This window comes from Pteronotus mesoamericanus, unplaced genomic scaffold, assembly GCF_021234165.1.
Source record: "Pteronotus mesoamericanus isolate MK-2021 breed Mesoamerican mustached bat unplaced genomic scaffold, CSHL_Meso_final contig_57, whole genome shotgun sequence".
Lineage (NCBI taxonomy): Eukaryota > Metazoa > Chordata > Mammalia > Chiroptera > Mormoopidae > Pteronotus > Pteronotus mesoamericanus.
The window spans coordinates 3,544,936-3,617,024 of NW_026555203.1; the positions used below are offsets into that span (position 1 = coordinate 3,544,936).

The following is a 72,089-nucleotide window of genomic DNA, read 5'->3' on the forward strand; positions in this document are numbered from 1 at the left end:
GAGTCTCAAGTACTGATCAATAAAGAAGATATTTCCAAAAGCAAAAAAAAAAACAGGAATTTTTTTTTAAAGAGTCAGGGATCCATGCTTTTCTGCAAAAAAAAAAAAAAAAGGTATAATATTCCCCAAAGCTTCTTCAGACCAACAGGAAACAGAAGTCACCATCCCTCAAAAGCCATTAGATGTGGACCTTTTGAGAGACAAAACCAAGAAGAAAAAGAGAAATTATTAACATTAAAGCTTTAGAAAGAGGTAGATAAAGAACAAATGAAGCCAACCCAGCAAAAATGATTCCCGGATGAATATCTGTCACCTGCTACATTCTCAGGACCAGGCAAATTTCTAAGTGGAAAAAGGAAGAATTCCAAAGACAGCAACTGCAAAAGACAAACTTATATAAAGCATTCAAAAACAAAAACTCAACAAATTAAAACTGGCAGCCTTCTTTTAAGATCCAGTTGTAATATTCACTTAACATTAATGGAAGAAAGGTGGCAAATTCTACCAGAGATTACAGCAACATGTTTAAAAGGGTTCATTTTTTACAGATGTTTCAGAGATAAAGTAGTGCATGGGTAAAGGGAGTGTTTTATAATCTAGGAAAGATGGATTGTGAAGCTCTCTCTATTTTCCCCAAAATATGCTATTTTATGGCTTTCTTTGCCTTTTTGTCCTGTAGTAATCAAAACAAGATTATACTATGCCAAGTAGTAAAGAAACCCATGTTTAAAATTTAAGTTTTCTTGTTACTTTCCCATGTATTTGTAGAGCACTTGAAATGCATCTTGCATAACACTAAAAGGATCTAGTCACCATCTTCTAATTATTTTAATCATTGTAGCATTTTCTTTAATTTAAAGTGGGTTAGGATCAACATGGAACCTGAAAACATCAGCTTTCTGGAAAATTAAGGTGAATCGACAAAAGGAAAACTAAACTCTTGAGGCAAAAAGAGTTAAGAGTAGGGGTGAGGCTGAATGGGGTGGATTGATCATTTGGAAGCATTGGAGCTGAGCTGGTGATCAGAAACTGGGTCCATGAGGGAGCAGCAGGTACAATTTGACAGACAGCCTCCCTCATTCTTTTTTTGCTAAATGACACAGAAAACATTTGAGTTTTACAACTTTTCATACCATAGTATCTGGTGTCAAAATCAAAATTAGTTACTAAAATATCTAAAATTTTGGAAATTCCCACTTCTATTAGTCTGCTATTCAAAGAAAAAATAGGAATTTACTGTAGGAAAATTATATAATAATATCCCATGTTGTGGAATCTGAGGTATAAATAACCATTTGTTTATTTTCTTATATTATCATTTGTGCCACCTGTAGGTTGCTGTTAATCCCTGGTCTGGGCAACAACTGCTGCAGGGAATGGAGCATGTCGCGGTTAGCGCCATGCTCTGGGATCTGATGGTTACCGTCTGGGGCCAGCTGAGATGGAAGCGCAGGCTCTGAATCCCGCAGAGCCCATCCTAGGGGTGTCACAGATGGGGGGAATAAACACAAGTCTCACACTTCTCTCTTTGCCAGGAGAGGGGACATGGCACATCCCTCTTCATGCGGAAGGCTCCGAGCCATTTTGTTCAAAGGCTTCTTTGAAAGGGTTATCAGTTGGGCTCAGAAATAGGAATGCACAGGTTATCTCATTACATCAGTATGTTAATGTTTACAGAGAATAGATGATGTTTTGAAGAAAACAAATGGAAGGAACACCCTGATTTACATGGGTCTGAGAGGAGACTAGTAAACAAGAGAGATGACTAAACAGGAGAGCGTAGTAAACATGAGTGCCAAAGGGTATAGGGTTAGGGTCTGTGAACAATGTAAATTTCATTCCCAGCTTGAACTGACTATCATACCTTTTGAGAGAAAAACAGAGCATATTTTAAAGAATTTACTTTTAGGCTTGATTTCCCCTGGGAACCCTCAGATCTAGTTTAGGGCTATCTCCAGTATTGTTTCCAGCCTGAGCCAGGTTGGTAGAGGGAGCGGCCAAGAGACTAGGAGACTTCTTTCAGACAGAATGAGGACCCTGGCCATATTCAAGCTGAACCGAGGGATGGGGGCCTTTTTTGCTCATTTCTCCGTGTCCTCCATTTCTTTGTCTGCTGCCCATACCGGCTGATGTCCATCTTAGGTCATTTCTCCTCAAGAAAAAGCTTACCCGTCATGGATCACCAACCATCACAGGACCAAGCAGGGTGATGTGAGGGAGGCAGGGGATGCGCCCCTACCAGGGGGAGAGGTTTCATCTCCTCAGTGGCCTGTTTTCCCAAGGCCTCCTTGATTATTTCCAGCCTTGGGGCCTTCTCAACTTTTGGTGGGGTTACAGTTCCTGCAACCAGATAGGGCATTTCCCAACACATTTGTATTAATATTGGCTTTTATTTCTGTTTATGGACAGAAATAGAAAATATGATACTTGGGTTTTGCCCTATATTATGCCTCAAAGTTAAATCAGGAGGCAGTGGTTTCACTTTGTAAAATTTAACTTAAAGACTATTAATCTTTGCCTCATTAATATGATCAACTTTGAGTAAACAACAGTTTTAATAGTATTTCTGCTGATATTTAGTTATCTATCCTTTTAAGGTAAAAAATGCAATAAAATGTCCTAGGGTTAATTGCAGCTTAAATTTGTCAATATTTTTATATATTATTGGGATATTTTCCCCTCCAAATTTTGTGACTGAAATTCTGTTAATATTTGCATACTTGACGGCATACATTTCAATATTGATTAGGCAATTATGGGTAGACTTTTGATGCTAATTGAAAATTTAGTTTCAAAAACCAGTGATTACTCCCTCAGTAATGATTGTGTTGAAATGAAGTATAGTCAGAAACTAACCAAATTTGTCTAAAATAGATTAAAATCCATCTTCTCATCAAAATGACATTTTTCAAAGAGCAATATCACTTTACATTTTAGGGTAGACATTTTCAGAATACCTCAAATTAAAAGTTATGTAATTAAATCTTCCTGGGATAGACCATAGCCAAAAGGGGAAAAAATAATCTTGATTAAAGTCAGTTTTAAAATACATTTTCTGTATTTATTGATTTATTTACTTATATAGCATTTTTAAAAATTCTTGTTGTGTATGGTGATTTTTATTTTTTATAAAATTTTATTTATTTTTAGGGAGAGAAGGGAAGGGAAAGAGAAAGAGGAGAGAGAGAAACATCAATGTGTGGCTGCCTCTCACATGCCCCCTGCTGGGGATTTGGCATGCAACACAGTCTTTTGCTGTGACTGGGAATTGAACCCGAAACCCTTTGGATTGCAGACTCACGCTCAATCCACTGAGGGCAACAGCAAGGGTGTGATTTTTATCTATAGGCACAAATATTATATATAAGACTGTCTTGGTTTATGTTTTACATTTTAAAACAATTCCTGATCTAATTTTAGTGTCATTAAATGTATTATAAAACGTGGAATAACTACCTGATCACTTGTATGGCATTTCATGTGGCTCACTGTTTGGTAATGAGCATTGGGAATAATAAATAAAAGTACAAATTTAATTGTTTAAGACTAATATCTAAAATAATAATGCCTGTATCTTTTTAAAAGTTCTCTTACTTAGAAGAATTTATCTAAAGTTTATGTTCAATTTTGAAATGTTTTTCTTAGGTTGTTTTATTTAAACTGGTTGGTTTTTTTGAAGTTAAAATGTAAGAAACTAGACTATTATGCATTTTTTTTAATTTATAAATCATGTTTATTCTATTACAGTTGTCTCAATTTTTACCCCTTTACCATCCTCCACCCATCCCACCCCCACACCCCCCTCCCACAATCAATTTCCACTCTGTTGTCTATGTCCATGGATTATTCATACATGTTCTTTGTCTAGTCCCTTCCCATTCCACCATTGTACTCTTTCCCCCTCCTTCTGGTCACTTTCAGTCTGCTCCATGTTTCCATGCCTGTGGTTTCTTTTGTTCATTAGTTTATTTTGTTGAATAGGGTCCACTTATATGTGAAACCATATGGTAATTGTCTTTCATCAACTTGCTTACTTCACTTAGCTCAAAATTCTCCATTCCCATCCATGTTATTGCAAAAAGTAGGAGTTCCATCTCTCTCTCTTTCTTTTTTTCTTAAATACAGATTGATTTTATTTATTTCTTTAAATGTCAGTTAATTATGAAATATTTAAAAAATTAAAACCATTATAAAATCTCAGCAATTAAACCAACATGACACCAGCACAGAAATAATCAAGTACATCAATGAAATATAATGAACATTCAAGAGAAAAACATATATATCTGATTAATATATGTATGAATAAGTTGAGATTTCAAATCACTGGGGAAAATAAGGCTTATTCAATACATAAGCTGCATGGACCACTATGACTTGAAATTAAACAAATAGAGAGCCCTATTTCACACATTACACAAGAACTATTCCGGTGAGTTAAAAATCAATATGAAGAATCTAAGGAGTTTTAGCAATAAATACAAACTAATATTTTTCTTACTCTGAAGTAAAATATTCAAACCCAGAAGCTATAAAGTAAAATATTGACAATATGACTATATTAAACATTTAAGACTGTACAGTAATATATATATAGAAACAGTTAAAAGACAAGGAATAGAATAGGAAAGTATTGGTCTCACATCTAAAAAAGGGTTAATAGTTGCTTTTACTTTTTAAAGAAAAAAATTCTACAAACGATTAATCGATAAGTGAAAAAAGAATATCAAAATGTTATGAGAAGCTTTTTAAAAATAATAGAAATGGGCAAGAATATAGAAAAACAGGTTTACTTTCAACAAATAATAAAGGAACAATTAAAATCACACATCATTGTCACAATCAGATTAATGAGTATTAAAAATATTGGTAGTATCAAGTATTGGCAGCTCTGAAAGGAACTGGGTATTCATATAAACATTTTCTTCATCTTAAAGCAGTCCCTTTAGCATATTTTGCAGTGCTGGTTTGGTGGAGGTGTATTCTTCCAGCCTTCTTTTGTCTGGGAAACTCTTTATTTTGCCTTCCATTTTAATTGACAGCCTTGCTGGGTAGAGCAGTCATGGTGCAAGCCTTTGCTTTTCATGACTTGGAATATTTCTTCCCATTCCCTTCTGGCTTGCAGTGTTTCTGTTGAGAAATCAGCTGCTAGCCATATCGAGGCTCCTTTATATGTTACTACCCGTTTCTCCCTTGCTGACTTTAGAATTCTCTGTCTTTGATATTTGCCATTTTAATGATGATGTGTCTTGTAGTGGGCCTCATTGGGTTCCTCTTGAATGGGACCCTCTGTACTTGCTGGATTTGTGTGCCTTTTTCTCTCCTCCAATTAGGGAAGTTTTCCATCATGACTTTTTAAAACAGGTTCTCTATCCCTTCCTCATCCTCTTCTCCTTCTGCTATCCCTAGCATATGGATATTACTACATTTCAGGTTGCCCTGCATTTCTCTAAATATCTCTTCATTCTTTTTGAGTCATTTTTCATTTTCTTGCTCTTTCTGGGTGCTCTTTGCTACCTTGTCCCCCACCTTGCTGATTCGGTCCTCTGCTTCATCTAGCCTGTTTTTCATTCCTCTTACTGTGTTCTTCAATTCAGAAACTGTATTCTTCATGTCCTCTTGCCTCTTCTTGATAGTTTCCACGTCCTTTTTCGTGCGATATATATTGCAGTATGTTCCTCATAGTTTCCCTGTAGATTTTTGTCATTCTCTCTGAGCTCACTGAGCTCATTGAGCTTCCTTAGAACCGTTGTTTGGAACTCAATATCTGATAGTTTACTTGCCTCTATTTTATTTAGTTTTCTCCCTGGGGATTCCTCCTTTCCCTTCAAGTGGGGGGTATTTCTTTGTCTTCCCATTATTTGTGAGACTCTTCTCTTTTGCTTCTGCTTCTTAAATTGATCCATATTGATTTATTGACTTTGTGGTGTGAACTTCTATGGAAGGAGATCGCTGTTTTTACTTTCTGGATCTGTCTCTGATGATGTCAGATGTTGACCCTGTCTGACCTTAGGCAGTCTATTTGAGACTTCCAGGAATCTACTGTCTGTGGCTGTCTCCTTCAGCTGTTAATCTAGTCACTCTGCACTCAGCAGGCCAGTTTAGACACCAAATGGTGGGGCAGAGTCACTCCTAGGGGTGAAGTTATCAGATCCTCTCACACTGCTGCCATTCCGGGGAGTGGTCTGTGCAAGAGCAAGATGGCTACTGTCGAATGGGGGAGGAGTCAGCCCTGGGATCCCTCCAGCTACTATCTCCTTTCTCACCCCAAGGACTCCCTCCCCATTCTCTCAAGTGTCTCCAGACCACTCTGTGTTCCCTTTAGCCAAGGATCTACCATCTCTGGCTGCCACTCTGCACTCAGCAGGCAGCTTAGACAGCACAGGGCGGGGTGGAGTCACACCTCACAGTGGGGCTATTGGGTCCTCCACCACTGCTGCCACTCAGGGGGAGTGGTCTCTGCCTGACCAAGATGGCTGCTGCCACATGGGGGATGGGTCAGCACCGAGATCCCGCCTACTCTCAGTTCTCTCCCCAAAGCCTCCTTCCTCAGTCTCTCCGCAGGCGTTTCTAGCCCATTCTGTCCCCGCCTTTGTCAGAGACCAGGGGAAGTGGGGGAAAATAAAAACTTATGTGTTGGCCCTTCAAATGGCTCTTTGCGTCTCCAGCTGCCTGTCTCAGGCAGAGAGCTACCCTGCTGCTCTACACAGCTGGCTATCTGCGTACTTTTTGGACTCTGCTGCTATAGGCTGGAGATCCCTACTTTTGGTTTAGACCCCGCTCTTCTCAGGGGGATCCAAGTGGCTGTTTCAATATCCTTCCAAAATCTGTGTCGTACTCGAGTTTGATTCCGATACTTTCTTTGTCTCACCAGACTGTTTTTCCTTCTTTTTTTTCTACTATGCCTTATATTATTTTGTTTAAAAAAGATGCATAAGATAATAAGAAGTGAGATAAATGGGCCTTTGGTGTGAGTATTTATATTAATTTTTCTTGAACTTGAGCTCTATTTAATATTTTTTGTAGCCATATACAAGGTCTGTCCAGAAGGTATCCAGCCATATAATATGAAAAGTAGAGACATTTATTGAAGAAGATACAAGATACAAGAAATGTACATAGGACAATGACACCTCAGTCTCTTTCAAGGTAGGCACCTTAGGGTCTCACACAGTTCTCTCAATCATCATCAGCTTTTCCATCGCATTTCCCTGAATCTCATTAACAGTCTGAAATTTCTTCCTTTTCAAAGGTGATTTTAGTTTTTGGAAAAGCCAGAAGTCACAGGGCACCAAATCTGGGCTGTAAGGGAACTAAGTCACCAGGGTGATTAGATGTTTCACCAAAAAGTTCTGCATGAGATGTGATGCATGAGCAGGCACGTTGCCATGATGAAGTTGTCAATCACCAGTGAATTTTTGTGTAGCTATTTTGATATTGAAGATGGAAGAAAATAAGCAACATTTTTGACATATTATGTTTTATTATTTCAAGAAAGGTAAAAACACAACTGAAATGCAAAATAAGATTTGTGCAGTGTACAGAGAAGGTGCTGTGACTGATCAAATGTTTTAAAAGTGATTTGTGAAGTTTTGTGTTGGACATTTCTGGCTGAATGATGCTCCACAGTCGGGTAGACCAGTTGAAATTGATAGCAATCAAATTGACACATTAATTGAGAACAATCAATGTCATACCACTTGGGAGATAGCCGACATACTCAAAATATCCAGATCAATAAAGTTATTGGTGAAAATGAAAAATGTGTCTTTTATTTTATGGAAGAAACCATATGGACTTTTTGGCCAACCCAATAAAATGGCAGGGACCAGATTTACCTATCATCCTGAAACAAAAACAAACAAGCAAACAAAAAAAAATGAAACAGATGAAATATATGAAACAGACTGCATGGATGGAACTGGAGAGCATTATGCTAAGTGAAATAAGCCAGGTGGTGAAAGACAAATACCATATGGTGTCACCTATAAGTAGAACTTAATCAGCAAAGCAAGCAGGCAAGGAAAATACGACCAGCAACATTGAAAGAAAGAAGAAATGGATGGGAACCAGAGGAAGAGAGGGAGATGGGGAGTGGGGAGGGGAAAGGAAAAGGGAAGGGGAAGATCAAAGAACAGGTGTGAAGGACACATGGATGAAGCCAAGGTGCAGAAAGATTGAGGGGGAGAGGCAAGGGTGGGTGGGGCAGGGGAAAGTGGTGGCGGGTAAATGGAGACAAGTGTATCTGAAAATAAAATAAAGAAAGAAATTTTTTAAAATGCAAAAATATTTTTAAATTAAAACAAATATTAATTTACACTCAACTGCAGACAGCTAATCTGAAGGTGTTCCTTGCACTGTGCCTACATGTCTTTCTATAATTCTTCCCAGTGTTCCTGCTCCAACACTCACAGTCAACTGGAAAACCTCACAACTCATCAGTCTGACAGGCTGTGACTACTGAAAGACAGCTAACATATCTCCCCAAAGTTTTAGCTTTTTATCCTAAATATTTCACATCCTTTAAACATTCCTCATGTGAAATGGTCCCTAATCAAGTTTGTTCATGCTCCCATTAAAGTAGTACCCAAATTCAAATAACAAAATATAAATAAGGATAAATTAGCATTTAATGAAAAAAAAGTATATGAAACAATAGTTTTCAAATACTAGCTGTCAAACAATGAAGGAAAGTGACTCTAGAGAGAAGGAAAAACAAGTAAGTTAATAAAGTTATTGGTGAAAATGAAAAATGTGTCTTTTATTTTATGGGGAAAAAAACCATATGGACTTTTTGGCCAATCCAATAAAATCTTGTACACCTGAGAACCTTAGTACACTGTTGGTTAGAATGCAGACTGGTATAGTCACTGTGGAAAATAGTGTGAAGTTTCCTCAAAACACTAAAGATGGAACTGCCTTTTGACCTGGCAGTTCCACTGCTGGGATTATACCCTAAGAATCCTGAAACCCCAATTCAAAAGGACCTGTGCACCCCAATGTTCATAGCAGCATTATTTACAATAGCCAATCAGTAAATGAGGGGATCAAAAAACTGTGCTACATTTGCACAATGGAATATTACACAGCAGAAAGAAGGAACTCCTATCCTTCACAATAGCATGGATGGAACTGGAGAGCATTACGCTAAGTGAAATAAGCCAGGGGGTGAAAGACAAATACCATATGATCTTGCCTATAAGAAGAACCTAATGAACAAATGAAAGTGAACAAAATAGAACCAGAGGCATAGAAATAAAGAACAAACTGACAGTAACAAGAGGGGAGGAGGGTGGTGTATTAGGGGGGAAAGAAGGGAAAAGGTCAAGTCAAGGAACATATATAAAGGACCTATGGACAAAGATAATGGGGGTTGGGGAGGAATACTGAAGGTGGGTGGTGGGGGTGGGTATGGCAGGGGAGAGTAATGGGGGGAAAATGGGGATAACTGCAATTGAACAATTTAAAAAATGTTATATACTTGAAAATTATATAATGTTAGACAATAAAATTAAGATAGCAATAAAAAAGAAAGAAAATGTAATTAAACCATATTCACACCAAGTAGAATCTTTTAAAAAAGTTAAAGTAAGATTTCTGTGGAAGATCTCTCAAATAATGGGACATTGACTATAATGTTGTGGCCCTCATTGCGGTCGTTTTTTCTGGATGAAATTCTGTATTATATAATTCAGTTACCCCAAATCAAACTATGGGAAAAGAAATTAGTGTATTGAGACAGATGCTCTTTCTGTGATTTACAGGAAATACCATTTCTTAATAAGACATTGATTAGTGATTGCTCTACAGAAAACATCATGTTACTGAAGCATGTAATAAACTGTCAGGAAACAAACTGAACCAACAACTAACCTTTTGAAAATTCATTCTAAATTCATTTGATCTTTTCCATAAAGAAATGGAGGTGAAGACTTATTTCTTAGCATTTTATTATTTGTATGGATGTAGGTCAAATGTAAGTAGGAATTGCAAATAAGGATGTAATATCTAGCATAGATGTGTTTCTCACCTATGGTTTAGTCACTAGAATTGCTTTGCTATTCTCTTTTCAATTTCTTTTATTAGAAGTATTAAACCTTTCATTTTATTGCTCTTAAAAATAGGAAATAATACACCAATAAGAACAATTATTATACCCCACAAATAAAATCAATAGGGTATTCATAGTTAGATCAAACTAAGCTACTGTGCCAAGGATTTCAATATATTCTGTCTTCAGTCTTGGTTTCCATTTAACTCAACAAATCAACATCAACTTCTCCATTTAGAGTCCGTGCCAATAAAAGCCTTAAGCAGCACAAATGGATTAAATTCCTACACTATGCTGTATCTCATAATATATAAGATACAGCTTCTCCCCCAAAGATTTTCCAGTGTAGTTAAAAAACACAAAACTATCAAACACCCTTTAGACCATAGTTTTTATAATTATGAGAAAGGAGTGGTAACTACAGGTTTGGGTGAATTAAAAGGCTTTGTGCTAAGTGAAATAAGCCAGGTGGTGGAAGACAAATACCGTATGATCTCACCTATAAGTGGAACCTAATAAACAAAACAAACAAGTGAGCAAAATAGACCCAGGGACATGGAAATAAAGAACAAGTGGACAGTGACCAGAGGGGAAGAAGGAGGGGAATACCAGGGAAAATAAGGGGAGAGGTGACGTCAAGGAACATGTATAAAGAACCCATGGACAAAGACAACAGGGATTGGGGGAAGATGGGGGTGGGTAGGGCAGGGGAGAGCAATGGGGGGAAAATGGGGATAACTGTAATTGAACAACAATAAAAAAATTTTAAAAAGGCTTTGTGGAGGAAATGCCATTAAGGAATAAGTAGGAATTAGACTTTAAAAAGATAGAAGGAAGATTCCTAGATGCGAGAGCAACATGGAGGTAAAAATGAGATTGGCATGAAAGAAGAACAATTCATGCAGAAATTTTTTGATGAGGGAATTTTATGATGAGGAAATAGAAGTGGAGAAATGGAGCAGATTCTAAACATGGAAATCATGCAGAAGTATTCAAGGTGGATGCATTGACAAATGCATCATTAATGAGTTTTGTGCAGAAGAACAATGTGCTCAAATTTGTATTTTAGGAAATTAGTGGTTATATAAGGAAAGGCAAATACAAGAAAATATAAAAGCCTGTTGGAGTCACTTAGGCTTAAAATATAGAGAAAAATGGAGAGAATTAGAAAGGAAAATAAACAAATCCATAATTATACCAGGATATTTTAGCAAGATTTTTCCCCAAAAATGGATAGATTACATAGACAAAACACAAACAAGAATATGAAAGATATGAAAAATAATTAACAAGCTTTATCTGGAGAAGATATATCTGCACCCATCATTTAGATACTACATATTCATGTACCACAGATATTGACCATGTGTAGATCACAAAGCAGGTCTAAAAATAAGAAATAGACCACTTTTGCTGATGGCTATGTAATGAGATTAGAAATCAGTAAAGAGAGAATAGCCGTCATTCATTTAGAAAATGAGAAAAAATTACATAATTTATGATTCAAAGAAGAAACTGTAATAAAAATAAGGAAACATTTGTAACTGAACAATGCTGTATTTTGGTTTGGGGATTAAGCTAAAATGGCACATGGAAGAAAGTGTATATTCTTATAATCTGCTCTTCCAATTTATGATGTTAAGGATAAAAAATGTATTAGTAGCCAAAATAAGAAGGTAGAAAATGTATAACAGAGTCAACTCAAAGAACTAGAAAAAGAAAATAAATACATAATGGACTTAAGAAAATAATTTAATCCAAAAATGGTAACAAAAAGATAGTTTTTAAAACGCTGGTTCTCAGAAAAATCTAACAGAACAGGCAAAACTCTGTCAAGATTCAAACTCTCTAGGTTAAGTTTCATAATGTCAGAGATTTGCATTTGTTGATTGATATTCTTGCTTATGTTTTTACCACTTTATCCCTAGAACGTAGTTCAGATCACGGAACATCTTGTTTCTCAATTAATACTTCCTATGAGAAGTTATGTTTGAGATGATACGTTGCCATATAAATGGATGGGTGATAGCACAGATGTACCCTATAAGCAAAATAACACTAGTGTAAAAAATAGGAATAAAAATAAAAGAAAGGTTTGAAATTCATTCATATCCATTCTAGCTATCAGAGTCTAAAAATATCTGAATCCGTAATTTACTTTTCTCAATTAGAAATTATAGGTGCATCAATATGTTTATCTCCTTGTCATGCATCTTTCCCCACTAAGCTTCATTAAGTAACCTTATGTTTCACTTCTGATGTATACCCAACACCTAAAGCTGTTCCTGGGACTTATTAGTGCTTGATATATGTTTCTTGGCTAATTGAATAAGCACTACAATAAAATAGATTTAAGAAACCAAGTTTAAAGAGAGACCTGTAGGTCATGGGTAGTGAGATATACATATATAGGGTTTTAATAAAGGTAGATTTATATTTTTAGGAGATATTAAAATAGAGGTGCTAGCTGAACTTGTGAGGAAAAGGAATCATTAAAGAAAAGAAAATGTGGGCTCTTTGATTTTTTAAATGGTATACAAATTTCTACTTAAAAAGTAATGCACAGTCATTGTATAGAATTTGAAAATAAAGAAATGTACAAAGAGGAAAAGAACACATTTTAAAAACATATGTGAAAATGCCTGTGATTCACTTAAAACTCTAATTATAACAACAAGATATATCAATTGTCTGTTCTATGCAAGATTGTGTGTGGGCAGTTGGCAAAGAACTGGGAGTTTTTATTAAGCAAGCAGTAAACATGGGCCCTGTCCTTAAGGAGCTCGCACTTAAATTGAAGGGACAAAACAAGCCCCAAGAAATAATTAAGAATAATCTCAATGTACCACATAATTAAGGGCATAAATACACATAAAAATTAAAACTTGAATGTTGTTCTGAGATCAAAACGGGTAAATCTGTGATCAGTGTGGGCTGAAGAAAGGAGTTAGTCACGTTTCACAAAAGAGGTAAATTTTAGCTTAGGACATGACTAGATCTAAGGAGGTGATGAGGGTGATATACTAGGATAGGAAAACAGTTAATAGAAAGGAAAGAATGGATGCTGTCTGAATGAGAGCAGTCGAAGAGCACCTTTCCTTTGCAGTTTTACAGAGACAACTCTTGTATAATGCAATGGCCTGGGAGCCATAGGACCTGAAATCTAGTCTTATGTCTATTACTAATTCAGTGTTGATTCTTAGAGAAGTTGCCTCAATTTCTGTACCTTAGTAGGATTAGGGTTTCTTCTAGCTCTGATATTAGAGGAGATATACAGGAACTCTGTCATTTAAATCACCACTCACCCATTATGCTTCCTTTGACTTTCACATAAATCATGTCATTAATGGAGAATGCAGGCTGATTTGAGAGGAAGAGCATTTATTTAGGCAAAACATTACTTCCCCAACTATGATGATTTTTACAGACTTGAAAATATTTTAAACCTGAGGCAAAGCCAAAGGCAGAGTTGCATACTGATTAATATAAAAGCCTGTCACTTCCTACTGGGATATTCAGCTTGCACCCAGAATTCAAGAAGGCTCTGAAACAAAAATTTATGTAATACAAAATTTTTCCTAAGAAGTACCAAATTGCATACTTAAGTACTTGTAACCAGGAATATATTCAATGTTTTATAAGTGCTGTGTAATTTCCAGAATCCACAAGCAATTTGCCTCCTGTAGAGAAATCTTCCTCATTGACTACTCCTTCCAAAGGCAGACAAAACCTTAGAATTTTATAGTCAGAGCCTTCTCTGTTTTTCCTCTGACAGTTCTCAGTTCTTTCTACCTTCTTCACCTCCTTTCTACCTCCCTCCCTCCTTTCTTTTTTCTCTTCATTTCTTCCTTTTCTTTCTTCTTTCTTTCTGTCTTTTCTTTCTTTTCTTTTCTTTCTTCTTTTCCTCTCTTTCCCTCTCTCTTTCTTCCTTTCTTTATTTTTCTTTTTTCTCTTCTTTCTTTCTATCCTTCCTTCTTTCTTTTTTACTTTCTTTGTCTTTCTCCCTTTCCCTCTCTCTTTTTTTACCTATCTTTTTATCTGAGTTCCTCTCATTTTTTTTATATATGACAGCCTCATTCTCTCACCCCTTCAATTGTACATTAAGGTTAAATTTACCCTCATAACTTCTATTAACAAAGGTTTTTCTAAGAATGCACATTCAGACAGCTGAAGTCTTTCTTGACAGCTTGAACTCAAGGAAAAGAACCACAGGTGTGTTGAGGTTAAATAATAAAAAGAATAATGAAAATTTATGTCAACATGTCAGTGAAAAGACCGTGCAAGTGAGACAACAAAGTACATTCTTTATTAGTAAAACAGTTGAGTAAAAATGTGAAATCTGTCTGTCAACTAGAGGAATGGAAAATGAGAAGTCTCAGTTAGTATTCAGAAGAGTGAACTATTAACTGAGTCAATTAATTCTTGCAATTCATTCTAGAAATTCAGGAGTTAGGCTTTACATGAGGCTTTTTATTCTATTTTGCAGACATGAAACACTTCACCCTTATCCTTTTGTTTCAGGAATAACTTTAGTATTACTTAAATGTCATTGAAGAACACCTCTTGAACTCTCATTATCCTCTTCTCTTCATATAACATTTTTTACCTTCCATATAGCCACAAACATGAACCTTCAGCATATATACCAATCAAAATGTGTTTTTCTTTTCTTAATTTAGAGCTGCCTACAGATGGTATTACAAATGACTATAATTTTTGTGCTTTCAAGAACAATAAGACTATTCAGGACCAAAGTAGAGGTATTCATTTTCTTATTTATCTTCAGTTGACTACAACCAAAAGAATTGTTGAATGTAAGCCTCAAGGAAAATGAAAATATAGTACTATTACTACAGTAAAATATCTAAAATATAGTAAAATATGATGTACTATTATTTTGTCCAGTATCAATCATTTGTAGGATTTTCAGGTCATAAAAAAGTAACTAAAACAACCAAAAAAACAAGAGTGAGTGCCCAACAAATCTCTAGGTAGTTGCAAGTTTTTCTTTGAGATTTATTGACTCTAAATTCAATTTATCATCATTGGCTTCTGTTGGGCTAAGTGGGTAGTTCTGGTGATTTAGAACACTTGTTTGTTCACTTAGTATAGAGAAAATGCTTGTAGCACATTAATTCATTTCTATATCTTGTTCATTTTCAGATGTACCTGTGGGTCCTCTATCCCCAATGGGGGAAGGAGAATTATTTTTGTTCTGATGGCTTTGAATTATGGGCTTTAGTTTAAAAGCAGAAAATGCCAAACACTTTTCTCTCCTTGCTGCCTCTTCTTTCTATACATGAAATCCTTAAATCAATCAATTTGTTGACTCATTAGGCTCTGTGCTCAGAAGGATAATTGAAAAAAATAAAAACCAGAGGAAACACCCAGATATGCAGGGGTCCTGAGCAAAATTACTAAGGTTGTTTTGACCATCAGCTGTCTCACTTGAAAGGCTCCAAAATGTCTGTAGCATATAGTTACTATAATTATAAACTTTATATATCCATTAGAGAAGTTTATGATATTTAATCATTTATTAAGAAAAATAATTAGTCTCATTTGTTTATTTTTTCCTTTATCTCCCTTGCCCTAGGAAATATGTTGGCAAAAACATTGCTGCATGGGATATGTGAAATTTTTCTGCCTATGTTTTCCTCTAGGACATTTAAATATTATGACTTATACTTAAGTCTTTTATCCATTTTGATTTTATTCTGATGTATGATGTAAGTTGGTGGTCTAGTTTTATTTTTTTGCATGCACCTGTCCAGATCTCCCAACACCACTTATTGAAGATGCTATTTTTAGTCCATTTTATGCTCCTGCCCCCTTTGTAAAATATTATTTGACCATAGAGACATGGGCTTATTTCTGAACTCTCTATTCTGCTCCATTGATCTATACAGAGGGCCCACAGATACATGAAAGGATGCTCAACATCACTAGCCATCAGAGAGATGCAAATTAAAACCACAATGAGATACCATCTCACACCAATCAGAATGGCCACCATTAATAAATCAACAAGGAACAACTGTTGGTGAGGATGCAGAGTGAATGGAGACAGGTGCAGTCACTATGGAAAACAGTGGAAATTCCAAAACAGTATGGCATTTCCTCAAAAAAATAAAAATGGAACTGTCTTTTGACCCAGTGATTCCACTGCTGAGATTATAAACTAAGAATCTCAAAACACCAATTCAAAAAAACCTATGCACCCCAATGTTAATAGCAGCACAATTTACACTAGCTAAGTGTTAGAAATAGCCTAAATGCCCATGGGTAAATGAGTGTTTCAAAAAACTGTAGTACATTTACAAAATGGAACAGTACACAGCAGAAAGAAAGAAGGTACTCCTACCCTTCATGACAGCATGGATAGAACTGGAGAGCATTAAGCTAAGTGAGATAAGCCAGGCAGTGAAAGACAAATACCATATGATCTCACTATAACAGGAACATAATGAATAAAACAAAAAAGTGAGCAAAATAGAACCAGAGGCATGGAAATAAAGAACAGATGGACAGTGACCAAAGGGAGGGGAAGAGGGGGAGAAGGATGGAAAGAAGGGGAAGGGACTAGTCAAGGAACATGTATGAATGATCCATGGACATGGACAACAGGGTGGGAATGGACCATGGGACTGGGGGGTGGGCTGAGCAGAGGAGGGCAAAGGGGGAAAATGGGGACAACTTTAATAGAACAACCATAAAATACTGTTAAAAAAAAGAAAAGAAAAATAATTGCTATACCCCCACTATTGGAGAGACTTTGTATTAAACTCTTGGTATAAAATGCAATTGGCTCTACCAGCAAGGTATTCATGGGGTATTTTCTTTCTATTTTTTATTATTTTTTATTTTAAATTAAGGTATTTTTAAATTAATTTCTTTTTTCAAATACATTTGTCTACCTTCCTCCCAACACTGCCCCTTGCGCCTCCCCCCTCAATTCTTCCCCTTTGTTTTTTTTCCATGAACCCTTGATATATGTTCCTTGACTTTCCACTTCCCTTCCTTTTCCTCCGCGCACCCCTCTCTCTTTCCCTCTTGTCTCTGTTGGATTCTTATCCTTTCAGTGTGGCTGGTCTTATTTTCCTTGCATCTTTGTATTGTTGATGAGATTCCCCTTATATGTGAGATCATATGGTATTTGTCTTTCGCCCCCTGGCTTATTTCACTGAGCATAATGCTCTCCAGTTCCATCCATGCTGTCGCGAAGTTTAGTAGTTCTTTTTTCCTTTTCAGCTGCGTAATATTCCATTGTGTAAATGTACCATAATTTTTTGATCCAATCATCTACTTATGGGCATTTAGGTTGCTTCCAGTACTTGGCTATTGTCAATTGTACTGCTATGAACACTGGGGTGCATAGGTTCTTTTGAATTGGAATTTTGGGATTCTTAGGGTGTAGTCCCAGCAGGGGAATCACTGGATCAAAAGGCAGTTCCAGTTTCAGCTTTTTCAGAAAATTCCACACTGCTTTCCACAATGGCTGAAACAGTCTGCATTCCCACCAACAGTGTACTAGTTTTTCCTTTTCTCCACACCCTCGCCAGGACCTGTTGGTTGTTGACCTGTTTACGATGGCCATTCTGACTGGTGTGAGGTGGTACCTCATTGTGGTTTTGATCTGTATTTCTCTGATGGCTACTGATGCTACGCATCCTTTCCAATGTCTCTGGGCCCTCTGTATCTCCTCCTTGGAAAAGCGTCTGCCCAGGTCCTTTGCCCATTTTGATTGGATCGTTTGCCTTCTTGGAGTGGAGTCGAGTAAGTTCTTTATATATCTTGGATATCAAACCTGTACCTGATGTACTATTACCAAATATATTTCCCCACACGATTGGCTCCCTTTTCATTTTGCTGATGTTTTCTTTAGCCGTGCAGAAGCTTCTTATTTTGATGAGGTCCCACTTGCTTATTCTTTCCTTTATGTCGCTTGCTTTAGGAGACATATCAGTGAAAAAATTGCTGCCTGGGATATGTGAGAGTTTCCCGCCAATGTTCTCCTCTAGGACTTTGATGGTGTTGCGACTTACACTTAAGTCTTTTATCCATCTTGAGTTTATTTTTGTGTATGGTGTCAGCTGATGATCCAATTTCAATTTTTTGCACGTAGCCATCCAGCTCTCCGAACAGCATTTGTTGAAGAGGCTATTATTGCTCCATTTTATGCTTCTGCCCCCTTTGTCAAATAGTAGATGCCCATAGAGACCTGGGCTTATTTCTGGGCTTTCTATTCTGCACCACTGGTCTATGGGTCTGTTCTTGTGCCAGTACCAGATTGTTTTGAGTATAGTGGCTTTGTAGTAGAGTTTGATGTCCGGTATTGTGATCCCTCCTACTTTGTGTTTCTTTCTCAAAATTGCTGAGGATATTTGGGGTCGTTTATGGTTTCATATAAATTTTTGAAATGTCTGTTCTATTTCTGTGAAATATGTCATTGGTATCTTAATAGGGATTGCGTTGAATCTATCAATTGCTTTGGGTAGTATGGACATTTTGAGGATATTAATTCCTCCAATCCATGAGCATGGTATATGCTTCCATTTACTTGTGTCTTCCTTAATTTCGTTCTTCAATGTTGTATAGTTTTCTGTGTACAGGTGTTTTACCTCTTTGGTTAAATTTTTTCCTTGGTACTTTATTTTACTTCTTGCTATATCGAATGGTATTTTATTTCTGATTTCTTCTTATTCTATTGCATTGCTGGTGTACAAAAATGCCTTTGATTTCTGAGTATTCACTTTGTATCCTGCTGTTTTGCCAAATTCGCTTATTAGGTTGAGGAGTTTTTTGGTAGAGTCTACAGGGTTCTCTATGTACACTATCTAGTCATCTGCAAACAATGATAGCTTTACTTCCTCCTTTCCTATTTGGATGCCTTTTATCTCGTTCTCTTGTCTGACCGTTGTGGCTAGGACCTCCAATACGATGTTGAAAAGAAGCAGTGAAAGCAGACATCCTTGTCGTGTCCCCTATCTTAGTGGGAAAGCATTTAGTTTTTGCACATTGAGGATGATGTTAGATTGTAGAGTTTTCATATATGGCCTTTATTATGTTGAGGAATGCCCCATTTATTCCCATTTTGCTGAGGGTTTTGATCATGAATGGGTGCTCTATCTTATCGAATGCTTTTTCTGCATCTATCGAGATGATCATATGGTTTATGTCTTTTCTTTTATTTATGTGATGTATTACATTTTTTGACTTGCGTATATTGAACCATCCCTGCATACTGGGATGAATCCCTCTTGATCATGGAGGATAATCTCTTTAATGTATTGCTGGATGAGGTTTGCCAATATTTTGTTGAGGATTTTAGCATCTATGTTCATCAGTGAAATTGGCCTGTAGTTTTCTTTCTTTGTAGGGTCTTTATCAGGTTTGGGGATTAGGGTGATGCTGGGCTCATTGAAAGAGTCTGGGAGTCTTCCCTCCTCTTGGATTTTTTGGAATAGTCTGAGTAGGACAGGGGTAGCTCTTCTTTAAATGTTTTGCAAAATTCTCCTTTGAAACCGTCTGCCCCTGGGCTTTCGTGTGCCGAGTTTCTTGATTACTGCTTCAGTTTCCCCAGCTGTTATCGGCCTGTTCAAGCTTTCTGTTTCTTCCTCCTTCAGTGTTGGAAGATTACACTTTTCTAAAAATTTGTCCATTTCATCAAGGTTTTCAAATTTCTTGGCATATAATTGCTCATAGTACTTTGTGACAATCCTTTGTATTTCTGTGGTATCAGTTGTTATTTCTCCAATTTCTGATATTATTTATTTGGGTTCTCTCCTTTTTTTTTCTTGATGAGTCTGCTTAAAGATTTGTCGAGTTTATTTATCTTTTCAAAGAACCACCTCCTGGATTGGTTGATCCTTTGAATTGTTGTTTTCATCTCTATGTCATTCAGTTCTGCTCTAATCTTAAGTATTTCTTCCTTCTATTGCTCTGGGATTTATTTGTTGTTGTTTCTCCAGTTCTTGAAGTTGTAGTGTTAGGTCTTTTATTTGAAATGTTTCTATCTTTTTTAGATAAGCCTGTATTGCTCTGAACTTCCCTCTCAGGACCGCCTTTGCTGTGTCCCATAGCTTTTGGACTGTTGTATGTTCATTTTCATTTGTTTCCCGAAATTTTTTGATTTCTTCTCTTATCTCATTATTGACCCATTCATTGTTTAGTAGTCTACTGTTCAATCTCCATGAGTTTGCCAGTTTTTGAAGTTTCTCTTTGAGGTTGATTTCCAGTTTCAAGCCCTTGTGGCGCGAGAAAAAGTTTGGTATTATTTCCATTTTCCTGAATTTGCTGAGGTTTGCTTTGTGTCCTATCATGTGGTCTATCTTTGAAAAACTGCCATGAGCATTTGAAAAGAATGTGTATTTTTCTTCTTTGGGATGTAAGGTTCTCTATATGTCAGTTAAGTCCATTTGATACAGTATATCATTCAACTCCACAATATCCTTGTTGATGGTTTGTTTGGAATATCTGTCCATTTTTGACAGTGGGGTGTAGAAATCCCCTACTATCAGTGTGTTGCTGTCTATATCTTCTTTGTAGTTGTCCAAGATTTTCCTTATATATTTGGGTGCTCCTATGTTGGGTGCATATAAGTTTACAATATTCATGTCGTCTTCATGGATTCTTCCTTTAAGTATTATAAAGTGTCCCTCTGGGTCTCTTTTTATTGCCTTTGTTTTGAAATCTATTTTGTCTGGTTCTAGTATTGATACCTCTGCTTTCTTCTCTTGCCCATTTGACTGGAATAGTTTTTTTCCATCCCTTTACTTTCAATCTGTGCACGTCTTTTGTTCTGCGGTGGATATCTTGTAGGCAGTATATGTGTTGGTCATGTTTTCTTATCCATTCGGCTATCCTGTGTCTTTTGATTGGGGCATTTAGTCCATTTCCATTTTGTTATTACTGATAGAAACCTACTCATTTTTTCTCTTTGTACCTGTGTTTTTCTCTTTCTCACTCTTTTCCTTCATCCTCTTAAACCAGTCCCTTTAGCATATCTTGTAGCACTGATTTGATAGAGATGTGTTTTTCTAGCCTACCTTTGTCTGGGAAAATTCTTATTTCCCCTTCTATTTTAATCGAGAGCCTTGCTGGGTAGAGCATCCTATGTTGTAGGTCCTTGCTTTTCATGACTTGGAATATTTGTTGCCATTCCCTTCTGGCTTTTAGTGTTTCTGTTGAGAAGTCATCTCCTAGCGGTATCAGGTCTCCCTTGTATGTTACTTTCTCCTTCTTCCTTGCAGCCTTTAGGATTCTCTCTTTGTCTTTGACATTTACCATTTTAATAATGATATGTCTTGGAGTGGGCCTCTTGGGTCCCTCTTGAATGGGGCCCTCTGTGCCTACTGGATCCATGAGACCCTTCCTCTCCTCAAACTGGGGAAATTTTCCATCATTACTTTTTCAAAGAGGTTCTCTATCCCTTGCTCCTCTTGTTCTCTTTCTGGTATCCCTATTATGTGGATATTATTGTGTTTCAGGTTGTCCTGCATTTCTCTCAATGCCTCTTCATTATTTTTGAGGGGTTTTTTTCCATTTCTTGTTCTTTCTGGGAGCTCTTTTCTACCTTATCCTCCATCCCTCTGATTTGATCCTCGGCTTCATCCAGCCTTCTTTGGATTCCTTCTGCTGTGTTCTTCAATTCAGAAATAGTATTCTTCATATCCTCTTGTGTCTTCTTGATAGCTTCTATGTCTTTTTCCAGGCTGATATAGTTTGCTGTAAGATCCTGATAGTTTCTCTGCAGTTTCTCATAGTTCTCTTTGAGCTGGCTGAGCTCATTGAGCTTCCTTAGAGCCATTGTTTTGAATTCAATATCTGATAGTTCCCTTGCCTCTATTTCATTTAGCTCTCTCTGTGTGGATTCCCCTTTTCCACTCATTTGGGGAAATTTCTTTTTCTTCCCATTTTTATGAGTCTATTATTTATTTATTTATTCATTCATTCATTTATTTATTTATTTTTGTTTCTGGTTCAATTAATCTGTGTAGATTTCCTGACTTTGTGGATTAAATTTCCATGGTTGTAGGCAGGTCTTTTATTTATTTATTTATTCTTTACTTTTCTTTCTGGGCCTGCTCTGATGATGTCAGTTGTTGACCCTATATGACCTTGGGTTATTTGTTTGAGCCTTTCAGGAATCTACTGTCTCTGTCTGACTCTTGTTTTGGGCTGCTCTCTGACACCTTTGGCCAGGGATCCACCAGTTCTATGGATTGCTCTGCACTCTCAAGCAGGCTCCTTGAGTGCTCCCTGATCCTGGCAGGATATCGCGCACCTGGGTGTGTGCGCTTGCTCCAGAATGGGGTTGGGGTGGTAGCTTATACCCCTGACCTCGCACCCTCGCCTGTCACCCGTGCCCAGGTGGTCCCCAGCACTCATCAGTTTAGGATCTTCTATTGTGTGCTTTCCCTGCTTTTGTCTCTTTCAGGATATGGCCTACCCGTACACAATGGAGACTAGGGAAATGGGGAGAAGTCAGCTCCCGGACTCTCCAGTTAATCCTGTCTCCAGTCTCTCCTCCAGGGTCTGTGGGCAGCTCTGTGACCCCTTCGGCTAGGAATCCCCTATTTCTCTAGACTGTATTTGTGAGCCTTCTGGCTCCCGCACCCACTTCGGCCTCTTCCAGGGCGCGGCCTGCCTCCATAAATGGGGACTACAGAATGCGGAGGTACTCTGCTCTGGGGATTGCAGATAATCCTCCAGTTCTTTCCCCAACCCCTCCATCTCCAGTCTCTCATCGAGGGTCTCTATGAAGCTGTGTGTCCCCTTTGGCCAGAGATCCTCTATTCCAGCCAGTCTGCACTCAGTCCCTAAGCCCGCATGCCCACAAGCTGTGTACAGAGCGCTCAAAAGGCAGGTTGATTGATTCTCTTATGCGTGGGTGAGGTGGTAGCTGCAGAGTGGGAGGTGCTATCACCAGGGATCCGCTAGCCACCGTCTCTGTTCTCTTCCCAAAGTTTTCCTCGCCAGTCTTTCCTCAGGCACCAGCCCACTCCCCTGGGGCCTCTACCCAGAGATCAAGGAAGGCGGCTGCCACTGCAAATTTTTGCGTTGGCCCTTTAAATGTCTCTTTGCATCTCCAGACACCTTTCTCTGGCAGAGACCTCCCCTAAGCTTTTCGGGGTTGCATTTTGTCTGTGCGTTTTCTTAATTTCAGCTGCTGTAGTCCAGGGGTCCCTGTTTATGGTACAGACCCTGTTCTTCTCAGGGGGATATAACTAGCTGTTTCAATGGCCCTCTATTGCTGGTGCCCGTGGGTGCCCAACTCACCCTCTGAAGCCTCCACCGCACTTCTCACCCGTTGGGATGTGTGAGAGTTGAGTCCACTGTCTGTCCGCAGCTCCTCCTAGGCTCCTCTCTCTGTATCATTCCATTGTTTTCCAGGTGATTTCTCCACTATTTAGTCGCAATTCCAGTTTGGTCTTGGGAGGAGATCATCGTGACTCCCATTCACTCCTCTGCCATCATAAAAAACTCTTGTTTTCAGTGTTTTTTTAAGATATCATTTTTTTCATATGCTTTTAGTTTGTCTGTTTGCTTCCTTTGCTGTAATTCTCAAATCCACCGGGTTATTTTAGGCAGTGACCGACTTTCTTTACATGAACTCTGATCAGAAAGCTGTCTTGTTCTTCCCCCGTTTTTTTTTTCTTTTTCTTTTAAGATTCTATTTATTTATTTTGAGATGGAGGGGAAGGGAGAGCGAAAGAGAGGGAGAAAAATATCAATGTATGGTTGCCGCTCATGCAGCCCCTACTGGGGACCTGGCTCGCAACCCAGGCATTTGCCCTGACTGGGGATTCGAAGTAGCAACCCTTTGGTTCTCAGGCCAGTGCTAAATCCATTGAGCCACACAAGCCAGGGCTTCAGATGGATTTTCTTACAAATGGAAACCATATTTTTTCATTCCCTTGACCAAAAGAAATGTGAACATTGCTCATATTATCATTCGGATTAGATTCTGAAGATAGCATATAAAATTCCTAAATCCACTGGTCCCAATCTACTTTAAAAAAAAATATTACTTTCAACTAGAATCCTCTATATACTGTACACTCTGCTGGTGCCTCCTATCGCTATAGCAAATCCTATTGAGATATGAATAAACACGGTCCATCTAGACTGATAGTAACAAATAGATAACAAGTGAATAAAATATATGGTGACCCCCAGTGTAACCACTGCACACTGGGGTTTGGTCTCATCAGGGAAAATATGTGGATGAGCCAGCAAGGAAAAATATGTAAGATACTGTGCCTGTGAGTTTGGGTCATGATAGCATCCAAAAGTGCCATTCTTGGTACATTAGAGTTTAATGTACCCATGAGAATGTGATGTGTTTAGCCAAGGAGAAAGAATGGTTGTGATGGTCATGATCAGAGGTGCAAAGTGAGGAACTGTGGCGGAAAGCTGGGGGAGTATAGGAAAAAAACATCTGGGAGTGTGTAGTCCTCTTCCCAGAGGGTCAAAGGGTTGATTGATATGAAGTAGGTGCCTTCTGGAGAAAAACAATAATATCCATTAATTTTAGTAATTTTTTCCAGGTTTCCCTGTATGCATGGAAATTCAGGAGTGTATGGCTTAGCAGAGAGAAAAGAGTATACCAGGATCATAGGCTAAACAGACAGTGAGTTAAGATAGAAAAGAAAAAAAAATGTGGTGTGTCTAATTTGTACCTTAAGAGGTGGTTACTTTGTGGGCATTGTTTGGGCAGAGATTTAATTATCCAGGGTGCTGTCTGTGGCCTAGAGAGCAAAATCATCCACAATGGCAATGTCTTGGCCTGAGGGCATGTCTTCTGAGGCAATGTCATCTCCAAAGGTGAACCTCTGGGTTAGAACAATGTCATACAGGATATGGGACTCAGTATACTTTTCAAGTGGAAATGCATTTGAGTTCATGTGGGCATCCATACTGTAAACCAATGAAAGCACACAAACAAGTAGTAATAAAACCTATAGTCAACAGAATGGTGTGCAGCTGCACTTGACAGCGTTTTTGTTTGTTTTTGGTAGAAATTTAGGTACAAATGTGTCCTGTATCAGATGAGCAATTTTGTGAACTGTAAGACAATCTGTGGTTAATGAGTCTCAGGAGAGTATGTGTCCTCCATCTGTCTTCTAGTCATTATGGGTTGGGGGTAAGATTGAAATTTTGTAATAGATTAAAGCCCAGGCCAAGACTGAGGACTTTAAAGGTTTATTTACTGGACTGGAATTGGAAAATTAGTTGTTTGAAGACACCATTACGTCTCTCAGTTAAACTGACTATTTGAGATGACTAGGGACATGAAAGTTCTGTTGAATGCCTTTTTCAAGAGCTCAGCATTGTGTATTTTAAGAAGTAAAATGTGCATCTAGGGTACCACCAGGAATGTCTGCTGCTCTGAAGAGGCTATGTAGTATCCTTGCAAGGCCTTGCATTGTGGCTTTAGTATATGCAAGAACAGGTATGATTTTGGTTTATATTGGGGGTATCCAAGAGGTAAGAGGCTCTCAGCACTTTTTACCTTAAAAGGGACATCTTTTAAATAATGGTCCAATACTTAATAATACATGTGAAGATGATATCATTTGTTGGCCAGGACATTCTGTTCAGAGATAACTTCTTGGAGTTTGGCCTTGTGTGTTATTTCTTGGGTTCTTCCCTGTATTAGGGCTTTCTGGCTAAGGGACAGAAAGCAGGAGCACTAAACTCCATCATGTATGATGGCTAGCAGTGCCATTTGCACAAACTATGAACACCTATTTCTGTTCACTCAGTTAATCCCAAGGAGCTGCAAGATAGCGAAAGGGTCATATGGAAGGGTGACCTCCTCTAGAATCTTGGCATTTGGCAAGGGACTGAAGGCAAGGGAAGCCAACCTTACCTGCAGGTGGAACAAACCAAAGAGCTCAGATTTGGTTCCAGCGTGTCTTGAGAAGGCCATGTTAGCTGTGCTGAGCTTGTAAGCTGCTGTTTTCATGACCCAAAGCATAATGGGTAGTTCAGTATGGGGGGTGGTCATGGATTCAGAGTCTATGAGGGCCTCTTTTTCCAGGATAGTCCAGTAGTTAGTCATTTATTTGTTGTTTTAATATTTTATAGTATGAAGCCAAAGAAAAGGGGGCAATTTTTTGCATCAGAAGCATTGGGGCAACTAGTGGCCATCATTGGTTGTCCAGAGACTCCAGAAGTCATAAGAGGCTGTTAGAGCTTCTTTAGTGAAGGAGTTTCTGATAGCACTAGCAAGAGTACTTCTTGATTTTAATTTGCAAGTAAATTTTTAAAACCAACTTTATGATTTTTATTTATGGGAGACAACTTTATGTCGCACTGCATGCCAGCTATAGGGGCGCATCGCAGCAGGGGAGCACCACGGAGAGCTCAGCACTCCCTGAAACCTTAGGGAAACTGGATGGAGCCACCTGAGGTGGGAGCAGGGCTCTGAAACCTGCAGAGCCCATCCTGGGATTGTCGCGGATGGGGGAAATAAACACAAAACGTCGCAAACACTTCTCTGTTTGCCGGGAGAGCAGACAGGGGCACTTCCCCCTTACTGGAGAAGGCTGTGGCACATCCCCTAGTGGGGAAGGCCATGGTGCCCTTTGTTCCAAGGCTTTTATTGAAAAACTTATCAGTGGGCTAGGTAATAGGAATACATATGTACACTCATTACATTAGCATGTTAAGTTGCACAGAGAATAGATACTTTTAAGAAAACAAGTGACAGGAATTCATTGATTTATATGGGTCTGGGAGGAGACCAGTATAAACAAAAGAGAATGAAGATAAGGGCAGGCACCTTATAAAGGGTAAGGGGTATAAATAATGTGAATGTCCTTCGTAGCATGAGCTGGCCAGAGGTCTGAAAAAAGAACAAAGCACATTTTAAAGAAATTACTTTTAGATTTGATTTCCCTGGTAACTGCCAGGCCTGATTTAAAGCTGACTCCTGCACTGCTTCAAGCCTGAGCCAGGTGTGGGGAGAGAACCACCAAGAGATAAGGAGACTGCTTCTCAGCTGCAATGAAGACTCTGGCCATGTCCAAGCCAAGCCGAGAGGTGAGGGGGCCTTTTTGCCCTTTCTCAGTGTCCCCCAATTTCTTATCTGCTGCCTATATTGGTTGATGCCTGTCTTAGGTTGCCCCTCCTCCGAGAGGTCATACTCATCCTTGGCAGGAACCATCACAAAGCAAAGCAGGGAAGCAGGGGTGGGAGAACAGGTCAAGTCGCCTCAGGAGCCTGTTTCTCCAAGGCTTCCTGATTATTTCCAGCCTTGGGGCCCTCCAGCCTGTTGACAGGGTTACAGCTCCTGAAACCAGGCCGGGCATTTCCCAACAACTTTATACTGCTCGTTAATACTAAACTATGTAGAAGAGCAAGTAGCTGAATTAAACAGGGCAGACTTAAGATCAATCTCTATTGTTTTGTCCATATTTCATTATGTGTGCACAGAAGCATGAATGCAATTTAAAATTTTTTAATGACAATAAAATTATAATTACCCATCTATGTGACTAACACCTAAAATCCAAATATTTAATATGTAATGTGTACATAAGAAGCTTCTCATCACACAATTATTAAAACATATTTTTCCTGTTAGGAATCAACTTACTTTTTGTTTATTTTTATTTTGAAGAACTACTTCTCTGATAACTGGCTCATTTTCCTCTTTTATTGAAAACTAAAGGGTGGAGGAGGAAACTGATGGATTAAAATTTTATTTTTTAAAAAATATAAAATTCATTTTTACAAATTTACAAGTATTATTCCTAGTTCAGAATTTATTCTACTAAGCAATTATATTGGGAATCAAATGCAAGTTCCCCCTTCTTACTTAGGAATCAGCATTATTTCAGAATTATGGATTTTTGTGTATTTTCTTAAATCAAGCAACAATCTGTTTCAATCAAGTGATTTTGATTTGGAAGTTAGAAGTCAACACAAACTATGTTGCAAGCAACCCCCAAGACATCTCATTTTTATTCTGGCCGATTTTTTCAAAAGGAAGAAAGAATTTCTGTCTAAAATGCCACTAAAGAGAGGAAGTCGGTGAGTTGGTGTTCTACAAGCGGGTGTAGGCATGCACAGCTCATAGGTGGTTACAGCAGGTACACTTAGTGGTAATGGATAAGGTAGGCTGTGCAGTCAATGGTGAGTTTCACCACCTGGTCATTGATGTGCAGCCAGGTGTTCAGACTAATCTGCAAGACATCTGTAGTGTAACAACCACTCGTCGTACTGCTGCTGTGATGGTAAACCACTGGAAATAGTCTATAGGTTGCATGGCATTTGAAATTCTTATTTCTAGGTGCGGAGGGGCTCCCGGTCCGGCCGCCACCGCTGCCCCGCTCCGGGCCCGTGGCTCACCCTAGCACCACTGAGGAGCCGCCGCCGCCACTCGAGGAGGGCGGAGGAGTGGGGCTGAGAGTCTGCAGGCTCGAGCGCAGGATAGAGGGACGAGAACAGAATCACCAGCACTGGCTGAAGGTACCTTAACATGGGGAATCTTCTTAAAGTTTTGACATGCACAGACCTTGAGCAGGGGCCAAATTTTTTCCTTGATTTTGAAAATGCCCAGCCTACAGAGTCTGAGAAGGAAATTTATAATCAGGTGAATGTAGTATTAAAAGATGCAGAAGGCATCATGGAGGACTTGCAATCATACAGAGGAGCCGGCCATGAAATACAAGAGGCCATCCAGCATCCAGCTGACACGAAGTTACCAAGAGAAGGCATGGGGTGCTGTTGTCCCACTAGTAGGCAAATTAAAGAAATTTTATAAATTTTATCAGAGGCTAGAAGCTGCATTACAAGGCCTTCTGGGAGCCCTGACAAGCACTCCATACTCTCCCACCCAGCACCTAGAGCGAGAGCAGGCTCTTGCTAAGCAGTTCGCAGAAATCCTTCATTTCACACTCCGGTTTGATGAACTCAAGATGACAAACCCTGCCATACAGAATGACTTCAGCTACTATAGGAGAACACTGAGTTGGATAAGGATTAATAATGTTCCAGCAGAAGGGGAAAATGAAGTAAATAATGAATTGGTAAATCGAATGTCTTTGTTTTATGCTGAGGCATCCCCAATGCTGAAAACCTTAAGTGATGCCACAACAAAGTTCGTATCAGAGAATAAAAATTTACCAATAGAAAACACCACCGATTGTCTAAGCACCATGGTGAGCATATGCAGAGTCATGCTGGAAACACCAGAATACAGAAGCAGATTTACAAGTGAAGACACAGTGTCATTCTGCTTGAGGGTAATGGTGGACGTCATAATACTCTACGACCATCTACATCCAGTGGGAGCATTTGCCAAAACTTCAAAGATTGATATGAAAGGTTGTATCAAAGTTCTAAAGGACCAGCCTCCTAATAGTGTAGAAGGTCTTCTCAATGCTCTCAGGTGCACAACAAAACATTTGAATGATGAGACTACCTCGAAGCAAATTAAATCCATGCTGCAATAACACTTCTGGAATGAGCACCTGCTGTAGATGGAAGACAGTATTCTGCAGTGGCCGAGAATGCATTTTTTAGTGATTGCAATTAATTTATCATTTACTCTTGCTTTTTATTCCTTTCCTCTCTTCCTCTTCCCTCTTTTTAAATCATGTTCTTGTTCTTAAGACTTCTTTTCTGTGCCAAAATCAGTGAAGTTATACTCTGAAGGGGCATTGTCCTTTCAAACTGGCCATCTAAGGCAGCTAATTATGCATTGCATTGGGGTCTCTACTGAGAAAAATTCTGTGACTTGAACTAAATATTTTTAAATGTGGATTTTATTTTGAAAACTAATATTTAATATTGCTTCTCCTGCATGGCAAAACTGCCTACTCTGCTATTTAAAAACCCTCAAAGACTTTATTTTCTACTGCTGCTTTTTTCATGTTCAGCCAAAATGAAAATGTTTAAATTAACTCTGTTGTACAAATGGTACCAAACACAATTTTTTTTAAATTAGTAAGACTTTTGTTTAAAGTTTTAAGTTTGCATTTTGACTTTTTTGTAAGGATGTATGTTGTATGTTTAACCTTTATTAACTAACATTAAAAACTGTGATATGTGCGTAGGGTATTACGTATGCATGTTCATGTTTAAAGAATGGCTGTTAATAAAATAAAAATCAGCTTTCATTTTTCAAAAAACAATAAAATAAAATTCTTATTTCTAAGTCTTGGAGAAAGCAGTTCTTTACTAATTTCAAAATTTACAGGATATTCAATATTTTTGATAAGCTTCTGACATCCACCAGTCGTCTCGTAAACAAATCAGTTCAGGTGCAGTAAGAGAGGAGGAAGTTTTTCCAGAGTTACTTTTCAACTGATATCAACCTCTTGTTTGGTTTCCGTGGTATAACCTTGGCATGATTCTCTTGCCACCAAGCTTTCCAATGCATCCTGGACAGTATGTATCTTTTCAGACTGGATATCAAACTGCAATGTGAAAAATGTCTGCAAAGTGGCAGATTCTTTTGAACTCTGCTGGTAAACCACAGACCTAATGTGTCCACCAAAAATGCTGGTGATTGGGACCTGAACAAAGTCTGCCTAGTGAATGACTGAAGTCTTATGTATGGGTTCCACTTGCTCCCATTTGTACTCACATCCTTCGTCTGGCTCTTCCTCTCTCCATTCACTGAATGGCTTTTGGGTCCATTGAAAATAGTAACTTGTTCATTATTTGGTGAGAGAAGTTTCTTTAGGTCAACAATTCTCCATAAAGTCCATTTAGAAAGAAGCCTATGTATTCCTCAGCATCCTCCTGTTGAACCTTTTCAGAGAGTATCTTCTTGATTATCAGAAGTCTATTAATATACATGGATTCAGCCCTGGCCAGGTGGCTCAGTTCATTGGAGAGCAGTCACACTCACCAAAAGATTGTGGGTTTGATTCCACATAAGGGCACATACTTAGGTTGTGGGTTTGATCCTCAGTTGGGGTGCGTACAGGAGGCAACCAATCAGTGTTTCTCTCTCACATCAATGTTTTTCTCTCTCTCTCCTCTGAAACATATATATATATTTCAAAATATATATTTCGAAGGTAACTCCAGGGCAGATATCCCTCATGATTTTATCCCCAAGAGCTTGTCTGGGTTTTGGAGGTACTGGTATATTAGTAAACTCATTCATTACCCTAACAAAGCTGTCTATCATGGGAGTTTACCTACAAGGTCTTTGCACTTTAGAATACAAAGGAATGAAATTCACCAGGTGATACATGGAAGTGCGGGCAACCAGTGCCTGCAGTGTAGCATAAAGTAGCACCAGTTTCCTTTATTGATCAGTCTATAAAGTTGCAATGATACTGGTTTATATACTAAGGTTATGTTCTCCAGTAACAGCGATCTTTGTGGCTACAGGATCCCCTGAAACTGGAAGAAGCCCTTCCTTGACTTCCTAGCTTGTTTTTCGGAGACCAGGGCAGATGTGGCAGGACAGAATACTTAGTTTTCACAGAAGCCGCAGGTGAAGAAGAAGAGAGCTTAGAATCATGGAAAAGATTGGCCTGTGACTTAGGTTGACTGACAGAAGTGGAGCCCACCACAGACACTAGGTTATGGGCAGAAGGGGAAGTGCTCTCAACTTTAGCTGGATCTGAGTCTTGCTTTCCAAAGTGTGCAACTCTACCCCTTTGGCAGCTGAGCCCTCATCCAAGGATTCAAGTATGTGTCTTTAACAACTCCAAGGTTTTCAGTAGTATCAGTCCCAACATAAGGGTGAGCCACAGCTGTCCTCAACAGGCTGCCCCTGCCAGCCTCTGCATGGAAGCACGAGTGTTCAAAGTAAGGCCCCTGGAAGCCCCTAGGCTGCACAGTAGTCCAGGACTCAGGAAACAGTCACAAGGCACAGCATCACTGATGAAGCCTGTGGAATCCTGAGGGTTGCTACAGTACTGGGTGGCCCCAACAAGGGCATATCGCCCATCATCTCTCCATCATCTGTGCCTACCCTGTTCAGGACTGCTGGACTGGCCTGGCCATTGACCATGGCTTCTGTGGAAATACTACCTTAACTGCCATCTTTCTAATAACTGTAATATCCAGATGGATGTGTTTCTTTTTCTTTTTATACTCTCTTTGTCTAAGACCACCCAAGATGCCATCATTTTCCAAAACTTCTGCTTCTGCATTGGAACTGCCATCCAGAACAAGGGCAGAACCTGGGTACTGGCAGTCAATGGAGCTGTAGTTCACTTCTTAATCTATGTCATCAGTGGTCTTTTTGGAAGATGTACAACTAAGAATAAATTTGGGGGTCTAAGGATTCAATGTGCTTGAAATACTATAGTTGGGAATTCTCTTCAAAGTGTCTTTGGTTTCAATTACTTCATTAACATCACACTCGATTATCTGATATTCTTGTCCATCAAGCTTGTGCACCACACAGAACTGTTTCATTGTCTGGAGGAAGTTCAACTGAAGAGTGAGGAGTTACAAAGAACTGACTGAATTAATCAGGGCTAAAATCTCCAAAAATGAACTGTGGGCTCTGGAGGGCCATGGAAGCCTGTTTCAATGAGCTACCTGCTTGCCGGACTCCTCATACTGCTTCCCCCACTGATGCCATCTTCTCCCCTGCATATACACTGTTAAATAAAATTTCTAAATGAGAAAAAGTTGACACCAGAACCCCAAAAGGGCTAAAAGATGTTGGATTTATGTGTCATTAATAAATGAGTCAAATGAATCTCTTTGGAGGAGGATGTTATCAATGCATTATCACACTTGTGTTTCTGGATAAAGATGGATGTATTCAAGATCAGATTTGCAAAGATTTTGTGTGATAGCAAAGCTATTGGGGTGCACCATAGGTAGGCTGAAAAAGGTAGATTTTATCCCTTTGGAGGTAGAAACAAATTGTATCTAAAAGGCCATTGAATAGGCACTGAATAGAATATGTTACCCAATATATCAAAGCAAAATATGTACCTGTTGTTGATTGAATAGAATTAATAATTTTAATAATATTGGACATTGTATATGAATGCCTTGTATGGAAACACAGCATTAAGTTTGTAGTAATCCATCACAAGGCACCTTTTATCTTTTCCAGACTTAAGAACAAGCAAAATTGAGCTATCAGATAAAGAAGAAGTGGGAATAATCACTCCTTTTATTTATTGTTTTATATAATAAGTTTTAATTATTCAAGTCCCTGTTTTGGCTTACATTGGACTGTATTAACTATTTTAACTAGAAGTCCATGGGATCTCATTATCATTATGTCAATTTGTGTTAAAGACTTACTTTACTTTTAACATATTATTTATTATTTATTATGTTATAGCATCCATGCCCAATATGGAAGATTTTAGGGCAATAGGCACTATGACTATGAGAAATTTAGGCAAGGCTACAGTTAAAGTAACCATTGCCCCCTATTTTATTTTGTTACTTTTGATGATTATATGGGGAAGAATGTGTAAAATTAGTGGGATCCTCAGATTTAAGTATAATTTGGGCTCCAGTATTAAATCCATGAAATTTTGTAAATTAGTGTATTTTAGCAAATGTTAAAGTTAGAACCTAGATTGTAGAATTCACAAAAGCCAATCAGTGTGCCCCTTTCATCTTTTTTGTTATAGAAAGTCTTTAGTATATAAATGTTCTATATAATTTTTTGGATTTTTGATAAATCAGATTATGGAACTTTAAAAAATTAATTATATATTATGTGTATATATGTAATTTATTATATCTTTATATTAAAATATGATATATATGTATAAATAATTTATTTAATTACTTTTTTTCTCCCTGATGCTAGGGGATTATTTTTAAATAAATAAGTACTCTAGGACTTTCATTGTGTTTGTCAAATCTAGAATATGTTCAGTACATAAGGTTTCAACTTCCTTTGTTCCCCTCTTTGGGCTTATAAATGCCTAAAGCCAGTTTTTTCTTTTCTTTTCTTTCCTTTTCTTTCCTTTTCTTTTCTTTTCTTTTCTTTTCTTTTCTTTTCTTTTCCTTTCCATTCCTTTCCTTCCTTTTCTTTTCTCTCTTTCTTTCTCTCTCCTTCCTTCCTTCCTTCCTTCCTTCCTTCCTTCCTTCCTTCCTTCCTTCCTTCCTTTTTCTTTTCTTTTTTTTAGGCTTCCAGCCACTCGAAGCTGTGATCTTCAGTTCCTATCTCTGATTGATTAGAGGAAAAGAAAGGAAGGGGAAGAGGCCTGGTTTCTCTAAGCAACTTCTCCCTGAGATGGCCTCAGTCCTGAGAATACTCAATCCCCACCCTCACTTTCTTTTCTTAAGCAAAATCTTCAGAGTGGCTTATATCTCTAGGTGGTTGATGTTTTTTCCTCTCTTTATATGATTTCCTAATAAGCTCCTGGTGTCCTGAGTAGTCCTTGGTGTTCACAGTGAGCAATGACCTCTCTCTAAGGTATTCTAATCAACCTCAGAGAGGCTAGAGTCTATATACAAAACAGCAATAATGACCTCCAAAAATAATAATGACCTCAAATTGATTTTTTAATTTTGTTTTCATTTAATTTTAAGGAGGCAGCTCTTAGCACATTAACAGGGAGGAGCACTAAAAAAATTCCCAAGTACATTCCAGGAGATTTGTAATCTCAAATGAGCAGAGAAACCTCCTCTGGTGGTTTACAGAGAGAAGGTTTCAAAGTCATCCTCTCCCTCTTCTTTTTACATTGTGCCGCCAGTATCCATAGATGGGATCTACAATGCCGCATGAAGTTGGGGGACAAAGAGCAGAAACATCAAGGGATGCAACAGAGGAGGGGCTGTAGGCCCCCAGCAGCATCAAGGCTTACAAAGAGCCATGGAGGACTCTCTGAGGGAAGGGCACTACCTGACACCAAGAATGGGGAGAGTGAATTACTTATTTTTCCCAAGTGCTATTTAATGACACATTGAATTAGAGCAATGGAGTCACACACATATATTGAAGGCTAATGGCCCCCTTAATTTTTCAGGCTAATACTGAATGATATGCACTCAGCATGACTCTGATAGGGGATGGAACTCCACTTCTGTCCACAATCACTCCAACTTACACTGAAAACTACTCATTCGTATGGCTCAGTTACTCCAGTTCCCCAGAAGCTACAGGATAATTACCCCCTTCTCTCTGGGATCATGGTTGGGAAATGATACTCTGGATTGTGTTATTGGTATTGGGACAGGATCTGCATGCATTTTATGATGGAAAGTCTTGGCAGCACTCATCCTAAGTTGAAACCCAAAGTAGTGTATAGCCGTGCACATGAACACCAGCAAAACAGAGAGCCTTTCGAAACGATAGAACTCAATCAGAATAGCCAATCAGTGATTGACCAGCAGTGTTAGGGTATCTCTGAAGGTTTTCTATACATGACACAGATTATTCCATTTTGGTCATCAACTGTGTTTTAAGGAATAATATTACTTAAAATGTTTTTGTTTTTGTTTTTTGATTATTAATCAGGTGCAGACATAGAATAACACCACAGAGAGGTATACGAAAAGTAAAGAAGCCATGGCCAGGTAGCTCAGTGATTGAAGCATTGTCCCATTCACCAAAAGGTCGCAGGTTTGATTCCCAGTCAGAGCACATACCTCAGTTGCAGGTTCAGTCCCCTGTCCGGGCATCATGTATAACAGGCAGCCTATTGATGTTTCTCTTTCACATCAGCGATTCTCTCTCCTTCTCTCTCTCTCTCTCCCCCTACTTCCTCTCTCTCTAAAATCAATAAACATATCCTCAAGTGAGGATTAAAAACAGAAGTTAAAGGGATTTAAGTATGCTCACAGGTCCTGAAAGAGACAGGCATGGCATGTCATTCAAGAGTCCAGATAGAAGGAGTTCCAAGGAGGTAACTCAAACAAGCAGGGAGGGAATCAAAAGAGAAAATGAGGACCAGTGGGCAAGTACCTTTATTTGGGGTCAGGGTGGGGTACAGAAACAAAAGGCATGAGGGGATTTTATTGGTACATTGTATGCACCAATAAAATTGGTACATTGTGGTGTACCAATTTTACATGTAGTTACAGTCAGGGAAGAGGAAGAAGGGGAACTTCTGGCAAAGACCAGCATTATTACACTGCTGCGTCTGGTCACTTAAGTGAGGTGTTCTCAGACTGTGGGGATGTTGAGGTATCAGAAAAATATGAAGTTTTAAAATTTTCTAATACACTCATATAAGTGGAATCATGCAGTATTTACCCATTTCTGGCTGGCTTATTTCATTTAGCATAATGTCCTCCAGGTTTAATTTCTACTTTTATTCCATTATTGTCAAAGAAGGAACTTTGTATAATTTTAATCTTTTAAAACTTATTGAGACTTATTTTGTGAACCCATATATACTGTATTCTGGAGAATGTACTATGAGCACTTGAGGAAATAAAATATTTATTCTGCATTATTTGGTGAAGTAGCCTATATATGTAAGGACTATTTGGTTTATAGAGCTATTCAAGTGCATATAATTAAAAATAATTATTAATTATTTTATAATAATTAATATAATTATTAATTATAGATTTTTCAAATAGCTGTCAGGTATTGAAACTGCCAGCTATTATTGTACAGATATCAATTCTCCCTTTATTTATATTGGTTTTTGCTTCATATATATTTTTTAAAGATTTTATTTAATTATTTTTAGAGAAGGGAAAAGAGAGAGAAAGAGAGGGAGAGAAACATCAATGTGTGGTTACCTCTCACGCACCCCCTACTGGGGGCCTAGCCTGCAACCCAGGCATGTGCCCTACATTGGGAATCAAACAGCCACCCTTTGGTTCACAGGCCAGCACTCAATCCACTGAGCCACACCAGATAGGGCTGCTTCATATATTTTGGGGTCCCCCTTGTTTTTAGGTCTGTTTTTGTTTATAATTGTGTCTTCCTAATGGATTGAAACTTTTCTCAATATATCATGTCATTCTTTGTCTCTGGTAATAGGTTTTGGCATAGAATCCATTTTGTAATATATTAGTACAATGACACTAACTCTCTTTTGGTTAATATTGGTATGGAATATCTTTTGCTATGTTTTCACTTTCAACTAATTTAAGTCTTTGGATCTAAAGTGAGTAACTCATAGAGTGTCTATTATGTTTATTATGTATATTATGTTAGATCATGTGGTTTTTTTTAATGTATTCTGCCAATCTCTGTTCTTTTTAACTGGATATTTTAATCCATTGCCATTTTTCTACTTGTTTGTTTTAAGTACATTTTATTGATTATGCTGTTACAGTTGTCCCAATTTTTTCCCCTTTACTCCCATCCGCTCAGTACCCCCCTTCCCTCTAGCAATCACCCTCTTAATTCATGTCCATAGATTGTGTGTGTAAGCCCTTTGGTTTCTCCCTTTCCTATAATATTCTTAACATCCCCCTATCTATTATGTTTCTACCAATTATGCTTCTTGATCCCTGTGCCATTTCACACATTCTCCCCCTTCTCCCTCCCAGAAAATAACCCTCCAAATGATGGCCATACCTATGATCCTGTCCCTGTTCTGGTTGTCTGCTTAGTTTGTATTTGTTTTTGTTTTTATTTTTTAGATTCAGTTATTGATAGTTGTGAGCTTCTTGTCATTTTAATGTTCATAGTTGTGATCTTCTTTCCCTTATGTAAGTCCCTTTAACGTTTCATATAATAATGGGTTGGTGATGATGAATTCCTTTATCTTTACCTTGTCTGGGAAGCACTTTATCTGTCCTTCCATTATAAAAGATAGTTTTGCTGGATAGAGTTACCTTGGTTGTAGGTCCTCACTTTTGTCACTTTGAATATGTTTTGCCAGCCCCTTCTTGCCTACAAAGTTTCTTTTGAGAAATCAGCTGACAGCCTTATGGGAACTCCTTTGTAGGTAAGTCTCTGCTTTTCTCTTGCTACTTGTAAGATTCTCTCTCTATCTTTAATCCTTGGCATTTTAGTTATGATGTGTGTTGGTGTGGTTCTCTTTGGGTCCAACTTGATTGGCACTCTCTGTGCTTCCTGGACTTGCGTGTCTACTTCCTTCACCAAATTAGGGAAGTTTTATTTCATTATTTTTTCAAATAGATTTCCAATTTCTTGCTCTTTCTCTTCTCCTTCTGGCACCCCTATGTTGTGAATGTTGGACCTCATGATGTTGTCCCAGACCTGCTTATACTATCTTCAGTTTTTTGGATTCTTTTTTCTTCTTATTGTACTGATTGTTCGTGTTTTGCTTCCTTATGTTCCAAATCATTGATTTGATTCTCGGTTTCACCCACACTACTGTTGTTTTCCTGTAAATTTTTCTTTATTTCAATTACTGAATCCTTCATTTCTGACTGGATCCTTTTTATGCTGCTGAGGTCCTCACTAAATTCCTTGAGCATCCTTATAATCAGTGTTTTGAACTCTGCATCTGATAGATTGCTTATCTCCATTTTGTTTAGCTCCTTTTCTGGAGTTTCGATTTGTCCTTTCATTTGGGCCATGTTTCTTTGGCTCCTCCTTTTGGCTGCCTCCCTGTGTTTGTTTCCATGTATTAGGTAGAGCTGCCTTTACTCCCTGTCTTGGTATCATGGCCTAATGTAGTAGGTGTCCTGCAGGGTCCAGTGTCAGAGCCTCTCCCATCACTCAAGCTGGGTATTTGAGGAGTGCCCTTCGTGGGAGCTGAGTACACCCTCCTCTTGTAGTTGAGCCTTGGTTTTCTGTTGGCAGATCTATGGGAGTGATTTACCCAGGCCAGTCGGCTGCAAGGTAAATGTGACCGTTTACCACCAACCGCCACCCTCTGTGGAGGATCAGCTGTGCAGGGGCAAGATGGTGGTGTTCTGAAAGAGTCTGTAGCTGTCTACTAGATGCGCAGGCCCTGGGGTTTCCTGGGTGGTGCAGGCTAAAGTCAGCCCCCACTTGTGTTTTGCCCAGGACCACCCTTCCTGAGGTATAAAGCCATGTGAGATGGCTGCTACTTGTGTCGGGCTTGGAGATTCCCAGACAAAGCCAAGCTGTGAAACTAATCTAGCTGCTGCTAGTGCCTGGCCTGGAGCTCACTGAGGCCAGCTGTTGCTTGTTTCATAGAATTTAGGAAGTTGTGAAGCATGAATCGAGACCAGCCAATCATATGGAAAAGCATCTTGGGTGGGCCTGTACGTTGGGTTGGGCAGAGACTCTAGGGATCTCCAAGGCAGACCAAACAGTGTTAGCCAGTTTGATGGAGTCTCAAATATGGCACCAGCCTCTTGGCTCCATGACTCTGCGTGGGGACAGCTCAGAAAAGGGGTAATGGCCTCTGCTCTCGCTGATGCCAGACACTTCAGCCTTTTTCCAGTATGCTTCTGGTGCCCTTCAAGCTGCCACACTGGTACTGGAGTTCAGAGAGAGTGACTCTGACTAGGTGACTCCATGTGTGGGCTCTTTAAGAGGAACTGCTTAGGGTTCCTGCAGTTTCTTCACCAACTCAATCCCCACTTTTTTTGCAGTCAGAGTTGTGGGTACTTAGGTGCCTGCCATTGGAACCATGGGCTGGGGGGCCTGGTGTGGGGCTGGGCCTGCTCACTCCTGAGATAACCCTCCCAAATATATATCCACTCCACATGGCTGAGAGACCAGCCCATTCAGTGTCTGCACCCCTTCTACCAGTCTCAATGGATGTGGTTTATTTAATTCCGTAGCTGTCAGACTTCCATTAAACTCAATTTCTGTTGGTTCTGCATGATGGTTGTTCTATATTTTAGTTGTAATTTTGATATGGTTGTGAGAGCAGGTGAGCCATATCTACCTACACTGTCATCTCAACCAGCCACATGGCTATTTCTTGTTAACTTCTTTAAGAGGTAATTGTTTAAAAAATAATAACACATTGTGAAGTTTATAACATATATATAAATGAAATATACGACAGCACTAACACATTAGTACAAAGGAAGGAAAGGAGCAAATGGAAGCCTACTTTTGAAAGGTTCTTAAATTTTACATGAAATAATACAGTATTATTTAAAGTAAGACAATGGTTAGGTAAAGGTGTATATTGTAAAACTTAGAGCAATGACTAAAAGAGAAAATACAGCCAGTTAATAAGCCAATTGTGAAGACAAATAGAATTCTAAATAAATAGTTATAGAGAATGAAGGCTAAAAATAGAAAAGGGAATAAAGAAGAGATGACTCAAAAGCAAAGTTGCAGGACTTACACCACCTAATTTCAACATTCACTAAAAGTTAGAGTAATGGTACTGACATAAGGATAAAAAGATAAATAAATGGAATAGACTACAGATTCCAGAAATGAATAGTTATATTTGTGGCCAATTTTCCTCAAAGTTGCCAAAATAAATCAATAGGGAAAGAAAAATCTTTTTAATAAATGGTGCTGAAATAATTGTCTATCCATATGGAAATGAAATAACTTTGAAAATTACCTAATACCATATGCTAAAATTATCAAAATGTATCATAGGCATTAATGTAAAAGCTCCAATTATAAATCTTACAGAAGAAAACATAGAAGAAAATCTCATTAGGTCAGCAAAAGTTTTCATATATGAAACACAAAATGTGTAAATTCTGAAAGATAAATTGAACCTCATCAAAACAAAACTGTGCTTTTCAAAAAACACTTCTTAAAAAATAAGCCCCCAAACTATTCACAATATTTCTACCTGACAAAGAACCTGTATCCAGCATATATAAGCAATTCTTAAAAAGCAATACCAATAAGATAAGCTCATGATAAAAGTTAAAAAAAATGGCAATGCCAAGTATTGAAGTATGTGGAGCAAATGGGATTCTCATGCATTGATGGTAGGGGCATAAAATGATACAACCACTTTTGAAAACAGTTTGACAGCTATCCAAAAGATAAATGAAAAGATCTGAACATGAATGTTAGGGAACCTTAATTTATCCTAGCCAAAAACTGTGAACCAGTCAAGTGTCCATTAACTGGTAAAGAGATGGACAAATTGTGATTTAGACAACAATGGAACACTACTGAGGGAAAAAATGAGTGATGTACAAAACAACATGTATACATACCAAAAACATTATGGTAAGTTAAAGGAAGCAGACAAGAATTAACATATACCCTATGATTCCATTTTATATGAAATATTAGAAAAGTTCAAATTTAATCAAGTCATAGAAAGAATAGTGATTGTCTGGATGAGAGTTAAAGAAGGGTATTGACTGGAACGGGACACAAGGGAGTCTTCTGTAATTATGGAACTACTATATATTGCACTTATGGATATTACCTCAAATTGTAATCTTAAATTGAGTGCAAAATGTTATAAGTAAATAATTCCTCAATAATGTTGATTTTTTTATCCTCACTTTAGGACATACTTATTGATTTAGAGAGAAGTGAAAGGAGGGAGAGAGATAAGGAAAGAAACATTGATGTGAGAGGGAAACATCAATTGGTTGCCTCTTATATGTGCCCAACTGGGGTCCAAATCTGCAACGTAGGCATGTGCCCTAGCTGGGAATCCAACCTATGACATTTCACTTTGTGAGACGATGCCCAACCAACTAAGCCTCACTGGGCAGGGTGATAATTTTTATTTTTAAAAGGATGGTTTCTCAAGTCAAGGAACATATAGCAAGGACTCATGGACAAAACCAAAGGGGAAGAGCTGAGGGAGGGAAGGAGGGAGGGGGCAAGGGAAAGTGGTGGTGGGGAGGCAGAGACAAATGTATTTAAAAAGTAAATAAATTAAAAAATATATAAAATAAAAAATAAAAACAAAACAAAACAAAAAAATAAAATAGTATTTCATTGTTCTTTGAGATATTGTGGCTATTCCCATCAAAAACTTCAGGAGTCTTAAGTCACTGATCTAATTGTGGCTTTCCCATTGTCTTAGCCTGTTCACACTGTGCTGCCATAACAAAATACCACAGACTAGGTAGTTAGTAAACAACAGAAATTTCTCTCTCACACATTTGGAGTCTACAAGTCTAATATCAGTCTGCCAGCATGATCAGATAGCAGACTTCTCATATTGCCACATGGTAGAAGGGGCTAGGGAGCTCTGTGGAATTTCCTATAAGAGCACTAACTCTATTCACAAGAGCTTCACTCTGATGATGTGGGCACCGCCCAAACCTCCACCTTCTAAATATCATATTGGCCAGTGGGATTTCAACAAAAACATTCAAACCATAGCAACTATCAAATATTTTATAGCCTGAATTAAGCTATTTTTTCCACTCTGTGACTCAGTTTTCCTACTTGTAAAAGAGTAGGGAGTAGCAATGAATTACATCATTTCTAACATGTAGACTTCTAAATTTCTAAATATTGTATCTCTAAAAAATAATATATATGTATATATATATATATATATATACATATATATATTCAAATATCATTTTTAAAAGGAACCAAATTGGTTTGGTTATGTATTCTAGCATAATAAGGTTATATAATGTGGCAATTGTAACAGTGGTAAATTGTAACCCACCATCTTTTGACATTGTTTCTGTAAGTGCTGACTCTGACTAATAAGTAGCTTGTAGATGAACAACATGTTTGTACAGGAGTCCTAGAAACTAACTTCAAAAAATACAGATTCCGACCTTCAGGTATCTCAGCTCCAGGAGATTCACTTAGCTTCAGCAGCAGATCCAGGATGATGTGAAGCCAAGATGATTAAACCAGGATGATGCACACCAGACCATCACTTGCTTCATATAGACTATGCTACTTTGCATGTAGAGAACTTTTAAACCCCCTCCCTTGATCTCTTTGTTCTGTTCCCTTCTCCCTCCTTATAAAAACCTTTGTCTCCATTGAGATGTGGAAACATGAGCCCCCCACCTTCCCAGGGAGATGGGCTTTGAGGCATGAGCTCCCCGTCTTCCAGAAGGCTGGTATCTGCAGACAAATAACTTTCCTTTACATCAGCACCTGCCTCTTGACTATTGGCTTTTGAAGTGACAGGCAGCAGTACCTGTGTTCGGTTATAGTTAGAGGTCAAAGGAAAATAGTCTCTAGAATCAGACTTCATTAGTATGAACCCCTGCTGTGTCACTGCTTTGTTGTGTGACCATGAACAAATTACTTTACCTTAGTTTGTTCATCAATAATACAGAGACAAATAAGAAGTATCACACAGCTATATCACATAACTATAGGGCTAATGAAATGAGATAATGCATGTAAAATACTTAGCGTAATTTTTAGCACATGTGCAATTCTCAGATCAACGTCTCTGTGACTCTGTCCTCCTATAACCACATCAAAATTATAACTAAACTACACAAAAACCATCATTCAGAACTACCTGTACTCTATCTGAATATAAGTCCTATAACTAAGGATAAGAAGCCACATCAAGACTGGTAGGAGGGTTGGAGACATGGAACAGGCTGGTCCCATACCCACCTGTGGTGCTTAAAAATCTGGAGGGCTATCTCAGCTTCAGAGTTCTCCATGAGAGAAGGATCCCAGTCCCACACCAGGTTGCCCAGCCCAGGGTTCCAGTGCCAGGAAGAGAAGTCCCATAACTTATGGCTGTAAAAACAAGCAGGGATTGTGGCTGAGTGAGAGGGAGGTCTTCTAGAGTTCCAAGTGTCCCTCTAAAAGGCCCCTACATAGACTTACTTGGACTTATTTATTCTGAGCTCCAGAGCTGGGGCAGGAAGGACATATAGGAAAGAAGTGAATTGTCCAAGGAGGACTGTAGAAGCATTTCTCCCAGGCAGAAGTGCTGGCAGAAGCCATTGTTTCCTTTCTGAGCCCTCCCCGCCACATAGCCAGCAGGCAGGCACCATAAATGAAACTGTCAATCTGGGAAACACTATTAGCCCCACCCTGGTGATTATCTGATTGCCCATCCTACCCAAAGTTAGTGCCCACCCAAGCCAGTTGTTTCATACAAATGGCCTTTTTAGCTCATGCTTTGGAATTTCCTAAAATCTCTCAAAGGTGTACAAACCCTAAACAAGTAGCATCTGATCTTAGCGTGCCCTGTACAACTTGCTATGAAGTTCCAGGATCAGCATCAGCAGCAGATGGCCCCAGTTAGCAACTTAGCTTCTTTCTCCCAGCTACCTCCAAGCCCAGAAAAGTAGCATCTATCTGCAGATTGTTTTTAGTTCATGCCTGGTGGCCCCAGGCAGGGTAAGGCACCAGCTAACCTTGGCCTGTACCCCCCAGGATGTCCCAGAGCCAGAACACCAAATGGGCAGCTTCAGACCATATTGGAACATTACACAATGACCTCCAAGGGCAACATGCTCTAGGAGCAGACTAATCAAGTACCCAGAGCACCAGTGAAATGAGTACTTCTCCGTGGGGTCAGCCCTTGCACAACAGATCCTCCACTGTGGTCCCAGTCATTGCAACCTGGGGATAAATCCTTTCCACTGATGTGCCAACAGGAATCAAGGCTCAACTATAACAAGAGGGCACAGCCTACACAGGAGTACAAACATGCAACACCCAGTTCAGTTGACTGAGGAGGTGGTGCCACTGGGCCCTAAAGGACACATACATAAGACCATTTTACCAAGACCATAAGCTGTAAAAGCTCCACTTAATACATAGAAGCAAACACCAGAAGGTAACTGAAATGAAGAGACAAGAAATATGTCCGAAATGAAAGAACAGAATAGAATCAAAATGTTTCTGGAAACAAATGAAAATGAACAGACAACAGTCCAAAACCTATGGGACATGGCCAAGGCAGTCCTGACAGGGAAGTTCTTGGCAATACAGGCTTACCTAAAACAGATAGAAACATTTCAAATAAGGACCTAAAACTACAACTTCAAGAACTGGAGAAACAACAACAAATAAAACCCAGAGCAAGTAGAAGGAAGGAAATAGTCAAGATTAGAGCAGAACTGAATGACATCGAGACAAAAAGAACAATTCACAGGATCAACCAATCCAGAAGCTGGTTCTTTGAAAGGATAAATAAAATTGACAAGCCTTTAAGCAGACCCATCAAGAAAAAAAGGGAGAGGACCCAAATTAATAATTTCAGAAATGAAAGAGGAGAAATAACAACAGATACCACATAAATACAAATTATCACCAGAAACTATTATGAACAATTATATGTCAAGAAATTTGAAAATCTAGATGAAATGGACAAATTTCTAGAAAAGTATAATCTTCCAACACTGAAGGAGGAAGAAACAGGAAGTTTGAACAGACCGATAACAGCTGGGGAAATTGAAGCAGTAATCAAGAAACTCCCAGCACACAAAAGCCCAGGGCCAGATGGTGTCCCAGGAGAATTTTACAAAACATTTAAGGAAGAGCTAACCCCTGTCTTTCTCAGACTATTCCAAAAAATCCAAGAGGAGGGAAGACTCCCAGACTCTTTCAATGAGGCCAGCATCACCCTGATCCCAAAACCAGACAAAGACCCTACAAAGAAAGAAAACTACAGAACAATTTCGCTAATGAACATAGATGCTAAAATCCTCAACAAAAAATTGGAAAACCGCATCCAACAATACATTAAAAAGATTATACACCACGATCAAGTGGGATTCATCCCAGGCACGCAGGGATGGTTCAATATACGCAAATCAGTAAACGTGATACATCACATAAATAAAAGACATAAACCATATGAACATCTCGATAGACGCAGAAAAAGCATTCGATAAGATAGAGCACCCATTCATGATCAAAACACTCAGCAAAATGGGAATAAATTGGGCATTCCTCAACGTAATAAAGGCCATATATGAAAAACCTACAGCCAATATACTCAACGGGCAAAAACTGAAAGCTTTCCCGCTAAGATCGGGTACACGACAAGGATGTCCGCTCTCACCACTTCTTTTCAACATCGTATTGGAAATCCTAGCCACAGCGGTCAGACAGGAGAAAGAGATAAAAGGCATCCAAATAAGAAAGGAGGAAGTAAAGCTATCATTGTTTGCAGATGACATGATAGTGTACATAGAGAACCCTGTAGACCCTACCAAAAAACTCCTCAGCCTAATAAGTGAATTTGGCAAAACAGCGGGATACAAAGTCAACATTCAGAAATCAAAGGCGTTTTTGTACACCAGCAATGCAATAGAATAAGAAGAAATCAGAAAAAAAAATACCATTCGATATAGCAAGAAGTAAAATAAAGTACCAAGGAAAAAATTTAACCAAAGAGGTAAAACACCTGTACGCAGAAAACTATACAACATTGAAAAAAGACATTAAGTAAGACACAAATAAATGGAAGCATATACCATGCTCATGGATTGGAAGAATTAATATCATCAAAATGTCCATACTACCCAAAGCAATTTATAGATTCAACGCAATCCCTATTAAGATACCAATGACGTATTTCACAGAAATAGAACAGACATTTCAAAAATTTATATGGAACCATAAACAACCCCGAATAGCCTCAGTCATTTTGAGAAAGAAAAACAAAGTAGGGGGGATCACAATTCCAGACATCAAATTCTACTACAAAGCCACTAGACTCAAAACAATCTGGTACTGGCACAAGAACAGATCCATAGACCAGTGGAACGGAATAGAAAGCCCAGAAATAATCCCAGGTCTCTATGGGCATCTAATATTTCACAAAGGGGGAAGAGGCAGAAAATGGAGCAATAATAGCCTCTTCAACAAATGGTGTTGGGAGAGCTGGACGGCTACATGCAAAAAATTGAAATTGGATCATCAGCTGACACAATACACAAAAATAAACTCAAGATGGATAAAAGACTTAAAAAGAATTCGCAACACCATAAAATTCCTAGAGGAGAACATTGGCAGGAAACTCTCAGATATCCCATGCAGCAATTTTTTCACCAATATGTCTCCTAACGCCAAGGGCATAAAGGAAAGTATAAAGAAGTGGGACCTCATAAAAATAAGAAGCTTCTGCACAGCGAAAGAAAACATCAGCAAAATGAAAAGGGAGCCAACCTTATGGGAAAATATATTCGCTAAAGGTACATCAGATAGAGGTTTGATCTCCAAGATATATAAAGAACTCACTCGACTCCACTCCAAGAAGGCAAACGATCCAATCAAAAAATGGGCAAAAGACCTGGGCAGACGCTTTTCCAAGGAGGAGATACAGAGGACCCAGAGACATTTGAAAGGATGCTCAGCATCACTAGCCATCAGAGAAATGCAGATCAAAACCACCATCAGGTACCACCTCACACTGTTCAGAATGGCCATCATAAACAGATCAACAAACAACAGGTGCTGGCGAGGCTGTGGAGAAAAGGGAACCCTAGTACACTGTTGGTGGGAATGCAGACTGGTGCAGCCACTGTGGAAAGCAGTGTGGAATTTCCTCAAAAAGCTGAAAATGGAACTGCCTTTTGATCCGGTGATTCCCCTGCTAGGACTATACCCTGAGAACACCAAAACGCCAATACAAAAGAACCTATGCACTCCAATGTTCATAGAAGCACAATTTACAAGAGCCAAGTACTGGAAGCAACCTAAATGCCCATCAGTAGATGATTGGATCAAAAAGTCATGGTACATATACACAATGGAATACTACGCAGCAGAAAGAAAAAGAGAACTACTAAACTTCGCGACAGCATGGATGGAACTGGAGAGCATTATGCTAAGCGAGATAAGCCAGGGGGTGAAAAACAAATACCATATGATCTCACCTCTAAGCGGAACCTAACCAACAATACAAAGATGCAAGGAAAATAAGACCAGCAACACTGAAAGGAAAAGAAATCATCAGAGACAAGAGGGAAGGGGGGGGGCAGGGAAACGGAAGGGAAGGGGAAATTCAAGGAACATATAGCAAGGACTCTGGACAAAACCAAAGGGGAAGAGCTGAGGGAGGGAAGGAGGGAGGAGGCAAGGGAAAGTGGTGGGGGGGAGGCAGAGACAAATGTATTTGAAAAAATAAATTAAAATAAAATTTAAAAAAAATAAATAAATGAACACGGATTGTTCAGCAAAAAAAAAAAAAAAACAATAACAAAAAAACAAAACAAAACAAAAAAAACAGAATAAAACTCCAGAAAAAGAGCTAAACAAAATGGATATGAGCAATCTACCAGATGCAGAATTCAAAACGCTGGTTATTGGTATGCATAATAAACTTAGGGAAAGGGTAGATGAACTTATTGTGAACTTCAACAAATAAATAGGAATCATAAAAATAATGGAGATAGAAAACATAAAAAACGAGTCAAAAATCAATACATTATAGGGAATCAACAGTAGAGTAGGTGAAGCCGAGGATCAATTCAGCAATTTGGAAGATAAATAAGCAGAAAATGCCCCATCACAACGTCAAAAAGAAAAAAGAATTTTTAAAAAATGAGAATAGTTTAAGGAGCCCCTGGGACAACTTCAAGCATACTAACATTTGCATCAAGGGGATGCCAGAAGGAGAGAAAACAGACCAACAAATTGAAAACCTGAAAAAATAATGATGAAAAACTTCCTTAACTTAGTAATGAAAATAGACACACAAGCCCAGGAAGTGCAGAGAATCCCAAACAAGATGACTCCAAAGAGGCTCACACCAAGATACATCGTAATTAAAATGGTAAATGTTAAAGACAAAGAGAATCTTAAAAACATCAGGAAAAAAGCAGTTAGTTAGCTACAAGGGAGCTCCCATAAAACTGTCAGCTGATTTCTCAAAAGAAACTTGGCAGGCCAGAAGGGATTCACAAGAAATATTCAAAGTGATGAAAAGCAAGGACCTACAGCCAAGATTATTCTATCCAGCAAAGCTATTGTTTAGAATTTAAGGATACATAAAGAGCTTCCCAGATAAGAAAAAGCTAAAGTAGTTCATCATCACCAAGCTAATATTACAGAAAATGTTAAAGGGTCTTCTTTAAGGAGAAGAAGAAAAATAATTTAAAATATAAATAATAAAATGGCAATAAATACTGCAATAAAAAGACTTACAGTGGCTGAATGGATAACAAAACATGACCATTACATTTGCTATCTAAAAGTGACTCATTTCAAATCTAAAGACACACAGACTGAAAGTAAATGGAGAGTTGAAAATAATATTTCATTAAAATGAAAACCAGAAAAAGAAGAAATAAGTAGAGGAAGGGGAAGGTGAAGGGAGGAGGAACGAGGAACGTGGAGGGATAGAGGAGGAGGAGAAGGAGCCAAGGTAGCAATACTTAGAGCAAACAAAATAGACTTAAAACAAAAAGTATATACCAAGAAACAAAAAAGGACCCAGCAGTTCCACTTAACAGTATTTATCCAAAGAAACCCAAAATGCTAAATTGAAAAGACAAATACACCCATAAGTTCATTGCAGCATTAATACAATAGTCAGGATATGAAAGCAACCTAAGTGTCTATCAATAGGTGAATGGGTAAAGAAGAAGTGGTGCTTATATACAATGGAATATGACTCAGCCACAAAAAAAGAATGAAATCTTGCCATCTGTAACAGCATGGGTAGACCTTGAGGATATTATGTTGAGTGAAATAAGTCATACAGAGGAAGTCAAATGTCATATTATTTCACTATGTGTAGAACTAAAAAACAAAATAAATGAAGAAACAAGATTTTGATGGTTGCCAGATTGGTTGAGGGTTAGGGGGATGGGTGAAAAGATGGAGGGATTAAAAGCACAAATTGGTAGTTACAGAACAATCATGGGGATATAAAATACAGCATAGGAACATAGTCAATAATATTGTAATAACTCTGTATGGTGCCAGGTGGGTAACAGATTTATTGGGGTGATCACTTTGTAAGTTATATGAAAGTCTAATCACTGGGTTGTACTCCTAAAATTATATAATATAGTACATCAACTGTAATTAAAAATAAAAAATTATTTTGAAAAAGTTCTTTTGACTGTAGCACCACACCCTTTCATAAATACTCAAGGAAAGGCTAACCACAGAAGGGCTGTCCCTGAAATCATCATTTGTATGGGCCAATTACAGAACACTATCAACAAACTTACATCTCTTTTAAACATTTATAAGAAGGCATCCTGGGTGGTTAGTTTCCTTTTTGTCAGAGATACTTTTTCATGATTTGCTCTGCCTCTTTCTCAGCAATGTGATTATTTTGGGGGTCAGGCATCTTCCGTAAAACTGCTTTCACTTTAATGGAGCTAGTGAAAGCTCACATGGAAAATTGAAAGCATATACTTTTGTTGTAGTCAGTCATCATCTTTCTCAGCAGAAGCACTTAATGATTCAGAACACAAGTAGGTCAACAGAGTATATAACTTTGTTGTTGGCTTGGAAAGTTCTGCTAATATAATCATAATGCTTTTTAGCTTGGTATCTTCTCAGCTTTCTTCATGAAAAATTATGTCAGATTGATAGGTTCTTCCCATCATTGAAGGAGGAACAACTGCCAACTATCTCTATACTACACAAACTGAGTTTTTTACGAAGTGATCCTGGGAAATATTGGGTTTTTTCCTAAAATATTGAAGATTGTTCACAAAAAGATGATTTAAAAATATGTGTTGTGGATTCATTAATCAAGTCCTACATAAAATAGTCCTAAAGCCAATTCAGAGATAATGGGGAAACTTTTGACCCCAGAAACAAATGTGTGACATTAACAACTCTGAACTTCCATCACCTTCCTCCCACCATGAGGTCCTAATTGCCTTCAGGATGCATCCAGAAAACTTAACCATATCTGAAATATTTGTTTTCTTCGACCTCCTCTTTTTTCTGGCCCTCTCTTACCCCAAATTCTCATCTCTTACAATTCACCTTTTCCTCAAAGGTTTTCTAAGTGCAGTTTTCCCACTATATCACTATCAGAAATCTTATTTGTGTTTTAGCAGCATCCTTCAATGCCTTAATCCAAAAGAATACTTTTTTTTTTTTTTGCAGTAGGGCAAGGCTTTAAGGAAGCTAAGACATTTCTTTGTGCTTATTTTTCTTAATAGAGATCATTGAAACTGGAATATTCTGAAGATAACTTCACTAATGGTGTTTCTGAAATATTATCTGGTAATATTGAATGATTAAGAAAAATAAGACATTTACTATTCTGACTGAGTTCTAGAAATTTTCCTTGGAAGTGATGATCTGCACATTTGTAGAAAGGCATTTAGTTAATTGCACTTCACATAAATATTACAAACCTGGAATAAAGACATGCTAAATAAAGGGACAAAAAAGAGAAAGTTGCCTAGGCATATTAAAAGTGTCTGTTCAATTCCTTGCTTCTGAAGATGAGTCTATGATAAGAAAGAACATTGAGAGAAAGTTAGGGGACCTGACTCTGATGCCAACTCACTACATTATCCTGAAGCAAGACCCTTCCACTCACTAAGCATACATTTCCTTATCTACAAAATGACATAGTGATGTCATGAATTAATACAATTCTTCAGTTTTCTACCTGTTCTAAAATTGCATGACAGTATCTATCACTGCCTGTGGTTGTGCTTGGTCTCTGAATCCTGAGGAATCAAATATACTTTGGTTGGAGACTCAAGGTCATGTCCCAGTCAGCCTCTAGAAAATAAAGCAGTGATTTACTTTACTCTCTCATAGAAGGCTCCTTAACATTACTACTATTAGGTTTCCAACTCTCTCAGCTGCCAAACTGGCCTCCTCCTGTGTCCAGACTTAATTGGTGTCATCTTCTTATATTCACCTCTTTCTAACTAGGCTTCAAAGAAGCCTAGCATTTAACACAATTTATCCTGGGTTTTCTACTGTTTCCTGACTCAGTGGTTTTATCCCATCAGATTCTTAATATATGTTTCCCATCTACGTTGCTTCTGTTCAGTTATTATTTTGTCTCTTTGTTATTAAAGTTTATATCCATAAACCTGTATTCATAACTTAAGATGGATTGTATTGATAGCAAAAATACACTCAATAAATACTTGGGGGGGATACTACGTTCTTTCCTTATGATTCCTTTTGGTGTCTAATTTTTTTTCAATAAGATGTAAATCCTCTAGAGACTCTTAGAGAAAAGAACTTTGAATTGGTTGTGTTATTGTCATTTTCTTTAAAAAATACAATGTTGTATCCAGGGGGCTGGGCATTATCAGTTATCTTGAGTGGTGTACTATTTTACATAAATCAATATCAGTGACAGAGATTTTATGATTTTCTGTACTACTGGGTATTATAAAATAGAAATACCATATCACTCAAGAATTTCAAGTTGCAGAGTTGCTTTTATTTTTATATTCCCTTCCATTTGTAGTTTTAATGTAAGCTTGGACAAGGACCTAAAGATAGGGCCATTAGAATTAAATCTTTTCAAAGTTTCAAGTGTATAGATTTTTTACTTTCTCCTCTACCTTTATTTTCAAATGGATGTCTATCAGTCCTTAATAAGCTCTTTCTCTCTGTTTTTTTTTTTTGTAACTCAAAGCCAAATATGGTTGATCTTCTAGCACTTGTATCCATGTCTTTTAGTCCTATTTCCTTAAATCAAAATGAATTAATATTGCCAATAATTTGGTCAGTATATACAGCCAGAAAAATCAGGACAACTCACATAACCAGAACTTGCTAGAATCACTGTATTCCAGTTAAGGACTATGGGTGCCTATTATCCTATTACTAGGTCTAGGCCAATGATTAAGTGCATAAATCTATTCCTTCATATACCTGGTATTCATGGGAGACCACTCATCCCTATTATTTCTGCCTATAACAATGATTGTCACTTATTTAGCAGTTAATCTGTGACAAGCACTGTTCTAAATGCTCTACATGCATTACCTCATTTAATCTTGTCCCCTTAATTGTGCATTAAGTGTTATTTTTATCTCCATATTCATAATGGGAAAAGTAAGCTATAAGGAAGTTTTGTTACTTGCAGGTCACAGAGTTAGGAAGTGACAAAGCCATGGTTTGAATGCAGCAATCTGGCCCCTATATTAACCAAACCCTTATGGAAATATGGATATTATCTTGTGCTGATAGGAGTCCTAACAGAATTTGTCCTTTTAAAGGATGAAATGGCCTTCTACCTGGTATAAATGAGGGAGTCTAGAAATGTCCCCTTCACCTCAAAAACTGTCCTTTCACCACCCTAGTACAATTATATATACATATATGAATTTTTACTTTTAACAGGGCAAGTAATGCTACTTTTAAAATAAAACAATTACCCAGAAATGGTATTATATTAAAAATTGCCATCAATAACCACGTTGACTGTTCATCTAATTTATTAATCAAATTAAGGAACACTCATCTAATAGAACAGGAAAAAGGACATAGCATATGGTTTTCAAATAGTTACACCAAGGTACCTCAGGAAGACACAATTAACTCACAGGGGTGCTGTAGGATATTTTAAATTTTAAAGGGAAACAGTATAGTAGATGACATATGTCAGACAGCACATGGACTACTAGCTCAAGATATTTCACAGGTTCAATACTAGATTGTGCTACATTATTCTCAACATTATATATTTGCTAAACTGGGATTTTGGCAGTTCTTGTGATTTAAAAGTCAGATACTATGTGGAAACATTGTGGAACAGGAAGTGGTGGTGTCCAATCTGATCCTAAAAGTTGAAGAAGTTGTTCAGGCAATGTATCCCATTAGTAATTATGATTAGTTGAGAATGACATAAAAATGTTTTTCCAACTTATGTGTATAATTTTTTTAAAATTGTCACTAAGTTGTTAGGACATAAACACTTGCTAATTTGTTTGAAATTAACTATAATACTTAATAAATTGAAATATTCTTTTGGCTTAGGGGGAAATGAATACTATTACTGAAACACTAAGTGATCTGTGAACAGAGAAATTTTGAGAGCCTCTATGAACAGACCATATTATATATCAATTTTGGGGGTAGCGGGTAGAAAGAGGGAAAATCCTATATTCATATTAACAGTCAATGTACCATGAAAGTACTGGGTATCTGGATGGGAGAAAACTGTTGCAGAAAGGAGGTAGAGTAGTTCAAAAGGAAAGTTGTAGATATAAATCACCCATGAATCTATTAGACTTCAAGCTCTATGAGGATAGGAACCAGGTGAACTTAATTCTCCTGTGGTTTCTCAGATCTTGGCGTATTTGTTGGAGCAAATATTTTCTGGAAAAGGAATGAAGGGAATCTATTTCTAGCATTATCATAATAGTTCAGCTTAAAGTTGATGAATGTATTCATTCTTTCTAGCAATCTAAAATGGAGTGTATTTGATTATATCACAACTTACCTATAGGCACCGCTGTATTAGCCACCACTGACTGCCTCTTAGGTGTTAGTGATACCTCTACCTTGCCTCTACTTCCCACCTAAGCTGGGGTCCACAAACAACTCTGTTGAGAACTAAATTGAGTATTAGATTCAAGTTCATTGATGACTTCAAAACACTGTTGTTGGGTATGTCTATCTTGATTTATTGATTTTTGAACTTTTCTTGCCTTGATTAACTGTAAGAATAATTAGGAATGCCTACTTCAATCTTTTCTTACTAACCAATTGGTCTTTAACTTATTTCTGATCCCTGGTGATCTAAGGATCTGTATTATTCATAATTGAGTATAATATACAGATCTCAATGTAATATAAAACATTTTTTTCTTTTTTTCAATTACACTTTGCATTCAATATTATTTTGTATTAGTTTTAGATGTACAGCATAGTGGTGAGACAATCATACCCTTTACAAAGTGGTCCCCTTATATTTCAAGTACCCACCTGGCACCATACATAGTTATTACAATATTATTTTTTTGTTATTACAATATTATTAACTATATTCTCTATACTGTACTAATATAGAGAATTTTTTATTGTTTTTATTGTTCAAATACATTTGTCTCCATTTTCCCACCACCACTTTCCCCTGCCCCACCCACTCCCACCTCCCATCCTGAATCCTTCCTCACTTTGGTTTTGTCTATGGGTCCTTTACACATGTTCCTTGATTTGACTCTTCCCCTTCTTCCTTACCTGAGGTCATGCTTATTAATTTTAAAGAGAGGGGAAGGGAGGAACAGAGAGAGGGAGAGAAATCTTGATGCTGAGAGATAAACATCGATTTGCTGCCTCTCATTCGTGCCCCAAACTGGGACAGAACCTACAACCCAGGTACATGCCTTGACTGGGAATCAAACCTGCAACCTTTCAGTTTGCGGGATGATGCTCTAACCAACTGAGCCACACTAGCTGGGGGAGGTCAGTCTTTTTCTATTAAGATGTCCAACAAATGGTGCTGGGAAAACTGAATGAGTACTTGCAAAAAAATGAAACTAGATCACCAATTTATACCATATACCAGAATAAACAAAAAAATAAAATAAAATACTTAAACATAAGTTGTGGTACCAAAAAATCCCAAAGAAAAACACAGGCAGTAAAATTTAAGATATCTTGCAAAACAATATTGTTGCTGATATATCTCCTAGGATAAAGAGAACAAAGGAAAAAATACGTAAATAGGGTTACATCGAATTAAAAAGCTTCTGCACAGCCAAATCATCATCAAAATAAAAAGGGAACCCACTGTATGGGGGAACATATTTGCTAGTGATACATCTAATCTCTAAAATATATATATATAACTCATGTGACTCAACACTAGGAAGACAAACAATCCAATTAAAATATGGGCAAAGAACCTGAATAGACACTTATCAAAGGAAAAAATACAGATGGCCCATAGACATATAAAAAAAATGCTCAACATCCCTAGCCATGAGAGAAATGAACATTCAAACCACAATAATATATCACCTTATACCTGCCAAAATGGTTACCATTAATAAATCAACAAACAGTAAGTGCTAGTGAGGATGTGGAGAAAAGGGAATCTTTTTGTGCTGTTGGTGAGAATGTAGACTGGTGCAGCAACTGTGGAAACAATATGGAATTTACTCAAAAAACTAAAAATGGAACTGCATTTTGACCCAGTGATTCCACTTCTGAGAATATATCATGATAATCCCGAAGCATCAATTCAAAGCAATATATGCACCCCTATGTTCATAGCAGCATTATTTACAATACCATAAGTGCTCATCAGTAAATGAGTGGATCAAAAACCTGCAGTACATTTACAGTGAATTACCTTTGCACCTGTGTAAAAAAAACAAACAAACAAAAAAATAAAAACAGTTGTCTATGTATGTGTGGGTCTATTTCTAGACAATCAATTCTCTTCCATTGGCCTATTTGTCTATGTTTTTATCAATACCAAATTGCTTTTATTACTGTAGCTTTATATTATGTCTTGAAATTAGGTACATTTGTCCTGAAAATGTGTTCTTTGTCAAAGTTGTTTTGGCTATTTCAAGTTATTTGCCATTTCATATGATTTTTACAATGTCACTTTGTACAATAAAAAGAATGCTGAGATCTTGATTTAAATTACAATAAATCTATAGATCAATGTGGACGAGAATTGTTATTGAATAGTGACCTTTACAATCAATGAAGAAACTATCTCTTTCTATTTATTTAGATGTTTCTTAATTTCCCTAAGCAAATTTTGGTAGATTTTAGTGTAAATTTTTTTAACTCTTTAATCAAGTTTATCACACAATATTTCATATTATTGAAACTATTTTAAAAGTTATGATTTATTTTGATTTATGACTGTTCATTGCTAATTTGTAGAAATAAAATTGGTTTTTGTATGTTGATTTTATATTCTACAATCTTGCTAAATTCATTCATTTCTATTAGCTTTGTTGTAGATCTATACAATTATCTATATAGATGATCATTGTAGATATTATTTCTTGAAATATTTTTTGCACCTTCACTCCTTTGGAGAGACCGATTTAATTTATATTAGACTGCTTGAAGTTGTCCCTCAGCTAAGGCCATTTTCATTGTTTTGGATTCTCTTTTCTCCATGTTTCACTTTGATTTTTTATTGCTATGTCTTCTAGTTTACTAATCTTTTCTTCTGCAATATCTAATATGTCACTAATCTATCCAGAATATTTTTAATACTATACATTGTCATTTTCATGTTTGGAAGTTGATTTGTATCTTTTTAAAAAACATTTTTCATATTGTAAATTTTTGAACATATGAAAAATAGTTTTAATAACATCTTTAATTTCTTTGTTAATTCTAACATCTGTGTTGGTTCTGTTTTTAACTGATTGTTTTCTTAATTTATATTCATATCTTCTTGCCTTTTTTCATGGCTGGTAACTTTAATTGAAAGACAGGCTGTGAATTTTACCTTGTAAGGTGCTGGATAATTTTTATTCCTATCAATATTCTTAAACTTTCTCTGGGACACTGTTTTATCTCTTTGAATATTGCTGTTAGGCTTTGTTAGGTGGGATCAGAGAGATGTTCAGTCTAGGGTTAACTATTCCTAGTTACCAAAGCAAGATCTTTATGTATATTCAACCTAATGTCTCATGAATAGTGATGTTTTCTCATCTCTTTGGTAGGAACAAGCATTTTCCTGTCCCTGTGTGAATACCAGGCACATTATCTCTAATCCCTTTCCCAGTCTCAGGTAGTTTCCTCATATGCACAAACTTATCAGTTCTCAGCTATATACTAGCAAGGGGTTCCCTGAGCTCTCTTAAGTTTTCTCTTTGCCATTCTCTCCACTCTGGTATTCTGTCCTGTCTAGCTGAATTGGTATTCCTACAGCCTCAGTTCCATCTCCTTATCTCTGAGAATCTGCCAGGACTTGCTTGGGTCCAGAATTTGCATGTGGAGGTCAAGATACTTGCTAAACACAGCAGGTCAAGAATAAAAGGATTCCTCTTCAGGGTCACTCAGAGACCACAATAACTTTCCAAGAGAAGTTTGATCATGGGCAGTGAGTTAGTCAGCAGCACTGTGTAGGTCAGAATCACGGCAGAACATTCTAAGGTTATTGTTGCAAAGTTTGTTACTTGATGGCTACAAAATTTTTACAGCAATGGTTAACATATTCTTTTTCCTTGATTCATAGTTACACTAAACATTTGCCTTGAAACAGTGTTCCAGAGGGAATGTGAGCAGATTGTCCTTTTGCTCAACCTACAGCAGAAAACAAAATGCCTCTCACAAAGACATATTGCTCCCTGAACTGAATGTCAGAATTTTGTACTATGATTTTGATTACATATAGACCCAATCTCTGTGTCAGGATTCATCTCTGAAATTATGATGGAAGTCCAAGGAACATCATTCAGTGGACACAATATTTGTTTTTCACACATCTTGCTCAAAGTGTATAATCAAATGTATAAAAAGCTTGCAAATTGCATTCTGGTTTGGAGGGTACATGAGTGATTCACAAGCAATAAATGCATCTGCTCAGTAATTCCCTATTGTCAGATAAAGGAGTATTTAAAAATCACTCATGGTCTACCATATGTAATCCAAATAATTGAAATAGTATCGTCATTTAAGTACACCTTAAAGCTTGGAAATAGAGAGATAGAAGTCTTAGGGGAAATAGGATGACTACTTTCAGATATTGAATGGCGGCCATGTGAAAGAGGGATTAATACTATACTGTTTGGCTCCAAAGATCACAGTTCATACCAATGGTTCCAAATTTATTATGTTAAATTTGGTTTAGTTGAAGAAAATTTTGTAATGACTTTCCTATCTTAGAATAATTTTCTTTGCATAATAATGATCACTTCTTTTATTCACAATTACTTTATGTTTTAAAAACATTTTTTCTGTTTTGAATCTGAAAACAACCCAGGGAAGTGGGTTAAGGGAAATAGTGCCAGTGCATCTTGCAAGCTGATTTTGTGCATCTTTTCCCAAATCTGTATTCAGTGATGTCGTGTTAATAGCTTAAAGTTGGGCACTGTATAAGTATTAACACCATGCTAATCTATAAATACTTACCTGTGCATGCTTCCCAACCAATTGTTAAATATTTGAGAGCACATCATTGGGTAAGGGCAAATGTGGAGTCTGAGACTTAGATAAATATGGTAACTTTTCCAAAACCTAACAGCAAATAGATGGCTGAAGGACTGAACCATCCATACCTTAGGGCAAGTGTTCAAAACTACTTCTTGTGAGATTATATCCTGTGTTTATGTGGCCCTCAAACTAAGAATGGTTTTTACATTTTAAAATATGTGGAAAAAAAGAGTATGCAATAGAGGACATGGGTCATAGGAAAGTTTGTCATAGGCAAAAAGACTAAAATATTTATTTGACCCATTACAGAAATTGTTTGCTGATCTAGAGCCTAGCTGTATCATAGTCTCTGTGGCAATGACTGCTGCTTGTCTGTCAAATCCCAAGCTCCATATTTTCCATACTAATTGAGCTGTAGCTGGATACCCTTAGTATGAGGTCAATGAAAGAGTCTGTCAACAAAAAAATGGATCAAGAAAACATCATATGTACATACACACGTGCACACACATATAGAAAACAATGGAATATTATTATCTATAATATATGCATATATTATATATGTAAGTATTTATATATAATATATATAAATACTTACATATATATACATATATAAAACAATGGAATATTATTCAGCTTTTAAAAAGAAAGAAACCCTGCCATTTGCAACAATGTGGATAAACGTGGGGTGCAATATGATAACTGAAATAAGCCAAGTGGAGAAAGACAAATGCTGCATTATATCACTTATGTGTAGAATCCACAAAACAAGGTAAACTCAGTGAAACAGAGAGTAGAAAAGTGGTTGCTTGGGGCTGAAAGGTAGAGGGAATAAGGAGAGGTTGGTAAAATGATACAAGCTTTTAGCTATGAGATCAATAAGGTCTAAAGATGTAATGTAGAACATGGTGACTATAACTGGTAACACTATATTGCATCATTGTAATTTGCTTAGAGTGTAGAATTAAATGTTCTCACCAAAAAGGGTAAATATGTGAGGTAATGGATATCTTAGTTAGCTGGATGTGAGGACTGCTTTCACAGTGTGTGTGTGTGTGTGTGTGTGTGTGTGTGTGTGTGTGTGTGTGTGTATCAAATCATTATGTCATACACTTTAAATATCTTATAATTTTATTTGTCAATTATACATCAGTAAAACAAAAGAGAGAGAGAGAAACCAATTCAATAAACATGCTGAATTATTCCTATGATGATGAATATGAAAAAGATCTTTGGTCTCAAATAAAATCAAATGTCTTAAAATAGCTCACCATTCCAATCTTACTCCCTGAGACCAATCTGTAAATTATATTACAACAACCTGTAATAGATAAAACATATTTACAGTAAAATCATGTTTTTTGGGTAATGGAAAAAGACTTTCTGAAATGAGAAATGCAATTTTGATTTAATTTATTGAGGCACGAAATCAATAGATTGTCCAAGTTAAATGCAGACTTCAGCCAAACTTTTAAATTCAAATCTTCTAATATTTACAAGCCATATTCTAAGTCTTCTCTCTGGTTCTTGAAAATTGTCTTTGCTTTACTCCCTAGTCTCTAGTTGGGTGGAGTTTGTCCCTCCTATATGTGTGTTTAGGTGTTCAATAACACAGGACAGAATCAATCTCTCCTTCTCTCTCTTGTCCCCTCCTCTCTTCTTTCTTACACACACACACACACACATACACACACACACACACACACACTTTTTAAAGGAAGCTGGGGCTGTTCAGTAAAGCATTGGAGAGCCTTTTACTTTTTATCTAAATATGTTCCTGCATACTAGTTACTAAAAGGTACAATTTCTGTGGTCTGGTAGAAGATTTTGGTACTTAAATCTGGACCAGAGCAGTTATCAGCAGATTAGATAAGGGTACAAGACCAGCTCCACAGAATTGGTCTCCTAGGATAGCTGCCAACAAAGAAAGTTTATCTGAACATCAAAGAGCTCAACATCGACTTGCCTGAGGCCAAGGTCACTAAGAAAAGCAAAGATAAATCACTAATTTACTCCTTCATTTATTCAACAATATTTATCCAGGGCCACCCAGTGACATATATTGAGCTAGTACTGAGAAGACAGGAGTGTTACCAGAGGGAAAGGGGGTTGGGGTAAAAGCAAAGTTTTTAAAAATATACTTGTAGTTAAGATTATAATAAATTATTCTTATTTATAATTCATTGCTTCTTATTATAGTGTTATTATATGTGTAGATGTATCAGGAAAACAAAACTACACAAGTATTATGGGTATTATAGATTGAACTATAAGAAAATAAGTTTCTTTTGTTTAAGCCACCCAGTCTGAGGTAGTTTGTTATGGCACCCCTGGCAAACTAATCCAATGGCAGTAAGTGATCTATTACAGTAATCAGATCTTTTATCCACCTGAACCACTAATGAAGGTAAACAAGTCAGAGAATATGGGAAAATTTCAGAAACAGGGCACATGTGGTTGCTGAGGTTTTATCATGAAAGATTTAGTGAAGAGTTCTGTGGAAACTGTCATTTCTGCAAAAGCTGTTCCCTTAGTGGAAACTGCTGCTATGTAAGATCACAGCCAAGCACTTGGTGATGGGCTTGAGCCTGCTGTTGATTAGTAAGGCAATTAGTCAGAAAGATAAACTAGGAATGAAACAGAAGAGCAGGGCCATGGTAGGACTACATAAGCTTCTCTATAACTGCCATTATATCTCACTTTAACAAACTTCCTGTTATAGTGGCTTCTGTTTCACTTCTTCATTCCAAATAGCATATGGCCAACTAAAATATAGGAGAGAGGATTCCCAGTTTTATTTGGAAGGGCGAGTGCCAAGTGGCTAACATACCTGCATGCACAAAACATATCATTAACAACATTATTTACTTTCATTTTTTAAACTTATAAACAGTAACATACTGTATGCATTCATCTATGGCTTGGTCTTTTCACTCAACATTACGATTCTGAAACTGTTTATGAGTGCTACCAGAGTTGCTTTCTTCTTATTCATATATTGTGGGCCATAATTGATCCATTCTGCCGATGTGCATTTGGATTGTTGCTCATCTCTGACTATTGCAAAGAGTAGTTAAACAATTCTGTACATGTCCCCTGGTACTCATGTTCAGGAATTTTTCTATGGTGTGTACATAGAAGTGGTATTCTTAGGTTTATGCATTTTGAATTTGCAAGATAATGCCAAATTATTTTCCAAAGTGTCTTTCTAATTTTGAGTTCTAAGAATGGTATATAAGAGTTTCCATTACTTCATATCTTAGAAAACACTTGGAGTATTCAGGCTTCTAATGTTTAAAATCTGAAAGGTATAAATCTGTATTTCATGTGGCTTTTATTTTTCAGTTTCTATATTACTAATGGAAATCAGCACCTGTTGTATGATTTTTGAGCTTTGTTTTATGTGAAATTCTATTGATGTAGTTAGTTCATTTTTCTTTTGGGTCATTTGTGTTTATTTCTGTATGAAGTCATAAGGATTATTTATTGTCTCTATCAATCCTTTTGCAGCTATATATGTTACAAATATCCTTTTATACTTTTGACTTGTCTTTATACATTTTGTGTGTTTGATGAATATAATATCTTAAATTTTTTGTTTTTTTAAATAGAACTTTAATAACACAAGATAATTTTGTAATATCTTAATTTAATGCAGTTAAATGCATCAGTATTTTCCTTTATGTAATTTGTATTTTATATATCTTTTGAAAAGAAATCCATTCTTACCTGAGATTGTAAAGATATTCTTCTAAGAAAGTTTTGCATTTCACATTTAAGTATTTAATCTACAGTGAATCTATTTTGTGTGTGTCATGTACTTTTGTATCTCAAATATACAATTATATTTAGTATCTAATGAATAAACATTTCTCTCAGCACCATTTCATCATATTATGAATGTTCATTCCCTTTCTTATTGCAATGCCACCTCTATCACATAACATATCTATCTATAACTATCTTCTTACTTCTTCCCTCTATCCTTAACTAACTTTATTCCTCCCTCCCTTCCTTCCTTTCTTTTCTCCCTCCCTTCCTTCCTTCTTTCTTTTTTCTCTTTTTCTTGATAAAATATAAAAAACCAAAATTTATGATTTTAACCATTTTAGGTGTATAACTAGTGGAATAAAGTATATCCACATTGTTGTACAAACATTACTACTATCCATCTCTAGAATTTCTTCATCATCCCAAACTGAACCTTTGTTCCCATGAAACAATAACTCCCCATTACCACCACCCCCTCCACTCATCCTCTGGTGGCAACTATTTTTATCTCTATTTTAGTACCTCATATAAGAAGAATTTTAGTACCTCATAGTAGAATTATATAATATTTCTCATTTGTGTATGGTTATTTCACTTAGCACAATGTTTTCGAGGTTCATCCATGTTACAGCATGTATCAGAATTTCATTCCTTTCAGCCAAATAATATTCCATTTTATGTATGTACCACATTTGTTTATCCATTCATTTGAGTGTCATTTGAGTGTTTCTGCCTTTGACTATTGTGAATAATGCTTCTATGAACAATGGTAGGCAAATGTCTGTGTGGGTTTATGCTTTCAATTCTTTTGGCTATATTCCTAGAAGGGGAGTTGCTATGCCATACAGCAATTCTATGTTTGTTTGTTTTTTAAATTACCATACTGTTTTCCACAGTGACTGCACCATTTTACATTCCCACAGGCAATGTGCAATCGTTCTAATTCCCCCATAACTTCACTAACACATAATTCTTTTTTGTAATATCCATCTCTGACAGTTAATTTTGTGTGTCAACTTGTCAAGGTGACAATACCCAGGTATTTAGTCAAACATTATTCTTCATGTTTCTTTGGAGCGTTTTTTTTTAGATGAAATTAAAATTTAAAGCAGTAGACATTGAATAAAGTAGATTACCCTCCATAATGTGGGTGGGCTTCATCCAATCAGTGAAAGATCTTTTTCTTTTTAAATATTTTATTGTTTATGCTGTTATGGTTGCTCCAATATTTCCCCTTTGCCCCTTTCTACCATTCCACACCCCATTCCCTCAGTCAATCCCCATACCACTGTCCAAGTCCATGGGTCATGCATATATGGTCTTTGATTAATCCCTTCATCTTTTTTCAACCAGTACCCACCATCCCCCTTCTTTTCTTACAACTGTCAGTCTATTCCATGTTTCTGTGCCTCTGGTTCTATTTTGGTTGTTAGTTGTTTTGTTCATTAGATTCTACTTATAATGAGATCATAGGGTATTTGTCTTTCATTGACTGGGTTATTTCACTTAGCATAATAGACTCCTTTTTTACTGCTATGCAGTATTCCATTGTGTATGTACCACAGCTTTTTCATCCATTCCTCTACTGATGGGCCCTTGGGCTGTTTCCAGCATTTGGCTATTACAAATAGCATGGCCAAGAACATAGGGGTGCTCTTTTGAATTGATGTTTCAGGATTCTTAGGGTATATACCCAGAAGTGGAATCACTGAGTCATAAGGCAATTTCATTTTTAATTTTTTGAGGAAATTCCACACTGCTTTCCACAGTGGCTGCACCAGGCTGCATTCCCACCAACTGTGCACTAGGGTTCTGTTTTCTCACAACCTTGCCAGCACTTGTTGTTTGTTGATTTATTGATGATAGACATTCTGACAGGTATGAAGTGATATCTCATGGTGGTTTTAATTTTCATCTCTCTGATGGCTAGTGATGCTGAACATGTTTTCATATGTTTATGGGCCATCTGTATGTTCTCATTGGAGAAGTGTCAATTCATTCTTTTGCCTATTTTTTAATTGGATCGTTTGTCTTCCTGGTGTGGAGTTGTATGAATTCTTTATATATTGTGTAGTTTAAGCCCTCTGTCAGATGTATCATTGGCAAATATGTTCTCCTATACAACGTGTTCCCTTTTCATTTTGATGATAGCTTCTTTAGTTGGGCAGAAGCTTTTTAGTTTGATGTAGTCCCATTTGTTTATTTTTTCCTTTATGTCCCTTGCCCTAGGAGACACATTGGCAAAAATATTGCTATGTATGATGTCTGAAATTTTACTGCTTATATTTTCTACTAGGGCTTTTATGGTATCATTACTTATACTTAAGTCCTTTATGATTTTGAGTTTATTCTGGTGTATTGTGTAAGTTGGTGGTTTAGTTTCACTTTTTTGCATTTACCAGTCCAGTTTTCCCAACACCATTTATTGAAGAGACTGTTTTCACTCTCTTGTATGCTCATGCCCCCTTTGTAAAATATTAATTGACCATAGAGACATGGGTTTATTTCTGGATTATCTATTCTGTTCCATTAGTCTATGTGTCCATTCTTATGCCAGTACCAGACAATCCTGATTACAGTGACCTTGTAGTGTAGTTTACTATCAGGTATTGTGATCCCTCCAACTTTGTTTTTCTTTCTCAGGATTGTGGAAGTTACTCGGGGTCTTTTTTTTTCTTTTAATTTTTTGGAATATTTGTTTTAGATCTGTGAAATATGTCATTGGTATTTTAATAGGAATTATGGTGAATCTATAGATTGCTTTGGGTAGTATGGACATTTTAATTGTATTACTTCTTCCAATCCATGATCATGGTATATGCTTCCATTTATTTGTATCTTCCTCAATCTCTTTCTTCAGTTTTATAGTTTTCTGAGTACAGGTCTTTTACCTCCTTGGTTAAATTTATTCCTAGGTACTTTATTTTTCTCATTGCTATAGTAAATGGGATTTTTTCTTATATTCTTTATCTGTATAACCTCACTTATAACTGGAATCTAATGAACAAAATAACAAATGAGAAAAATAGAACCAGAGACATGGAAACATGGAACAGACTGATAGCTGTATGAAGGGAGGAAGGAGGCAAGGAATGGTAGAAGGGTTGGTCAAAGAATGTATATGAATGACCCATGGACATGGACAACAGAGAGAGGATTAAGTGTGGGAGAGAGTGGTGGGCTGGGTGGAGGGCAGCAAAAGGGAAAAAACTTGGGGCAACTGTAATAGAATAACAATAAAAAATAATGTCAAAAAAACAAATAGTTTTAGATTAGATTATACCTACCATATGATCCAGTCTTTCTATTTTTAAGGATTTGTCTATTAGAAATGAAGGCATATGTCCATACAAAAACTTATACTTAGCAGCTTCATTTTTAGTAGCCCAATTTGGAAAGAACTCAATTTCCATTGATTGGTAAATCAACAAAAATCCATGGTACAGTCCCATAATGGAATACTAAGTAATACAAAGAAGTGAACTATTAATATCACAATAACATGGGTTAATCTAAATAATTACTCTGAATGAAAATAAGTAACAGCCATGAAAAGATACATACTATATCATTAAATTTATATAAAGTTCTAGAAAAAACAAGTTGAAGTATTATGACAGAAAGCCTGGGGCCAGAACAGGTGATGGCTGGGGGTGGAAGGGAATACAGGAATATGGAATTAATTGTGACCCTGCAAAATTCTTATTTTGAAACTCTGATGATAGTATTTGGTATTTGGAGATGGAGGCCTTTGGCAGATAATCAGGTTTAGGTGAGATCATGAAGGTGGGGCTCTCACAATGGGTTTAGTACCCTTTTAAGAAGAGACAACAGGCAACTTGCATAAGAATAAAAATAATAAATTCATAACAAGTAAAAATTGGTAAAAATGTAAAAAGGTAGACAAATAAAAATAAGATGATAAAGATGATAGGAATGAAGCTAGATGTATCATTCACAAATAATGTATATGGATTGAACTATCTTGTTAAAAGGCATAGCTTATCTAACAGTATTTATTTGAATTCAGCTACATGCTATTTACAAAACACATGCACAAAATATGATGGCAAAGAAATCATGAAAATGAAAGGATGGAAAATGTTTCAGGGAAATGCTAAATCAAAGGAGATGTTGTAGCTGTAGTAACAGCTTTATTCTAAACTTTAGAATATAAAGCTAATAAACTTTAGATTATAAAGCATTATTGAGAAAAATAGACTGCTACATAATGATAAAATATTTAATTCACAAGAAGGAAATATGTATTATAAATGTATATTTATCAAATACAAAAACATCAAAATATATAAAGAAAAAATTGATAGAACGACATGGAGCACCTGAAAATTACATAAACATACTGGGATATTTTAATATCCTTCTCTCAGTGACTCATACATCAAGTGGGCAAAAATAAGTAAATAGAAGATAAAAACATAAGTAACAAGCTAAATCTAATGGAAGTACATAAACTCTTGCACTCAACAACTGGAGAGCAAAGAGAGTATAGTTTCCTTTTAATCACATACAAAACACTTATGAAATTTGACCAAATATTAGGCCATTTAAGCAACTCTTAACAAATTTTAAATTATAAATATCATATAGACCATGTTCAATAAGTTAGAAATAAATAGTAAAAACAATATTTAAAAATAACATAAGAATAGAAATTTTTTATATTCTATTTTCCTCCAGCTGCTTGACAAATAAAAATCATATATATTTAATATGTATAATGTGATGATTTGATATACCTATACATTATGAAATGTTTACCACAATCAAGCTAATATACATATCCATCACCTCACAGTTACTGTATGCACATGTGTGTAGAGAACACAAGATCTACTCTCTTAGTGAATTTCAAGTAAAATTTTCTAAATACATCATTAGTCATAGAATTAATCATAATAGATATTTTATAATACTAGGAATGGAGACTTTTGGCCATGATACTAGCATTGTAGCAGACCAGTCCTCCCACAGAAACCAAACAGTGCAAGGTAAAGTAGGAAAAGAGAAGTGTTTGAAGGCAGTGTGGAACAACCAAAATGTCAGGACTGATGGGGGCCATGATCCCAGAAAAAAAATTAAGCAATTAATGTTAACCCAACATCTTGTGCTGCTTTTCTCTGTGCATTTGTGGATTGAGAAACACCAGGGGCAAAAAGACTGATAAAAAGCAGAAAGTTGTTTTTAAGGGGCAGAGTAGCAGAATAGAGTTTCAAGCAGTTGAACAGAGCCAGGGAGACAAAAATAGGAGTGTCCAGTTATCAAATAAGTTAGGACTTAAAAGACCAAAACCAAGGAGAGAAAAAAAGCACAATGAAGTGGGCCAGACTTTCTGAGTTGCTTTTCTTGTCCAAGTATTAAACAAGATATAAGTGGAATAGAATAAGAAAACAAATCCAAAACAGCAGATAATAAACTGAGAAATTAAACAGAATTATGAACAGTTTTTACAGTGCTAAAGAGAGAGGAAAATGGTAATTAAGGAGCATAAAGGTTTATGGGCTCTGGGCAACACCCCAGGTTATCAGCTGATGACCTAGGACCCCAATGGACTGTAAAGAGGAGTAAAGGTGAATTCACCTCAAATTATCTCAATCCATTTTTGCGATCTGATCTGATCATAATCTGATCCTTTTTAGAGGCTTGCGAGGAAGAACCTAAAGATAATCCTGACTGGAAAATATTTTCCATATGAGGCTAATGTAAACTTAATTTCAAAATTGAATATGGAAAGTTTACAAAAAATAAAATCAGAGCTCAATCTGACTCTTAAATATAAATGCACAATTTTCAGCAACAGAAATGAAAGCAAATTATATCTATCAGTGTACGGGAAAAATAATGTTGTGACATATGGAGTGGTTGAGTGAGGACCACTCTGTATATTTACTCCTCTATAAAAGCAGTGAAAACACTGACCAAAAAAAAAAATCTAAATCAACTTTTTCAGAACTCTGGAAATTAAGAAAAGTATTTCAAAAAACTTGACAAGAATTTATTCAAGAAAACTGCTGAACCTCTGGAAGAACTCTGACTAATGTAAGCCTCTCTCCTCAGCTCAGGGTAACTTAGAAAAAGAGCAACCTCACATCCACACTTCCACAGTTGCTGTGAAAACCAGCAGCCCTGCAGCCATTAAGAGGACTGTATTGTTTTTGGAGAGCCTTGAAAAGCTCCATCCCACAGAGAATTGTTACTATTAGACCTGTCCCACTTCTCCCTGGAAAAGCCTTAAGCATAGAACCTTGTTATTATTTCAGCTTATTCTGAGTTCACTTCCTGGGAAATTCCTTATCACAGGGAGTTGGTGGAAATAATTGGTAATTACGTAAAATTGCAGCTGGAGAAAACAAGAGCTTGACCAAAAACCTAAAAGGAAAATCTGAGGAATGAGACGTCCTTACACATCTTTGAAAAGCTTTGATATATTCTTGGGGAGCTAAAAGACTAAATACATATGCAGAGTTCGGCCCATGCCTAAGAAAGACCTCACCTCTGGCAGACCTTGAGGATCTACAAAAATTTGTGGAAATAAAATGAAGACAAACTAAATGAGAACAAATAAATGTTTGTTCAATGATTGCTATATGAAGGGAGTAAGCTACAATCACTTGTGTTTTGGCAGACACCAAGTCAGGGAGAGCAGTTGGAAAGCTTTATAGAAGGAAAAAAGGAAGCCTTTAGTTATGCCCTGATTGGAAGCTATTGACACAGGGAAGCTGGAGGCAGGCTAAATAGAAGCTGAGCATCATATGCAATTGGTTATTGTGCACATTTGGCTTTCTCTGGTGGTCCTAAATTGAAAGCAGAGACAAAAATTAGGGAAGCTCTCAGTTATTAATGAAGCCATGGCTGTTTGGGGCCAATTGTTACAGGAATTATTATTCAGCTTCCTGAACTGGTTTCTGTAGTTTCCTGACTTCCTATAAGTCTCATTTTCAGCAGGCTGGCTTCCTGGGCTGATTACTGTAGGTAATAAGTTGGTTTCCTGGGCTGGATGCTGCTGACTGTGGGTCAGAGTTCTGTTTTTATATAAGGGATGGTTATCATCCATTTGTATATTCAGTCTATCATATTTTAATGAAAAGATTTACTAATTTTTAATAAACATACAATGGATTTTAAAAAGTAAAGAAAAATGGAATTTAGGAACATGTGTTGTTAGAAATATAACTTAATGATAAACTATGCAGAGAAAATAAGCAAATCCATGGGAATGAATGAGCTTTAAAAGACAGAGACAGATTGCTTAAAAATGCAGTTTTGTTACTAAGGTCAAATATTCCTGAAATAAGCTCCCTATTCCCTTTAAATTACAGAAAAAGACCAAAACAGTCCTTTGGATGTTGAATGTAAAAATCTTAGTTATTGAAACTCAGTGGCACAGACAGACAATAGCATGGTGGTTACCAGAGGGAAGGGGGTTGGAGGTAGAGGGGGCCAAATATATGGTGACAGAAGATTTGACTGTGGGTGGCTGTATTTGCTCTATACAGATCATGTATTATAATAATTTACACTTGAAACCTATATGACCCTATTAACAAACGTAACTCCAATAAATTTAATTTTTAAAAATCTGTTATTAAATAGAAGTATATAGCACACATAAGACTAATTACCACAGAGAAAAATATGTTCCTGGATAGGAATGAGAATCAGAAAGTAGAATTAAAAGAGAGATAGAGGCATGATAGAAATAAAGATAGAGATAGAGAGATATAGAGTTGCAGATAGACAGAGAGAAACCAGGACAGCAGGATACTAAGAGAAAGGTAGGCTAAAAAAGACAAGTAAGAATATCAGGACACATACACACACAAACAAATAATAATAATAAGAGGAGGGAACAATCATAAGAAAGTATGGTCGAAATTTATACAATTTATATAATTGCCTCTAGAAAATTTCATCTTGAAAGAAAGATCACTCACAAAGTTCTTTACTTAAAAAAATATGGGTAAGGAAAGAAGGTTTCTTTGGTACAGAAAGCACTCAGGATGTTTATTTTCTAAAATAAACTTGACTTTCATGGAAGGAGTAGCTCAGAGAGAGAATGCCAATGCAAGAACCTGGCTAGAACAAAACTTGATCTCCAAGAGCAAAGAGGATTTGATTCTGCTGGATATTAGTGATCCAGACTATGCACTTTCGGAATGGAGGTAAGTCCTTCCTATGTTTGATAGAAGTATGTGATAAAGAGAACAATGCATTCATATGGATAATCTTGTCCAAAGACATGGAGAGTCATAGAAAAAGAGAACTCAGATTTTCCTTCCTTTTTTCCACTTTATTTCACTCTTAGGAGGAATCTCTTCTCCAACAAGCCATCTGTAAAATGTAATTTAAATAAATGGATCTGTCCTAAAGTTATGTGAATTCCAGAGAAAATAAACCATTTAAATTCTTATTCTTAAAATTTAACACCTGCTGTTTTTCTTTTCATGTTTTCTCAAATACAGGAAAAATTTCACTCCTGGGTGGTGTGGAACATTTCATATCAAATTTTTATAACAGAATTTTTAAATATTTGAGTGATTGGATTATGAAATGAGAAATTCTAAATTAATTTGGGATGATGCTAAAATGTATCACTTCATTTCTCTCATCTTTTCTTGGAAAAAAGCTTCGATTGATCACCTGGCCTTCAGTATTCCATGGTCCTCCTTTTGCAGTGCCCCCAAAAAGTCTAGCTCAGCTACTGAAATGTGGGGTTGAACTTATGGCCTTGTTTGATTACTAATCTTTATTTGAAATGCAAGTTTAAGTATGGATATAACAGTTGGGTTAAAGGGTTAAGAAGGGTGACAGAAAGAAAAGGAGAATGAAATATATTTTGGGTAAAATGTGTGATATTTCAGAAAGCATAATAGAAAATTATAATTGTCCCCAAAATAACTACTGCATGTGTTTTCTATACCACTTATAAGGTATTTTAGAAATATATTGTTTGATATTGTAGCTAATTGTGTACTTTGTTAATCTCTCTTACTAGTCCACAAATTCCAAGAAAGGAGGATCTTATAAACTATATCTACAATATGGTCTGGCACAGACAAAAAAGAAGCGCAACAAATGTTTGTTGAATGAATATAGAAAGAGGGAAGGATGGGGCAAAGGGAAGGAGAAAGGCAGGCAGAGAGAGGAAGAAAGTAGGTAGAGAGGCTATGCAAGGAATGCGCAGGTATCATTACCTGGAAATAGAATGTTTTATATAATATAAATGTCCTCCAAATAAAAGCGATAAATTGAACATGCAAGATGAAATTCTCTTTCCTAGAATTTTTTTTTTTTGTCTACCACTTCTGTTACTCTTGCCACTCAAACAAGTAAACAATGAATCAGTTAATACAACTGGATAGTGGTAAACCCTAATACTCTTTAAAAACATCAGCAACTTTTTCTTATGTAATTGTTTTTAATATAATAATCTTCGGCTTAAATTGCACTTTCCTTCTGTCTACATCAGCCCACACTGAACTCTTCTTACTTTGTTAGTTTTATACATTTATATCACATGTTTATACTTATTATATAAACTTTGTATTCATT

The 72,089-nt window shown here is 37.0% G+C and overlaps 1 protein-coding gene and 2 pseudogenes across 1 annotated transcript; 2 read left to right on the forward strand and 1 right to left on the reverse strand.

Moving 5' to 3' along the window:
* LOC129076145 (E3 ubiquitin-protein ligase RNF168-like) overlaps window positions 1-563 on the forward strand; it is an 8,563-nt pseudogene extending 8,000 nt beyond the window's left edge.
* Window positions 564-28,161: 27,598 nt separating this feature from the next.
* LOC129076146 (ubiquitin carboxyl-terminal hydrolase 10-like) lies at window positions 28,162-32,555 on the reverse strand (annotated as a pseudogene).
* LOC129076164 (CYFIP-related Rac1 interactor B-like) lies at window positions 28,438-29,570 on the forward strand. The gene is given in 2 exon segments (XM_054580350.1): window positions 28,438-28,769; window positions 28,771-29,570. Coding segments are annotated over 2 exon segments (975 nt in total). The 5' UTR covers window positions 28,438-28,544; the 3' UTR covers window positions 29,521-29,570.
* Window positions 32,556-72,089: the final 39,534 nt, after the last annotated feature.